The 72089-nt window shown below is 35.4% G+C and overlaps 1 protein-coding gene across 1 annotated transcript; it reads left to right on the top strand.

The window, feature by feature from the left end:
- The first annotated feature begins 18759 nt into the window (after nucleotides 1–18759).
- Nucleotides 18760–19803, top strand: LOC139861178 (mitogen-activated protein kinase kinase kinase 20-like). The gene has a single exon (XM_071849473.1). It carries the CDS (start codon nucleotides 18760–18762, stop codon nucleotides 19801–19803), a length of 1044 nt encoding a protein of 347 aa, XP_071705574.1.
- The last annotated feature ends 52286 nt before the right edge of the window (nucleotides 19804–72089 follow it).

Here is a 72089-nt window from a genome sequence, read left to right on the forward strand (position 1 = left end):
TATGATCTGGAGTTTTTCATGTTTACGTGAATTTTGTACTATGAGGTAATGTGCTAAGTATGCTACGTGTTCATGAACTTTGTGCACAACGATAAACTGAAATTGTGAAAATGATCATTCATGACCTGAAACGTATTATTTGACTTAGGTTTGACATGTTGACCAACATTTGACATGAACCTATTGATGTTGACTTTAGTTGACTACTTTGACCAAGTTTGATTTTCGGTTTGACTTCGGTTGACTTGCATGATATAGTTGACTTTTACTTTGAAACGCGTCGAGTCGAGCACTAAGACAACTTATACTATGAAACCACCCTTATTTGAGATACATATATTGACCAACCTAAATACATATACTTAGGTTGCATTATTCAGCTGTAAACCGTACAAGTTTTTGTCTGTCATCCGAGCTTTATTCAAAGGTGAGTCTACAGTCCCACTCTTTACATGTTTTCAGGGATAAGAATACACGCTGTTATACTTACTTTATCAAATGCTTTTGTATTGACATGAGTACTATATATGCATATTGAGTTTGTTCACAAAACCTCTAGCTTGAATACTTTTAATACCATTGGTGTAAGCACGATTTAGATGGACGGATCCGTTAGGTTGACAACCTCACCCGCAATAATAACTGTGGTGCATTTATTTGGAATATTAGATATGCTCGAACAAGTGTATAACCTTTTAGGAGGTAGAGGCGGGTATAGTAGCTTCTATACTCGGGTCATTGCTAGTATTCAGGTGCTCATATTATGAAAATGTTAAAATCTCGTAGTCAAGGAAACTAAACTATTTTTATGATAATTGTTTTTCTGATACTGCTACAACACTTTAAACCTGAAGATTCACCAACATTATTGTTGACCTGTTTTTGCATGTTTTTTTTATTCTTAGGTCCTTAAGAGGTAGGCTTCCGCTGTGTTTGCTGCATGTCTGGTCGTGGAGTCAGAATTTGATTTAATGAACATTATTTACTTTCGCATTTGAAACTTTTATAACTGTTTAAATACTGTTGGCTTGTGGTTACGATCACAACAGTGTTTCTATTTTGGGATTATTGACTTATGTTTTTGAAAGTCAACTTTTAATAAAATTAAATGCGATTGCTTTAAACGTCTCATATAGAGGGCGTAACTGTTAACTGTGGGACCTGGATTAACACGCCGTCAGATGGAAATTTGGCAGGGTGTTAAAGCTTGGGAGATGGATATGGTGAAGAAGGTATGGAAGTCGGTGGAGATGAAGGTACGTGATTTGATCAGGGGGTGTGAGGTAAAGGGATATGTAGCGGTGTATGGTGGATGATCATATACATAGCATTGTATATGTATATTTGAAGTGTTAAAGGTCGAAAATAGAAGTTACGCGAAGAATGCTTAAAGGATTTGGAAGATCCGCTGAAAGTTAAGTTCGCGGATCAGATTGCGCATTAATAAAGATTGCGGTTTCCTTTCGCTAAGTTAATGCAGATAATAGTTAATCAGCACTGATAATGCTAAAAACGAACATATATTTCATAGCATTATTCCTCAAGAAAGACAAGCTTTTAGTTGCAATTGTTCTATTTACAAGTGATATTTGTTTAAATAAATAAAAGGTGAAGACAAAAGACAGATTCGACGAATTGAAGACGCAAACGACCAAAAAGCTCAAAAGAACAAAAGACAATCAAAAAGGTTCCAATTATTGATAAGAAACGTCTCGAAATTACAGAAGTACAAGATTCAAAACGCAAAGTACAAGATATTAAATTGTACGCGAGGACGTTCGAAAATCCAGAACCGGGACCAGAGTCAACTCTTAACGCTCGACGCAACGGACTAAAAATTACAAGTTAACTATGTATATAAATATAATATAATATATAATTAATTATATTAATTATATATATATTATATATATATATTAAAAACCGTCGGCAGCAAGAAACTCCAAGGGTGTGAGTTGTAAATATATCTCCGCGACTCGCGGAGTTTTAAGGGCATTTTGCCGCGAGTCGCGGAGCCCCAATTTTCAACTCTGGCTATAAAGCCAACCGAATTCTGATCAAATATCAACATATCTTTTTCCTTCCTCTTCATACGTAAATATATTTATATAATTTATATTTTAATTTTAATTTTAATTCTAATAATAAGGGTATGTTAGCGAATGTTGTAAGGGTGTAAGTCGAAATTCTGTCCGTGTAACGCTACGCTATTTTTAATCATTGTAAGTTATGTTCAACCTTTTTACATTAATGTCTCGTAGCTAAGTTATTATTATGCTTATTTAAAACGAAGTAATCATGATGTTGGGCTAATTACTAAAATTGGGTAATTGGGCTTTGTACCATAATTGGGGTTTGGACAAAAGAACGACACTTGTGGAAATTAGACTATGGGCTATTAATGGGCTTTATATTTGTTTAACTAAATGAAAGTTTGTTAATGTTAATATAAAGATTTACAATTGGGCGTCCCTATAAATTACCATATACACTCGATCGGACACGATGGGCGGGGTATTTATATGTACGAATAATCGTTCATTTAACCGGACACGGGAATGGATTAATAGCTACTAGAATAATTAAAACAGGGGTGAAATTACATTCAAGGGTAATTGGTGTAATTGTTAACAAAGTAGTAAAACCTTGGTTTACACGCAGTCGATAACCTGGTGTATTCATTAAACAAAGTATTAAAACCTTGTTACAAATTCGAATCCCCAATTAGTTGGAATATTTAACTTCGGGTATAATAATAATTTGTCAAGGACACTTGCAATTTATATTTATGACTGATGGACTGTTATGGACAAAAACCAGACGGACATATTGAATAATCCAGGACAAAGGACAATTAACCCAAGGGCATAAAACTAAAATCAACACGTTAAACATCATGATTACGGAAGTTTAAATAAGCATAATTCTTTTATTTCATATTTAATTTCCTTTATTTTATATTTAATTGCACTTCTAATTATCGCACTTTTATTTATTTTATTTTATCGCACTTTTAATTATCGTACTTTTTAATTATCGCAAGTTTATTTTATCGCACTTTTATTATTCGCAATTTCATTATCGTTATTTACTTTACGCTTTAATTTAAAGTCTTGTATTTATTTTATATTTTACATTAGGTTTTAACTGCGACTAAAGTTTTAAAATCGACAAGCCGGTCATTAAACGGTAAAAACCCCCCTTTATAATAATAATATCACTTATATATATATTTGTATTTTTATAAAAGTAAACTAATATAGCGTTGAGCTTTGTTTAAAGATTTCCCTGTGGAACGAACCGGACTTACTAAAAACTACACTACTGTACGATTAGGTACACTGCCTATAAGTGTTGTAGCAAGGTTTAAGTATATCCATCCGTAAATTAATAAAACTTGTGTCATATTTTGTAGTATTTTGTATTAAAAATAATACTATTTCGTACCCTCACGCTACAACATCAAGTTTTTGGCGCCGCTGCCGGGGAACTATCTTAAAAGCCGGAAGCGCAACGCTAATATAAAAAAAAAAAAAATTTTTTAGTTACTTTTATTAAAAATTCGCTTTTGTAAAAATACGTTTTAATTATTCAAAAATATAAAAAGAAAAACAAAAATATATGTATTTTTAAGATTTTGTAAATATTTAAGTTTTATAAGTTTCTTTATTTCTATTTTAGTTTATAAAAATATAAGTTTTATTTTAAAATCGTTTATTTAAATTAAAAACAGAAAACATAAAATAAAAAAAAAATAATAATAAAGAAAACGCGTAAAAAGTGAAACCTGTCAACTGAATTCTGGATCCCCGCGACTCGCGGGGATTTCTTCTTTATTTGCCGCAACTCGCGGAGACCTTCTGACACACGGACAAAACCCTAATCAAGCATTGATTACGGGTTATTTTTAATTATTATTATTATTATTATTTTTAAGTTTTAATTTTACTTTTACTTTTTATTTATATATATTTTAGTTAAATTAAGTTTTATTAAAATTGTAAAATTAATAGTTTAATAAAATAAATAATATAAAAATAATATTTTTATAAAAATTGTACTTTTTACAACTTTTTGTATATTTTTATATTTTGTTCCTTTTTAATCGTTGTAGCGTAATATTTGTATTTTTTAGCTCATATTTAATTTTAAACTTAGTTTTTGCTATAGTTATTTTTACTCCTATATTTTTAGGCTTTGCCGTAGAATTCCTTAAGTGCTTTTTCTTTAGACTAAGATTTAGGTGCTTTAGAATTTTGCGACGCCTTTTTAAGTTTTAGTTTCTTTTTAAGTTATTTCCATTTGGGATTTAGTTTTTCCTTGTAAGCTTTAATATTTTTAGACCTTTTACTATGTACCAATTATCATTCCAATTAGTAATATCAATTTGCGATTATAATTTTAAGTTAGTTGTAGTAATAAGGCTAAATTAGTTAAGTATTTTTAAGTTTTTATAAGTTTCTTTTATTTTTCCGTCACCTTTTATTTTTCAACCATTTTTTCTTTTTCGACCTTTTTCGACGAACTCTTTTTCTCTCTTATTTCTCGCAATTCTAGTTTTTAGGACTTAGAATTTTTTTCTACTTCTTATCTAAATTTCTTAAAATTACGAAAATTTATTTTGAGTAGTTAAATTGATAGACATCAAAATTTTCTGGTTCGTAGTAATAGTTGGATTTGTACGTGGACCGGGTTATTGGAGCCAAACAGTCCTCAATTATATTGAGACCAAACGAATCCTGCCCCTCTGCTGCATCTTTTGGCTATTCGAAACGTGGGCAAAATCAGAAAAGTCTATTGATTGGATAACTTATTATAACTTTTCTTTCCTTTTAAAAACTAATAGGATATTCTGTGAATGCACCGAGCAAGACGTTCATCACCTTTTGTACGTTCACCACCTGTAACTCTATCAAGACATCGTTTAACAAATATAACCGCCGTTGATTTTTCTTTAGAATCGTCATCCAGTAGACCAAGTACTTCAGTTCAAATTTCCGATAATCCAGTTTTTGAAACAAACCTCACAATTGAGAATCCAGAAAATATTCAGGAACGGTTCATAGATCCTGAACCATTAAACTTTCCTCTGGAACCACACCTTTTAGACTTGTTTATGGAAAAGCATGTCATCTTCCAGTAGAAATTGAACACAAAGCATTTTGGGCTTTGAAGACATGTAATCTTGATTTACATGAAGCCGGACGTCTACGATTAAGTCAACTAAACGAATTAGAAGAATTAAGACATAAAGCATACGAAAATTCGTTAATCTATAAAGAAAGAACGAAGAAATGGCATGATAAAAGAATCAGAAGTTCAAAAGAATTTAAAGAAGGAGACAGAGTTCTTCTTTTCAATTCACGATTCAAGCTATTTCCTGGAAAATTGAAATCAAGATGGTCTGGACCATTCATAGTCAAAAGAGTTTTCCCATACGGAACGATAGAATTAATAAATTCAAATGGGATTGAATTTAAAGTTAATGGTCACAGAGTTAAACATTACATACATGGTCCGATGGAAGTCGACAACGAAGTTAATCACAATTTCGATACCACAGCTAACTAAGTGTGGGGAGAATCAAGTCTTTAAAAGATAATATGTATTTCTGTTAGAGTTAGATTGTCTGTTTTCGTGTAGTTCTCGAAAATGGAACACGTATGGTCTTTCCCTAGCAGACCCTAAAGAACTAGTCTTCTCCCCCATTCTGAATTTTTATTTTTTTTTAGGTTTTTACGAAATGAAGACTGCCTGTGAACTAAACCATGGTCTAATGCTACACGCTTTGATCACTAAAAGAAATAATGACATACTACCGAGTGAATTAGTATCAGTAATCAGAGAAAGAATGGACGGAGTTAGAAAAGGATCCAGATGCGAAGATAATAAGTTACAATTTGGTAAAGGAAAATCAAAATCCGCAGCGAAAAGAAGAGCACGACACCTAGAACGATGTCACAAATGCGGAAAATGGTCACATGGAGGTAAATGTTCAAATAATCAAACCTATTCAAATACCGAATTTGTTACTTTATGCAGAGACGGACCGTTCATATGTTTAGAAGAAAAGACAATGAATGCTCGAAGTTACGCCTATGCAGCCATGGAAAACCAATTAAACCGACTATCTTATGAATATAATAGATCATATAACTAAGAAATCTATTTCACAGGTATGTCTGTACAGTTTTTATTTTATTTTTATTTTTAACCTTTTGATAATAAACGCTAATTTGTTCGCTAAAAAGTATTAAATTGGTATTAAATAAAATTAGGTTTGGCGACCGAAATTATTGATATCATTCAAAAATTTATTACATCACTGCGAAATTTAACGTTTATTCTTAAGGTATAAATATCTTTAATCAATCAACCCAAAATATTTCAAAAATTCGTCATGAGTTAAATTAGGTCTTGGAACCGAAATTACTTTACCAAAAAGAGGGGCGCATATTTTTGATAATATTTGATTGATTAAAAGTGGGATAAAAAGACAAAAAGATTTTTATTTTTACCATGTTTTTAAAATTAATATTTAAATCTTAAATTAATATTGTAAACTTTGTAAAAACAATATATTTAAAATTGTAAATATTTGAAAAATTAATATAAGTTTGATATGAATTTATAAATTTTTAAATTAAGTTTGGTGTGAATTTTTAAATTTTAAAATATTAATTTTTAATTTTATGCATTTTAAATTTTGAGTTTGGTGTGAATTTTTAATATTAATTTTGAATTTTATATTTATGTTGTGTGAATTTAAAAACAAAAATTTACTTTATCTCATTAAGTTAAGAATATGATTTTTAAAATTCGTCGTAAGTTGAAGACTAGGTCTTTGAACCGAAATTGCTTTACCCGAGGGAGGGACGAGAACTTTTATTATCATTATTTTTAATCTTGTTAATTTAAAGTATGCCAAAAACATTAAAAACCCCAAAAATCTTAGCTTTTAAAACAATCGCTACAAAAAGACAAATTTTAAAATTTTGTCGAGGGACGGACTAGGACATCGATCCGAAACGACCTCGTCCTAAATAACAAGGGAAACAAAATTTTAAAATTAATTTCTTAATTGTTTTATAAGTTAAAGATTATAAAAAAAAAAAAAAAAAAAAAAAGGGTAAACTCCGTGACTCGCGGAGTTTGAAGTACAAAACCTCCGCGACTCGCGGAGGGATCAAAAAAAAAAAAAAAAATAAAAGAGCTGAACGATCAGTTCACTCACCCACACACATAAACACCCAAATACTGCGAAAAAAGACCCCGAAAAACCCGAAAATCACCTCCAAAAATCTCAATTTTTAACCGTTAATCACCAAATTTTTTGCTAAAATCATGTTGAGAAGGATGATATCTAAGAACTACTCAAGAAAAACGGTAAATTTCTACACCTAAACACCATTTAATTCGAATTTTAGTGTTCTTGAGCTATTTTTTTCCCAATTTGATTTTGATGCTTTTTAGTGTAATTAGACTTAAATTGTTTATGTATTATGCTTGTATAACCTAGATTGATGCTGTTTAACATGATTAGAAGCCTTAAACTTCAAATTTTGAATAATCTAGGGTTTGTGTTCTTGAGCAATTTGGGGCTTTTTGATATAAACAGGTTATGGCCGATTTTTGTCATGAATTGTTGCTAAATTGAGTAGTGTAACATGTCTAGGTAGTTAAATGATCCAAACTTTGAGCCTAAACATGATTTTGAGAATTAAAGTGGACTTTTTCAAGTCCAAAATTCATGAACTTGATTTTTGAAAGATAATGCCATTTGAGACTTGTTTATTTGCTAGTAATGATTATTTTGACATGTTATTTGAGTTGAATGCTTATGAACTTGGCGAAAATTTTCGTATATGCTTATTTGAAAAAGTGTAGATTTGATAAAAATGTGAAAATAAGCTTAAGTTTGATATAAATTGATAATGTCATTGTAATTATTTTGATTGATGATTTTGCTGACACTAATGCATATTTGGATGCACAAAATTTGTGTTTGATGTGTTTTGCAGAATGAAAGGGGTGAATCTTCATCCCAAGGCCGCCATGCTCCTGCTGAGAACTTGGAACAACAGGAGGTAGATAACTACTACAAGCAGGATGTACCTCATCCAGTCATGACCTTTTCAGATATGCACTTGGAACAGTTGCACCCGAACCTGAGATTTGACAGACTTTGGATAGATTATCCAAAATATCAACGGGGTTTGCATACTCTTCATTCCAAGGTTGTTGAGGTACCGAGGGTCATAGAATGGGGACCCTTAGAAGCTGTAGAATTGGCCGGGCCAATTAGGGAATTACTGGTACAGAGGTATGGTAATTCTTCTTTTAATGACTGGATATGTTTATTCACCATACGCAGACCTGTATATAAAGTATGGTGTGAAGAGCTGTTATGTAGTATAGAGTTGAATGATCGGGTAGCTAGTTTAACCGATCGTTCTTTTATTAGATTTTTGTTAGGCGGTTCGATGCGCCACATGTCTTTACTAGACATGGCTCAGGCTTTACGTATATATACGCCTGAGGAGTTAGCGTCTGCCGATTGTAGAGGATTGATACTAAACGGTAGAAAGATAGATGAGAATTTTGATACACACGGTGTGTGGAGTCAAATGACAAGCCATCACCGTTTCAAAGGGGGAAACTACTCTTATTTGGATATAGATAGAGCCGAATTAAGAGTAATACATAGGTTTTTAGCTAATTCGATTACACAAAGGGGTAAAAACAAAGAAAAAGTAAATGAACAGGATTTGTTTTACCATATGTGTATTCGAGACCCACACAGCGCTGTAAGTATACCATATTGTGTGGGTTATTATTTATTAGCTATGGTTCGGGGGATGCGTCCACATAGCATAATAGGAGGTGGTATTTTTATTACTTTGATTGGTGAATATCTCGGTGTGGATATAAGTCGGGGGGGATTATTAGTAGAAGAGCCGGAACCCCGCGACACTATAGGTTTAAATGTATACCATGGTGCGAAAGTTTTGAAGCGGCGAAATAACGCCGCAGTACGATACAATGGTAGACATCCACAGGTAGAGAGAAACCAGGAACAAGGTAATGTAGGAGGGGGGAATGAGATGCAAGAAATGCATAGGTTTATAGCTTCTCAGGAATACGAAAATGCTAGACAGAGAGCATTTGAAGATTGGCAAGTTCATCAGAACCAGATCATAGCGCATTGCCAACATATAGGTAGAAACTATATTCCTACACCGAAACCCGTCTTCCCTCCTTGGTCGATAGAGATGCAGCCACCATATCCTACGTATGACCCTGCCGAAGCATTCTATAGCACTTATGGTTATGCGTGGAACCCCTATTGGTACCAATATCATCCTTAGTTTACTTATTATTTTTTTATTATTTTGTAATTTGTAATTATTGATACATTTAATATTTTTGTTAATATTGTAATCATTTTTATAATTATCTAACTTTTATTCTTAGATTTTAATAATTTTTGAATGTGGGGTAATAAACCAAACTTCAAAAATATGTATATATGTTTGCAGTTTATCTTATGTACACAACAGGGTAAAACAACGCATTTTCAAAGACTGGCATTAAGTTCAGCAAAAGCAACTAATTTTGACGACAAGATGCAAAATATATGTGAAATAACAACAAGACGGGATGAACAAATGATGTGCACCATTTATCATTCAGCAAACAAACGCCAATATATTTGGAAACTTTGGTAAAAATTTAATCATTTTCACACAAATCACCCTCAATAATTTAAATTGTTACTGATTTCTTGCAAATGAGGGCATTGCAAGATCTTAAGTGTGGGAAGGGGTTAAATTCTTTCGGATTTTAAAATTTTTTACTTTATACACTTTGTTACCATTAAAAATACTAGTAAAGCAGTAGTTGTATTAGAATCTAGTGCTCTCTGATAAAAAAGAACAGCCCTAGTCTTATATACTGACTACCCAATTCTAGTAAAAATTTTTCAAAATTTTCAATTAAATGAATTAAAATCATGTTTATACATATTTATGAACGATAAAACTAGGTTTTAACACCGAAATTATTGTTACCTCGGAAAGGACATAAATTGAGAAACAAACTAAAATGTTAAAATTCATTTAAAATGGAATAGAGGACGATAAAAAGGAAAATAAAAGCCAAGTGTGGGAAAAATTACCAAGTTATTTTAAACATATGTCACATATATCTGTAACAAATAACTGAAAATACTTTTGCTTTGGACTAAACTAAACTGTTTTACCCGATGAAAGAAAAGAAGAGATGGATCTACACGATGAATCAATTCCATCATTAAAAGGAAGTAAAGTCTTCCGAAAAAGACACGCACTTCTTGATTTAGGTCAAGAAGTTGTCGTCCAGACCAGCTGTAGGTTGACGAAAAATCTAGAAAAGTCATCTCTAAAATCAGCAGGAAATCCGCGGACCTCAGCATTAAACAGGGTCGCCAAGTGGTCAGATTTATCCTAACCATGAGAAGGATTTATCTCGTACAATGGGGAGGCACCGTGCAAATTAGCTGGATAAGACTAATGAATCAGATCCCCAGAAAGGATAATCTCCTTAAAGATTAAAAATCAGCTTTTAAGACTGATATTACTCAATCCTAGAGATTGACCTTAAAGATTGAGAATTACAAACTCATGGAATTCAATGATATCTAAACTCGAGCTTAAACGAGAAAATATTTTGATCAAAATTATAAACCGATTTGTTTTCTGAAAACCCTATTTTCAATGCGTTCATTACCATTGAACGTAAAATCCTAGGAATTCACCTGGAATTCATTAGGTCACCTGAACTAAATCGGGTGTCAACCGTAAGAACGGTGGTTGCATAGCATGGTCAAAGACAGGACCTTGTGCCAGACCGAAAAATTATAAGGGTGAGCTTTACTATTGCTCCTACCAAGGATAGTAATTGCGTCCGACACGTTATAGACCATAATCAAAAGCATGTCACGGGACATTGCCTTAAACAGTTGCTTGTTCAACGCTTTCCTTTACAACCGGACGGTAGTTTGCCGAAAGGTAATATACGGAACAAGTAAACTGGACGTGTTGCTTTCCAAATACAAGGTTAGCAAGTGGGTGACACAAAACCGCAAGTTTTGAGCTAAAATTTTCAAATCTGAAACCCACCAAACCCACAAAAATATTTTGCAAACACCGGTAAAGGGTTATTCCGAAAAACTTATCTAGGGTAAAAACTAGATTTAATTTTCAAAAGATCAAATGTTTTCATAAAGATCCAATTTCCTTAATGGATCTAAATTTTTATAGTCATGTGGGACTGTAAACCATATCGTTACTACCATTGTTTATACCGCCATATAGAAATCACTGATGTACAAAGTGTGAAGAATAAAGAAGTGATTCTAGTATTTCAAGACAATATTGCTTGAGGACAAGCAACGCTCAAGTGTGGGAATATTTGATAATGCTAAAAACGAACATATATTTCATAGCATTATTCCTCAAGAAAGACAAGCTTTTAGTTGCAATTGTTCTATTTACAAGTGATATTTGTTTAAATAAATAAAAGGTGAAGACAAAAGACAGATTCGACGAATTGAAGACGCAAACGACCAAAAAGCTCAAAAGAACAAAAGACAATAAAAAAGGTTCCAATTATTGATAAGAAACGTCTCGAAATTACAGAAGTACAAGATTCAAAACGCAAAGTACAAGATATTAAATTGTACGCGAGGACGTTCGAAAATCCGGAACCGGGACCAGAGTCAACTCTTAACGCTCGACGCAACGGACTAAAAATTACAAGTTAACTATGTATATAAATATAATATAATATATAATTAATTATATTAATTATATATATATTATATATATATATTAAAAACCGTCGGCAGCAAGAAACTCCAAGGGTGTGAGTTGTAAATATATCTCCGCGACTCGCGGAGTTTTAAGGGCATTTTGCCGCGAGTCGCGGAGCCCTAATTTTCAACTCTGGCTATAAAGCCAACCAAATTCTGATCAAATATCAACATATCTTTTTCCTTCCTCTTCATACGTAAATATATTTATATAATTTATATTTTAATTTTAATTTTAATTCTAATAATAAGGGTATGTTAGCGAATGTTGTAAGGGTGTAAGTCGAAATTCTGTCCGTGTAACGCTACGCTATTTTTAATCATTGTAAGTTATGTTCAACCTTTTTACATTAATGTCTCGTAGCTAAGTTATTATTATGCTTATTTAAAACGAAGTAATCATGATGTTGGGCTAATTACTAAAATTGGGTAATTGGGCTTTGTACCATAATTGGGGTTTGGACAAAAGAACGACACTTGTGGAAATTAGACTATGGGCTATTAATGGGCTTTATATTTGTTTAACTAAATGAAAGTTTGTTAATGTTAATATAAAGATTTACAATTGGGCGTCCCTATAAATTACCATATACACTCGATCGGACACGATGGGCGGGGTATTTATATGTACGAATAATCGTTCATTTAACCGGACACGGGAATGGATTAATAGCTACTAGAATAATTAAAACAGGGGTGAAATTACATTCAAGGGTAATTGGTGTAATTGTTAACAAAGTAGTAAAACCTTGGTTTACACGCAGTCGATAACCTGGTGTATTCATTAAACAAAGTATTAAAACCTTGTTACAAATTCGAATCCCCAATTAGTTGGAATATTTAACTTCGGGTATAATAATAATTTGTCAAGGACACTTGCAATTTATATTTATGACTGATGGACTGTTATGGACAAAAACCAGACGGACATATTGAATAATCCAGGACAAAGGACAATTAACCCAAGGGCATAAAACTAAAATCAACACGTTAAACATCATGATTACGGAAGTTTAAATAAGCATAATTCTTTTATTTCATATTTAATTTCCTTTATTTTATATTTAATTGCACTTCTAATTATCGCACTTTTATTTATTTTATTTTATCGCACTTTTAATTATCGTACTTTTTAATTATCGCAAGTTTATTTTATCGCACTTTTATTATTCGCAATTTCATTATCGTTATTTACTTTACGCTTTAATTTAAAGTCTTGTATTTATTTTATATTTTACATTAGGTTTTAACTGCGACTAAAGTTTTAAAATCGACAAGCCGGTCATTAAACGGTAAAAACCCCCCTTTATAATAATAATATCACTTATATATATATTTGTATTTTTATAAAAGTAAACTAATATAGCGTTGAGCTTTGTTTAAAGATTTCCCTGTGGAACGAACCGGACTTACTAAAAACTACACTACTGTACGATTAGGTACACTGCCTATAAGTGTTGTAGCAAGGTTTAAGTATATCCATCCGTAAATTAATAAAACTTGTGTCATATTTTGTAGTATTTTGTATTAAAAATAATACTATTTCGTACCCTCACGCTACAACATCAAGCACACCGCGAATATTCTAAAAACTATAAATAGGGAGCTTGACTTCTCATTTATAGGTTGTTGATTCTCCACCATTTGCTCTAGCCTTTGTAATTTTCACTTGTGACTTTGCCCAATGGATTTTACATTGTGTTAAGGTGAATTATGCTAATCAATAATCAAGACCGGGTAGGAGTGGTTGATCACTTGATTGCTAAAGTGAAAGACGATCATCAAGGCCCAAAACAATCATCAACATCCCATTCCACCTCTTTAATCTTATTGCACTCAATCCTTAATTAGGTAACATTAATATAGGATTGATCAATTGGCGCCATCCGTGGGACACATTCAAAATTAAACTCTAAATGTTTTGTTTTGTGCTATCGAACGATAAAATTGCGTGTTTAATTTTAATCGTGTATTGTTTTGATGATTTACCGGTAAACACGTTTGAAATTTGCGACATTGGGATTATTCGTTAAAATGACGAGCAGTACTGGGAACATTTGTGATACTGTTGTTGTTATGCAAGAAAATCCTCAAAAGAGGGGAAGAAAGCGAAAATCTGCAAAAATGCTTCAGAAATGGCAGTTCATAATTTGAAAAAGATTCTTAAGCGTTGCAAGAGTTGCCCAAGGCATGTGCCGCAGAATAGGATGCCAAGACACGATATGATCCCTGTCAACTCGCCATGGCCATTTCACAAATGGGCTATTGACATTGTGGGACCATTTCCCACAGGTCATGGCAATGTTAAATTTTTAATTGTAGCAGTCGAATATTTTACAAAATGGGTTGAGGCGAAGGCAGTTCGCACTATCATTGGAGTGCAAGTGCGTAATTTTGGTTGGGAATATATCATGTGCAGGTTTGGCATTCCGCGGGAGTTGGTTAGCGATAATGGGGCTCAAATAGCGAAAGACCCGTTCAAAACATGGTGCACTGATTTGAATATAATCCAGAAATTTACGTTGGTTGCGCATCCGCAAGCTAATGGCTTGTGTGAAGTAACTAATCGTGACATTGTATGTGGAATCAAAAAGCGCTTATATGAAAATCGCACTGGTTGGGTAGATGAGTTACCCAACGTTTTATGGGCGCATCGTACTACTTTCAAGAAAAGTACGGGTGAAACACCTTTTAGTTTGGTATATGGCTTTGAGGGAGTAATACCCGCTGAAATTCTTGTGCCAACACATCGAGTTTCTAACTTCGATGAAGAAGCAAATACTGAGGCTTTATGTGAAAACTTGAATTTAACAGAAGAGCGCAGGTTAATGGCTACTATCAGAGAAGCAAATAACAAACAGAAAATCGCTAAGTATTACAACAAAAGAGTGCGCGCATTGTCCTTTGATGTAGGCGAATGGTACTGCGAAATAACGTGAGTCGAGCAGAAAAACTTGGTAAGCTAGGACCTAATTGGGAGGGTCCTTATCAAGTTGTTGCTATTAACGAGGCAGGTTCATACAAACTCGCAGACATTGAAGGGCGAAATCTTCCCAATGCGTGGCATGCTGTTTTGTTGAAATGATATTACGCATAAATTTTTAAGTATAATGTGTTAAACAACGCATATATGTGTTCAAAATGTAATGAAATAAAAGAATGCAGTTGCTATTTTTCTATGTGTTTTTTATTTTCGCAAGTCTTGATCACACATGTAAAAATACAATAAATGAACATGCGAATTGCATAAGTGATAGAAAAGCCCACTTATATTGTTAAACTTAATAAAACTTTGCGGCATATTTACAGTTCATGATTCGCGAAGGCTAAGTCGCGTAGTGATGACATTGCCCGCTCACGTAGAAACTAAAATATTGCGAAAGGATATTAATTTCCTAAGTATTTGATTTTGCCATACTTGGATTCTTCGCAATGCTAATAATTACCTAAGGATCATTTCAGCGGACTTGGAAGATTCATAATGTATAAATATATACAAATGCAGATTGTTTCGCAAAAGTACATACTTATTATGTGCACGATAATAAAAGTTGGAAATTGCAAAGGGCAAGTCTATGTTATGAATATTCATGATAAAGTGCTATATAAATAAAAGTACTTAGAAAAACAATGAAACTTTATTATTAAAACGCAGAGGTAGTTGCGCGCTAATATTACATACATCGAATTACATCCTTATTCTTTTGATAAGTTAAGTTTGATGATGTCATATGCAGTGGCATCATCTTGCTCGCTTATCGCGATAATTTTGGGGATAGGAATTTCGACTATATTTTCTTTGGCAACAACAAACGCTGCTTGAGCGTCTGCCACAGAGCATAAGCGGTCCGTTATATCAGTTGGTAACGGCTCTGGCAGGTGGCAGCTGGTGGCAACCTGATCCATAAACTCCACCCTTTCACACAGCTGCATTGCGGCAGCGTATGTGGAAAATTTTTTGAAAACAGGAAGGGAGTTAAGCACTTTTCTTGACAACTCAGGCAGATGTTTGCGAAGCTTTGTAAATTCTAGCTCTGCGGAGGATTTAGCGGCTAGAGCGTTGTCTCGCTCCGATGTTAGTTTTGCAACATCTTCCGCTAAAGCTTTGTTGGTTGTCTGCAAGTTGTTTTCTTTATCTGCTGCTGCAGAAAGTTGTTGCTTTAAATCTTCAATAGCAGCTTTTGCTGCGGTGACTTCCGCAGTTAGGTCAGAACATCGCTTTTCACTATCCGAGAGTTTGGCCTTTTCAGCATAAAAATTAGCCTTTTCAACTTCAAGAACGTTGAAAAATTGTTCTTGACGGCCCATCATGTCGTAGGCAGAGTTGAATGCCATATAGAATTTCTGCACAAAGCAGTTATGTGCTTCCGCAGCAGGAAGCTTCGCAAACTCATGGCGAAGCTCATCCGGTATCACCAATTTCATTTGCTGGCGTTGGTCTAACGCCACAGAAGAGGAGGTACACGTGTACCCTGACAATCCGTCGACTCTTACCCCATAGGAGTCGGGCGTTGTGCGGAACAGTTCAGTAATCTTCTCCACGGTATTCGAACTCAGAAAGCTGGAGTCACCGATTGTGTCACCTGCAATAAAAACAACTTTGCGAATTAGCGAAGAAAATTGGTACGTGCTAAGGCTATGTTGAGAGGGTAATGTTTTTGACTTACCCATCTGTTGCTCTGGATCATAATTGTATATCACCGGGTTCTCGAAAAAAGTTGTTTCGCGTTGTTTCAACTTCTTGTTTTGAGACGATGGTGGTGTCTCGTATGTTCGTTTGGCGGAATCTATTTTGGTGAGTGGGGATTTTGCTGTTAAATCAACAACTGGTATCGGATGCTTTTCCTTTTCAGAGGTTGTTGTTGATTTTGATTCTGGCTCGTTAATAAATTGGTAATCAGAGTTTTTGGGTTTATCTTGCTATCGACTTCCTCGATTCTCATTTTGAAGTTAAAGGAGTTGTGTGTGAATCTAAACGACTGGAAGATTGGTTGAGAAATTGATTAATAAGGAGTATTTTGATTTAAGGGTGAGGATTTTATGATTCCTAATGTCGATATATATATAGGGAGGTTCAGAATGTTAATCGATATGCTTAAGCCCCAATCATGTTGATTTAACGGTAATATTTTTCGCAAACGGTTGGAAACGGTAACTTTGTTTGATCTAACGGTAACAAAGGCATAGCGAAATAATTCAATGCGGGTTGCAGTAATAAGTAACTGCGAATTTTATTATCTAGAGTTTATCATGCTGCATTTTTTATACAAAATGTACCATAATAAACTGGGGGGACTTGATCATATACATAGCATTTTATATGTATATTTTAAGTGCTAAAGGTCGAAAACAGAAGTTACGCGAATAATGCTTAAAGGATTTGGAAGATCCGCTGAAAGTTAAGTTCGCGGATCAGATTGCGCATTAATAAAGATTGCGGTTTCCTTCCACTAAGTTAATGCGGATAATAGTTAATCCGCACATCGCGAATATTCTAAAAACTATAAATAGGGAGCTTGGCCTCTCATTTATAGGTTGTTGATTCTCCACCATTTGCTCTAGCCTTTGTAATTTTCACTTGTGACTTTGCCCAAGGGATTTTACATTGTGTTAAGGTGAATTATGCTAATCAATAATCAAGACCGGGTCCACTTGATTGTTAAAGTGAAAGACGATCATCAGGGCCCAAAACAATCATCAACATCCCATTCCACCTCTTTAATCTTATTGCACTCAATCCTTAATTAAGTAACATTAATATAGGATTGATCAGTGGAGGCGATAGAAATTGGGAGAAAAAGGTGGGTGGAGCAAGATCAATAGCGGAAGGATTTGGGAGAAAAAAAAAAGATAGGATGAGTGAACATTGTTGGAGCCAATAAGGGAGCTCCATCGGGTCTTGGTAATAGCTTTTTATATAATAACAGTAATATTTATAATTATAATAATAATATTAATTAATAAACAGTAATATAATAATACTCCGTAATAAAACACTCAAATTTGACTAAGTTATGTTCATGTCTGTTTTTATATAGTTTTCAGTAAAATCTTTTTTTTGGGGTAAGCGATCCCTCCTATGAACGAGCACATTGGCTTCCCCATCAAAGATAAAACCTCAGGTAATCAAGCCCCCCGAACGCGAGACCTGGTACAGGGTGAATTGCGTATTATGTGCACCCTCTAGTCATACTCTCTTTTTGAACAATTTGGCATAGCCAGGATTTGAACTCGGGTAGTGTGCTTCATTGGGCAACTCGTTGAGGTGTGTTTTAGTGTATAAGATAAACTCTAAACGAACATTTGAGGTTGGTGTACTCTGTGTAAGATAAATAATAATAATAATAATAATAATAATAATCTAAATCCTTTAATAATAATAATAATAATAATAATAATAATAATAATTATTATTATTATTACAGGGTTGTACAGTACAACACTGTAAAATATGTTTGGTGGTGTATGGCTAAAAATAGGTGGTGTACGAATCATCACCCTATATTTAAAGTCGACATTTATTGCCAATTATTAAAATTATCAAGAAAAATCGGCACACAACACCCGGCGGAATCGCGTAATATTAACTTCACTTTCATATCTTATGCCCCAAAAATATGCTTGGAAAAAAGAATATTTATTGCAAAGCGCAGAAAAATCATATCAACCACGTTTCCAAATAAATATAATATCCTCATATGTCACGCGCTCTTTCTGTTTCCATATTTAATATTAAATTCTCCTTATTTTGTTTAACTTTTACATTTGTCAAATAATCTCCATTTCCAATTTCCAATCCTATATATACATACCACTCTTATCTCAAATATTACTTCACCCCCAATTCACTTTAAAAAAAAAAAAAAAACAAAAAGTTCACACAAAAATTACGAAAACAAAAAAAACCCATGGAGTGGGTCAGAGGTGAAACAATCGGCCATGGAACCTTTGCAGAAGTTAGTTTAGCAAAACCCATTAATCAGATCAATTCATGTTTTCCAGAATTAGTAGCGGTTAAATCGTGTGACGTGGCTCAATCTGATTCGTTGGTTAAGGAATGTAAAATATTGAAAGAATTAAAAGATTGCCCAGAGATTATTAATTGTTACGGTGACAGTATCACCGTAGAAAACGGTGAGAAATTGTATAATGTTGTGTTGGAGTATGCTTCCGGCGGATGTTTATCGGACAAAGTTAAGAGTTCGGAGAATTTAAAGTTGTCGGAGCATGACGTCAGACGCTATTCTTGTTCGATTTTAAAAGCGATTAAGTTTATTCATCAGAAAGGGTTTGTGCATTGTGATATTAAGTTGGATAATATATTGGTATTTAATAATGATGATGTAAAGATTGCCGATTTTGGGTTAGCGAGAAAGACGGCGGAGGATTCGAAGTTGAGATACGACATACGAGGTACGCCGTTTTATATGGCGCCGGAGACGGTCAACGGCGGTCAGCAAAAACCGGCGTCAGATGTTTGGGCGTTTGGGTGTTTGGTTTTGGAGATGCTGACGGGGCAGCCCGTGTGGGGATGTATTGATGACGTTTGCGTGCTTTTTATGAAAATTGGAGTTGGCGCGGAAATTCCGGAAATACCCCGGGAAATATCGGAGGCGGGAAAAGATTTTCTGGGAAAATGTTTTGTGAAAGATTCGAGTAAAAGATGGACGGCTGAGATGCTTTTGGAACATCCTTTTATTATCAACGGTATAGATCAAACTACCTGTTCTTCAGATTGTTCTCCAAGAAATCCATTTGATTTTCATGAATGGGAATTGGATGAACCGGTGAGCCCGGTTTGGCCGGTGGAATCGGAATCGGAATCGGAATCGGAATTTGAAGGATGGAATGGTGATGAGATATGTGTGTTGTCGAGGAGTCGGTTAAGAGAGTTGGCGAATAATGTGAGGCTCGATTGGTCTGATCGAAGTAGTTGGATCAATGTTAGATGAATCTACTAAATTTTCAGCGGATTATGAAATTTTGGATCAAGATGTAAATACAACATAGAGATTGTGTAAATATATTTGATTTTTGCAGTGTTATGAAGTATGAACTATGATGCTATATTTTTCCCTTTGATTAATTGGAAATACTTTATGCTTTAAACATATAGTTTTTTCAATTTTGTTTATAATCTACGGGGTCCAGTTTTACTAATCTAAATAGAAATTTAATTTTGTCAAAAATAACAAGGTGTCAAAAAGAACAAGGAATTAAACCAGCCAAATTTTGCTGCAACTATTATGATTACATGATTATTGTTAATAATTGATTATGGATGAATATGAACTACTAATTCATTTGAAAATTACTATGTTTGAAAAAGTGTGTTTTTTTTAAAAAAGCCGAACTAATTTAATTTCAAGTATTGTCTGAAAAGCAAGCGATGTAACTTGGGTTTGAAGCAAAGATAAGATATTCCATTAGTGGTCGGTATTAAGTTACTATATTTTCGTAGTATTAGTTATTAGTTTTACTTATAAACTTTCAAATTGTATTTTTTATTCTACAATCCTTCAAAATAATACTGAGTAATTAATTTAGTAGGATGATAATAGATATGATACAACAACAACAACAATATCCAATCTCGCATATGCGAAGTATAGGGGCGAAAGTGTGTGGGGGCAGGGGGCGGCCGCCCCCAGTGAATTTTTTTTCAGTGTAAAAATTTTGGGTTTTTCGACTTTGCCCCCGGTGAATTTTTTTTTTTGCCCCAAACCTACATATTTTGCCCCAAAACCTTCAAATTTTGTCCCAAAATCTTCAAATTTTGCCCCAAAATATTCAAATTTTGTTCAAAAAAATTGCTATGGTTAAATTTTTTTTTTTTGCCCCCGGTAAAAAAAATTCTAGTTTCGCCTCTGGCAAGGTATGGGGGAGGTGAGATGTAGACAATCCTTCCTCTATCCTAGAATAGAAAAGAAGTCGTTTCTCTATCCACGAGTCGGGAAAAAATCTCTACCCACATGAAGAGAAAGTCATCCCTCTCCCTACCTCGGAGTAGAGAGATTGCTTCCGTGAGGACCTCCAGCTAGGGATGACAATGGATACCCGATCCAGTGGATATCCATCCGATCCACCCGATTATTCGTGGATATGGACGATCTAAATGGATATGGATATGGATGTGGATGAAAAAAATTCATCCATGGATGAACCCGTTTTCACCCGAAATAACTGAATATATAAATTTATCACTCAAATTAGTATCACTTATGTAGTGATATTTCATTAATTATATTCATATTCATCTTTCTTTATATTTTCTCTAAAAATATAACTTTCTTCTTATATTTTGTTTTGTTTAAATAATCAAATGTATTTATCGTACTTTGGTGGTTCAAATGTGATTCCATGTAACTAAAAGTAAGCAACTTACATGTCGATATCTTTACACGTTTAATAGGTTATCTTTTGAATATTTGTTATATAGATTAGTAAAATGTGACTTTCGGTCGCATAAACTATTAAAAATATTACTTTTGATCGTATATAGTGAACCACCGCTTATAATTGTTAAAAATAAAATAAATTTAAACGGATATGGATAATTATCCATTAACCCGCTTCACCCGACGGATATGGATATAGATGGATGAAAAGTAAAAAAAATAAATGGATGTGGATATGGATACGGCCTCACCCGATCCATATTCGATCCATTGCCATCCCTACCTCCAGCCTTAAAAAATAAAAATAAAATAAAAAAAAATAAAAAAAAATAAAAATGATACGCCATGGGAATGGTAGAAATCAAATTTCCATGGGTATTTAAACCTGCCTGAAAATTAATTTAGGCTCTAAGCGACAGTCAAGACGCCACAAAATCGACGCTTGTTGTTGCCTCGAATAATATAGCCAAAAGACCTTGTAAACATAACTCGAGCGGCATGCCAGGTGGAAGTTGTTGCGCAAGCAAAGAGCCAACCACCCTTAACAAACCAAACACCACTCATGCACCTTTACGGTAGACATCCCCGAAGCCACACAACTAAAAGAAAACCAACTAAGCTCAAAAGCAAAGAAGGTCGTCCTCCGTCATAATGGCCCCAAGATGCACCGAACGATGCAAGGCGCACTCACACACACACCCCACCCCTCACACCCACACTTACCAACCCACATACCCCCCCCAACACACACACACACACACACACACACACACACAAACACAAACACACCTGAAACACACATCACACAACATTCCCAAAACACCCACACACACATAAATACATACACCTATATACATACCTATATACATCTGTACATAAGCATATCTACATACATACATACATACATACATACATACATACATACATACATACATACTTACATACATACATACATACATACATACATACGAAACTTACCTGCGTACATACATACATATATCCATACATACATGCAACCATACATACATACCTACATAAGCATACAAACCTACCTACGTACATATTACATATATACTTAGATTCATACATCCATACCTACATACAAACGTACCTACATAAGCATACAAACATGCAAAAGCATACCTCCATAACATACATCCATAAACATACGTTCATACATATATACAAACGAACAAACATGCATGCATACCTACACAAACATATAAAAAATAAATAAAAAACTTACTCGTCTACTAGTAATACTAATAGTACATAAAACGGATAGTAAAGATAAGAGTAATAATACTAATAATAGTAGTTATTAAAAGTTACTAGAAGAAGTAATAGTATTAATATTAATAAAACTAATAATAACAATATTACTCCGTAATAATTAATATTAATAATAATATTAATATAATAATAATAGTAAATAATAGTGGTAATAGTAAGACGTAATAATAAAAATAATAGTAATAGTAATAATAATATAAAAAATAATAATAGTACTAGTAATAATCAATAATAATACTGGCAACGAACTAGTAATAATAATACAATTACAAATTACTGAAAATAGTAATAATAGTAATAATACAAATAATACAAATAATAATCATAATAATAATAATAATAATAATAATAATAATAATAATAATAATAATAATCGTGATAATAATAATAATAATAATAATAATAATAATAATAATAATAATAATAATAATAATAATAATAATAATAATAGAAAGCAACCCTACTCGACAATTCTTATTCTAGTCCTCCACGCATTCCTATTTGAAGTCATGTCCTCGGTCAACAAAAGCTCCCTCATGTCGAGCTTTAGTCTATCCATCCACCCACGAGTAGGTCTACCCCTTCTCCTTACGCCGTCAACCGTGAGTGCCTCGACTCTCCTAACCGGGGTACTATGTGGTCGCCTCATCACGTGCCCATACCATCGAAACCGTTCTTCTCTTAGCTTGTAGATGATGCTTCTGACTCCAAGGTTTTCCCTAAACACACCATTTGGAATCATATCTAATATGGTTTTACCACACGTCCACCTAAGCATTCTCATTTCTGCCACCTCCATCCTTCTCTCATGGGCCTTCGTCATTGGCCAACATTCTGATCCGTACAACATGACAGGTCTAATTGTCACCTTGAAAAATTTCCCTTTCAATTTGAGCGGTATCTTCTTATCGTACAAGACCCCTTTTGCTGCTCTCCACTTCAACCAACCTACCTTAATACGATGAGTCACGTCCTCGTCTATCCCCGATGTGTGAAGAACCGAGCCTAGATATCTGAACGACTCTCTAAATATTTACATTCATATTTACATTACCTCTACGCACAAATTATATAATTTTTTTTTATTTTGCAAAAAACTAGAAAATATAATTAAAAACAATTTTCACGCAAATGTGAAAATTGTAAGTTACAAGAAGTTGAAATGCATACTGGGCTTACATTAATACTTGCCCAAATGCTACTTGAAAAACTATAACAATTACATAAACAATACAAAACATCTTTTATACAAATGTTGCAGAACCAAATATACTTCTTTTGTTATCACAGTAGTAGTGAAGCATTGAACTGCGCACATAAAATTGATGAGAATCACACATCTTTGCATTAACCAACCATTAAAACACTTTAACTTTAATCCTTTCCAGGGTAACCGCCCAACATACATATACTCCATTGAAAACCAACTCGTTTCTAGCAATCCAAATCGTCCAAATAGTAGCCGGGCCTATTAATCTTCAAAGCTTTCCGGCATTCCCACCCCGTTGTACCAATCGATAAAAAAAATTCAATAATAGAAGATGGTATAATCCAAGACACAATCCAAGACACATTCCACCATTTAAATAAAGTCATTCAAATATTATGAGTCCATGAACAATGAAGAAGAAGGTGATCTATCGACTCTACATATTCTACACACCATTCATATTTGTCATTCGTCGCATCTCTTAGACAATGCCTAAAACCTATAAGTTCTTTAACTGGCACTCCTCCTTGAATAGCTAATCCATGAAAATGGCTATTTTTTAGGGAATGTGTTTGATCCTCACCGCATTTTACCAATCAAACTCTAATACTAAATTAGACGAGATCATTACACGAACATCCTCTACCACCAAATGTACCATTGAATCTCGTCCTCTTTGGACGGGTCAAGAACTATATTACTAAGAAAGGACTTAAAAAAATAGAGTTAGTTGTTTTCATAACAATCAAGATTAACAGAAAAGCCAATCAAATACAAAGCCCATGTTTGCAATCCACTTATTTCGTTTAGATGTTAGTCGATAAAGAGCCGAAAAATTGATCCTTTAATTTTGAAACACCCAGCCTTAGTGTTCCATGTGGTGATATTCATGGCTTTGCTTTGTTTGGGCGTTAGTTGCTATCAAACATACCTTCAAGAAACCCTTCAAATTCTTCCTTATTCTTATTTTTAGTATTTATCTTAGGATTTAAAACTTTACCAATTACTTTGATTGGTTTACTTGCAAATTGTATCGATTCCTGACTTACTCGTGGAAACCTTCCAGCCACCTAACGACCTATAACGCTAGTTACTACTCACTCACCTTCATCCGAAAAAGAAAGAGAACGCACGCAAGCAGTTTTTCCTAAGCGGTGATACCGCCAGGTTTGAAACTTCAATCTTTTAGCAGCTTGTCAAGAAAAGGACTTCCTTACTTTTAGTCTTAATTACTAATAGTTAGAAGAGAAACCATTTTTTTGGCACTTGGTTCCTTCGTCTTAAGTAAAGTTCAGTTGAGTTTTTTGATTCGGAACTTTTAGTCGAGCTGATGGCGAGATCTTTTTTTTGTTCGAGGTTCAAGAGGAAGAAGAGAAGAGGAACCACCGCCCAATGGTGCTTTTACGAAAGTACGGTCACCGGTGGCTAATACCTTCTCGACACTATCGAACTTGAAATCCACTCCCAATCGCTTTTTTAGTTGGCGGGCAAGGTTTCCTACCCACTGGCTACTGGCTACCGGCTACCGCCTAAGGAGGTACAGTGTAGCTACTTCGAGAACATCTGTGCGGGGATATCTAAACTATTGAATTCACCTCAGAGAAAGCACTTTACTGGGGTTATGGGTCATGAAAGAGGTTGGCCCCCATCCTCCTTAACTATGTATGGCCAATGATGTAAAGACCCGTCCTAATCCATAAGAACGAATACAATAACATATGATTACATTGCGAGGTACTTGACCTCTATATGATACATTTTACAAACATTGCATTTGTTTTTTTTAAAAGACAAACTTTCATTACATCGAAAGTTGACGGCATGCATACCACTTCATCCCATATCCAACTATAAATGACTTAATAATAATCTTGTTGAATTCAACGACTTGAATGCAACATCTTTTGAAATATGCCATGAATGACTTCAAATAATATCTCTAAAATGAGAAAATGCACAGCGGAAGATTTCTTTCATACCTGAGAATAAACATGCTTTAAAGTATCAACCAAAAGGTTGGTGAGTTCATTAGTTATCATAATCAATCATTTCCATAATTTTAATAGACCACAAGATTTTCATATTCATTTCTCATAAATATACGTCCCATACATAGAGACAAAAATCATTCATATGGATTGAACACCTGGTAATCGACCTTAACAAGATGCATATAGAATATTCCCATCATTCCGGGACAACTTCGGACATGATAAATTCGCCATCATTCCGGGAAAACTTCGTACATTATAAATTCGCCATCATTCCGGGAAAACTTCGGACATGATAAATTCGCCATCATTCCGGGACAACTTCGGACATGATAAAAGGGCATATTCAATTTCGATAATTCAACCATAGAATGTAGTTTCAATTACTTGTGTCTATTTCGTAAAACAGTTATAAAAGTAGCGCATGTATTCTCAGTCCCAAAAATATATATTGCAAAAGCATTTAAAAAGGGAGCAAATGAAACTCACGATACGATATTTTGTAGTAAAAATATGCATACGACTGAACTGAACAATGCAGGGTTGGCCTCAGATTCACGAACCTACATCAAGTATATATATTAACACATTGTAATATTAATCAACTAAGTTTATATATATTTTATAATATATATAGATTAATATCCTTATATATAATTATATTAATTCCTATAATTTGTTATGATACTTATATGATATATATACTTTAATAAATATTATATTAATATAAATAATGTTATATTAGTTAATATATTAAAAATCTAATATTAGTATACTTATGATATAAATATATATTTTTATATAAATATCTTTTGTTTGTAGAAATAATAATTGTAATAATAAAATAATGATAATAATAATAATAATAATTAGATTTGAAAATAATAATAATAATAATAATAATAATAATAATAATAATAATAATAATTATTATAATGCTAATAATAATAATAATAATACATAATAATAATTCCTTAAATCATGACTTTTATTATAATTATATTCATAACCAAATCTTTATATTTTCTTAATCATAATCATCTCATAATCATATTAAATAAATGAATCATAGTCTTCATAACATTATAATTATAATTATATCCAACATTATATCCATCGAGTTTTTAATTAGTAGTAGTAGTAATAATAATAATAATACTTGTATTACTAGTAATAATAGTGATAATATAAATAAGTGATAAGATTTATACCATCCGAAATCATCATCATCTATGGATCATCTTCAACATCATTATGCCATTATCTCGTCATCATTAGTATAATCAAACCTCGTCATCTAATCATTCCGATCATCTTAACCATTTTTATTATTATTGTTATTTCATATATCATTAACGGATCATAATCATCATCATGCTACATCGTTTTATTATTTTATGTATCATTATATTTAATTCGTTATTCGTTATCCACGTCTTCATCGTGCATTACTTTCATCATCGTTTTATCATCTTCTTAACAACATCATCATTATTCACCTCGATTGATATCATCTATTTTAACATCAAGTGCGTGTGTGTGTGTGTTGTCATCGGGCATGAATCATAACACAGAAATGATGGCTTGCAATCCGTGGCCCAAGTAATAAAATGACCAAGCCCAAAAAAAATAATCAACGACCGGTACTATTTCTGATGGGCCACTGCAGCCCCACAACTATGGTAAGCCCTTTTAACAATTAAAAGGCCCATGAGATATTGGGTTTTAAATCCCTGTTTGTGTTCAATTGGGGAAAGGAAACAGAATAGATCGAGCAGGAGCAAGATGGTGTTGGTTTTGTTCGGCCGAAAATAGAAACAGAACATAGTATTCAGTCCGATGTATTCTTGAGTGGGTTTGGCTTGCTTACGTACAGAAAACAGAAAAGGGTTAGAGGTTAAGGTGATAGTAGGCTGTGAAGGTGGGGTTCGGTTTTTGGAGCTGCACACGTACAAAAACAGCGACATATGGTGGCAACAAGTTGCAGTTTCCGATAAACAACATTTATTAAGAATCAGGTTTCTAAAACATCATCATATTATCAAAAACTATGATGAGAAACCTGCAATTTCATTATTTATGAACTTGAAAAATTGAGAATTCAATTTAGATGTTTTCAGATAGTGATCTCTACACGAAACATTCATATAATACCTCCATAAACACTCGACAAGAATCCTTTAATCCTGAAATAAACTGAATCATTCGAATTAAAACCTTGACCGAATTGCTTCAAGCGTTGACTCCAAGATTATGAGGTCGGTGTGATTCCTTGCTTTGAATTAATGAGTTACGAAGCACTGGTGATCAATAAGAATTTCGAAACTGTCCTCAGATCGACCTGAGGTGTTGTGATTCACTCAAAAATGTTCGATTTCACCCTTCCGGTTAAAGGTGAAGAAAATAAGATTAAAATCAAAGATTCTGTTGATGAGTGAAGTTTAAGATTTGTGTAAGGATCGAAAATCTATGTTCAATTTTTATAGGAATCATCCTTGGAAGATTTTGATACATTGAGGTTATGATGAACACACACAAACACGAGTACCAGTTAAATGTTATTTTTCATTCACTTATTTGATCAGTTAAGTATATATATATTATATATATAATTTAGTGATAATAATTATTTTAATAGATAATAATAATTATAATAATAATAATATTAATACATCAAGTTGGAAAGAATCGTTCATCAATAGTACACAAATAGTAAATCTCAAATTAAATATCATAAACAGTTTAGCAGCCGTGTATTATTAGGTTAATATTTCTTTCACGGACTGGGTTTCGTACTCCGTTGATAACTCAGTGGCAGATAAAAGTCTTCAGAAAAATCCTAAATTTTTACAGTAATTATATTTATTTATTTTGGTCATTATGGTATAAAATTTTATTATTATCTACCAAATAAAAATTACATCACTGTCCGCGCTCGATTCTAGGTAAAATATGAAAAGTGTTCTAATTTAACAATTGGCTAATAAATACATTTTTAATAAGCCTATATATCTCATTTTTGGATTACTGTTTATTTTAACATCACATAAGTTCATATTAAACTTTTCTAAACAATAATCGTAACGTCCAACGAATATTACAATCATTTAATATATATATTTTTTAATATACTTTATTTATATATAGTTATGTTTTAAAAAATAATTATTATAATATCATACATATATATATATATATATATATATATATATATATATATATGTATATATATATATGTATATATATATATGTATATATATATATATATATATATGTATATATATATATATATATATATATATATATATATATATATATGTATATATATATATATATATATATATATATATATATATTTTACATAATTAATTTTAATAACAACAACATATAATACTTCAAATTATATTTCGAAATATATATATATATATATATATTTATAGATATATATATCTATTTACAAATAGTTGTTCGTGAATCATTAGAAATAGTCAAAGGGTAATTGCATATATGAAATCAGTTCAAAATTTTTGAGACTCAACATTACAGACTTTGCTTATCGTGTCGAAACCATATAAAGATTAAGTTTAAATTTGATCGGAAATTTCCGGGTCGTCATAGTACCTGTTAGTCCTAAATGAAGCTGGGATCTACGGTTTTGATGGATGTTTAGTGGGTTGGAAGTATTAGTTATCAAGAATACTAGAGAGTAAAGATAAGATGTATAATATTCAAAATGGATAACTAGTTCATTAACAAGTGAGGAGGTTGTTTATATATGACAACCTCCTAAGTTACAAGAGTTACAAGTTACCATGGTAAACACAGTAAATACATTACAAAATAATAATAAAACCGTGCGCCACATATCTATTACATAAACATATGTCAACAATCTCCCCCTTGGCGTGCGGTTTTCAAAAAATATCATCACCGAATCATCAGCTTTGACTGGCACCTTCTGAGGCCTTTTTCTTTGCTTCTTCCTCAGCTTTCATCGCCTTGATCACGTCACTTCCCGGTGTGTAATTCCTTTCATAGTGTTTGGGAATGATGAACTCTTTGAGGCTGGTGATTTTGTATTCGAACCTTGGAACATATTGTGAGCCAGTGAAGTAGTTTTTCTTTCTGTTAATTCCCAGCGAAGTGTCAAACTGCCTCATGTATTGCATGAATTCAAGAAGTTCATTGATGTGATTTGCCATCTCGTTTGTCATCAGCTTTTGATAGTTCCCAATGTTTTCTGTTCGCTTGCATATGTCGAAATACTTTAGTGCACGCTTGAGAGTCCTGTCAGAGTATTTTGGCAGCTCTGATTTGCGAATGAAAATTGGCTTTTTGATTTTGTTGCGAAATATGAAACCTTCTTCAGGGGCGTCTAAGCAATAGCAAATCCTAAAAGAAGACAAATCCAGATCGCCAATGGTTTGATTTGGTGCGGAGAGCATAATCTTCTTTCGAATAGATTAGACACCTAACTGCAGATCATATTGAGAAGCCAGTTTGATTCTATCTTTCATGAACCTTCTCACCCTTTCGATTGCCGTTTCGATAACCCAAGTATTTCTTATTTTGTTTCTCAAACAATTGTACAGAAACAATACATCAACCGGATTGAGTTCAATCAGATCATACTCCGAGAACGTGTATTCATGGTTGTTTGAACGAATTACTCTGAAAAATGGAGTATACACTCTATTGGATAATGATCTGCAGAGCACACTGTTTATGATGATGATCGGATTTTCTTTCTGGTCTTCTATATCAAACTCATCCCAGTTCTTATAAACCCGCCTTTGGTAACGATACATTATCAACTTTTCCTTGTCATTGAGAAAATCATAGCACCCGATTGGTTTGAACCTTTCAGCTACTGGCACGTTTTTGAGTTTATCTTCACTTACGAAGATCCTATAAGCTTGTTCCTCCAGCCAGCATCCCTATAATACCTCTTCAGATTGAGGTTCACCAAGTTTGATCGGAAGTGATCTGTGTTTGTTGAATTCTCCATGTTGAGGATCAGATAATGTGGACTGATCAGGAGTTGGTTGAGCGGTTGGTTTGGGAAACCTTGTTGCAGGTTCACCGGTGTATTCCTGAGTAACAAACCGATCAAATTCATTTAGCTCATCCTCATTCGGAGCTTCTAAGTTTACGTAATTTTCTTTGGTGAATGCTCCTTCAATGACCGTGGTAGGCTGGGGTTTCAAGTTTCTGAAGAACTCTTCCTCTTCTTCTTCGGATTTTGGTATGATAAGCTGTGGAGTGGATGTGATGATAGTTTCAGACTGGGAGGTGATAGGTTTGATGTCTGAACTTGTGTACACCACCATGGCAAGAGAAGTTTCGGCAAAGGTAACCACTTCTTCAGGTATATCGATGTCGGTTTCTACTTCCTCTTTGACATCAACAAACATAACTTCATCGAAATCATCTTCATCGTCAGAGTTGATTGTGATCAAATCATGTCCGTCTGGGGCAGTATCATCTTCTTCTACTGTGTATTTGATCCCTTCGACCATTCCTTCAGGTATATCAGAGTCATCAACAATTTCTTTCCCTTTCCTGGAAGAGCTAGGTGCAGATTGTGTTTGACTGATAGTTTGGGTGATGTGCACAATGGATCTTCCTCCAATATTCTCCCCCTCATGTTGGCCGCCGGAATCGGTGTCATCATGTCACCGGGAGGAAGATGGTTGATCAACACGACACGGGATCGGTACAAGAACTGGTGGATAATTCGGGATGAGTTGAAGTGAGTTGAGAAGACCGAGAATAGCTTTTCTGATGTAATCACCCTCAGAAAGGTTAACTGAGAGAAGGTGAGCATGAAATTCATTTTCCCGTTGAATATACGTGAGATTTGGTTGATGAGTGACGGTCGGGGAGATGGGTGATGAAATCATGGTGGGAGGTGATAATGGTGGTGGTGAAGCATTGAGATCAGGTGGTGCTGATGTAAATCGTGGTGGTGGAAGAGCCATTAAGATAATAGGTAAGGATGTGATAGAGCCCTGCAAGGAAGTGTTAGTAAAAATAGCCTGAGATTCTTGATGAAACTCAGTTGTCACCACTGTTGAGCTAGAAAGCTGAGCAGTGAGGCCTGTTGAGACAGGACTTCCAAGCGATCTTAGAGAAGCAATTTCTGGGGATTTACTAACCTCTACGCTTGTTGTTGCAGTTTGAGCTATAGACACTGATTGTTCGGTATAGGACTGCACCAAATCCCTACGGGCACTAGACAGATTATCAAATTATTTTTGGCGAATCTCATCTAGAGATGCCGATTCTAACTCATATGAAACAGATGTTTGAGCATCTGAGTGGCATCCTAATGTTTGGGGGGGGGGGGGGGGGCTAACGTTTTCTTTTTGCCCCATCTCACACCCGGTCCGCACATCCTCTCTTGATTTTTCAACCACGCCCTCATTTCCATCCTTATCACTCCAAACAATATCATGAAGAACCTTCTGAAGTTGTTCATAGGTTACCTGCTTTGATTCTGCTTTTCTTTTAGACCTAATTTCACCCTCATTTCTTTTCCCCTCAAATTTTCTTTTCTGTGACCCTCGCTTACTAGACCCCTCACCAGGTGTCCTATCAGTTCCTGGGGCAGGATCCCCGGGTTGTAGAGGATCTATAGGAGCTCCTATATGTCTCATATAAGCAGTGATTCTTGGATCATCACGAGGTCCAAGATTTAGTAAATGCACAGGAATAGGTTGAGCTGGCACATTCTGTGATCCTATTCTCTTTTGAATGAACTCTATGAACGGATGCTCTACAAGTGGTTCAACACGATCTCTAGGTATGGGATCTGGAGTCTGGTTGCTGACATCAATTACTGCTCCAAGAATTAAGGAATAGAATCTTGGGAATTGAATGTATGATAGGAGAGGTGCTGAGTGGATTTCTATCATGGGTTCCCAGATGACACGACCAAAGTCAGCAGATGGCAGAAACACAATGCCATAGAAGATTTTTAACAAGAATACTGTGATGTGATCGGATCCAGTTTGCATTGGATTGAAGCAACAATTGATGAGAGTATATAGGACAGCCCATCGTTGTGCCATTCATTTCTTTTTGAACTCCCTTATCTTTGTCAACTCTCCTTCGTATCCAAGTTGATGTATGTCAGTAAGCATTGCATTTTCTGAAAGGAAAATATCGTATTGAGCACGGGCGGGAATTCCCAAGAATCGTCTCATGTCAGCTAGTGTGAAGGTGGCTCTCCGATCAGGGTTCTGAGAGGTTAGAAAAGAAAAATAGTCGGGTGCATCGTTAACTGGAGGGTGGTAGGTCATGGTCCCCCGCATTAGACGAAGTTGTCGTATTGAGACATGGTCGAATTCAGTGAAAAGGTTATGCATTGGGTGATTTAGAAGTATGGGGATCCAGTAGGAGCAAGGGGTGGGAACATCCTCGTTGAAAAAGACATTGTTTGACATTGCTGTGAAATCATGAGCAAGGTTAGAGAAAAACACAGTTCATTTGGTGTTTTGTGAAAAATTGTGACAAGACATTAGTTGTTTCAGTTTTAAGATTTGTCAAAGTTCATTTGAAACAGTACTAACACTTAACAGTTTTGAACAGAATTGGTTTTCGAGCATTTATCAATTTTGAGCAAGAAAGGTTTTAGAGCATGAAGGTTTTCGTGCAAACATATTGAGCATTTTATGCAGCGAAGAATTTCAATCACAAGGATTTCAGACAATCCTTTTTCGAGCAGTTAAGGGTTTTTCAGTCAAACAACATTTTCGAGCAGAAAAGTTTTTCAGACACATTTTTCGAGCAGGTAAAGTTTTTCGGTCTCATTGTTCGAGCACACAAGTTTTTCAGTCAGGTTCATTTTTCAGGCACATGAGGGTATTTCACACAACAATTTTCGAGCATGTAAGTTTTCAGTCAAAATTTTGAGCAACTTTTTCGAGCGCTCGAAAATCATGAGATTTTCGAGCACTCTGTCTGTTTGAATACGAGTTTATCACTTTACCAAAAATATCAACCAATTAGCCCAAATATGGTTTAACTAGTAAAATCTATGTCAATCCTAACTTAGTTAACAGCATAATATAAGGCAAGATATCATAAATTCTCAGATGTAATTAAGAACCCTAAAATTGACCCCTATTCGAACTTTGAGAATACACAAGTATCTTAGCAATGAATTAGAGAAGGAAATCTATTAATTTACAGTTAAGAACCCTAAATCAATTTCTTATAACAGAATTGCTTTGTGGATGCAATTAATCAGTTTAAGAGCTTAGGGTTCGACACTCCTGTTCACACACAGCAGATATTCAATAAATAAGCATGCAAATCGTGGCAATTTCAAGAGTTTAAGTGATTATAGAGACTGAAAATCATCTACAAAACAACAATTTTAACCATAAACACATGGATTTAAAATGAAAATACTGATTAGGTTAAGTGTGAAGATGATGAACAGTGATGATGCACAGGATGTTCCAGAGAGCACGTGGGCCTGACTGAATTTGTTTTTCTAAAGTGATATTTGAAAATGATGGTTTGAAAAGTGAACTTTCAACTTTAAAAAAGACACAAGAAGACTGAAAGACTGATTTTTCAGTCGGTTTCTGCTCGAGAATCCTTATGTTAATATGCATTGTATGAGAATTTACACTTTATGCACATTTGCTCGAAAACCTTCAGTTTCAGAATTTTGCTCGAAATAAATTTGGATTTTAAGGAATTTTGGTACACCATGATAACCTTTAAGAATTTTAATAAATTCTATGAAATAATCAAGTTATTGTTTAAAGTATAATTATTTTTCAAAATTTAATTTTCTCAGGTTTTAACAATTATTGAGACCAGGAACCATGAGGCAGTCATATAGATACATCCTCTTAAGGCAGTCACAAGGACACATCCTTCATCATTTGTTGACTATGAGTTTGAGGAGTCATTTAGACACATCCTCTTGAGGCAGTCACAGAGACTCATCCTCCGTCATTTGTTGACTGAGTTTTTAAGGCAGTCATTTAGACACATCCTCTTGAGGTGTAATGACCCGGAATTTTCCGACCAAATTATACTTATGAGATTAATATTTACATAAATTAAACCATACCAACATGATAAGCAATCCAAATTGTTGAGACTTGTGTTTTTGAAAAGAGTTTTACACAACGTTTGACCGTCCAATATAACCGATGATATCACGAACTATATAACATACGATAATTATATGTTTTTGTATATATATGTATTTATATATATTTAACATGATCTAAGGATGGTTTAACATCTCATTGTGTACTAATGACAATGAGTTATAAGTATATTTTGAAACTACTAACTTAAGTTTTTAAAACGATAACTATACGTAACATTCTTTGATATATATACTTATAATCTATAATGCTTATACATGTATCGTATATATAATGTATTTAATCTCTTTTTAAGGATTTAAATACATAAAACAATATAAGTATATTCACAAAAGATAGCTATATTTGAATTCTCGTTCCGTTTCCTCAAGATTTCTATATGTATATCTAGGGTATATGTACCCGTATCATACCCAGCTTCTATACGTATTTACTATTGGTATATACACATCAAAATCAACATCCTAATCAACATTATTACTGCCCTAGATATGAGGTAACTAGAATTTGTCAAGTAGTATGAATTATTAGTAAGAAAACAAAATTAGGAATCCTTTTCTTTCTTTATAAACTAAAAACGTTTTTATAAATGAACACCATTTATTCACTCCATTTTCTCATACCTATACCTTCATTTCTCTCTCAAAATACTCCTAACTTCATACTTGATCATCTCCAAACATTTTCCCCATCATTTAGCATCAATTACAAGCCTTAAACACCATAAGAAAACTCTTTCAAGAACATATCAAAATAACCACCCATTTGAAGAAGTTTACTTCCAACCTTTTGATCTAAATCCACCACTCTTTGATTCCAAGATTATTTTTTATCTTTTGAAGTAACTTTGTCCAAGTAACTTGAGGTAGTAACCTTTTTCATAATCTTATTCAATTCATATTCATCTAGCTATCTTATTTTGTGGTATAAAATTTTAACAACAAGAACATAGTTTGAATGATTTCAAACTTGTTCGCAAACTAAATAGATCCTTCTAACTTGAATTTTAAAACACTTCAAGACCTGTAATATATCATAAGGATATGCTAACTTAACAAGATATAACTTGGTTTTACAAAGAACATCTTAAAAACTGAATCTACGTCGTCGGAGTGCAACCGGGAGCTGTTTTGGGTTGGATAATTAGAAACCATCTTGAACTTTGAATTGGAAGTTCATGTTCTGGAAAAATGATACTTCTTATGAATATGTTAACACATAAAAATTTCATGGTTTAACTCAAAGTGTAAGTATTTTAGAAAAATGATCATTAAATGTTGTTTTTATGATGGAAAATGATCACTTTCATAAGTTTCACCAAAGTTTGACCTATAACCTATGATTTTGAATATAAACTAAGGTATTTTCAGTTCATATTCTTAAAATTTGACTCGATCCAAGGAAGTGGCAAGTTGAACCAACAAAAACGGAGTTTTAATGAAGAAACTACGACTAAAACAAGATTGGGTATCCGAAACTAGTTTAGCTACGAAAATATTTGGAGAAAAAGTAAATTAATCATATCTTTTCTAATTAATATGATATTTTATATATAATTACTTATGATTTGATTTTATATATTTCAGGACCACCCGTAAACAACACGAGAAGATTAATCATAAGACCTCATGATTGTACGCAACACGTCATTTGACAACACGGTACTTTATGTACGCAACACGTCATTTGACAATATGGTACCATGGGTCGAGATTAATTCTGATCAATACGAATACGATGGGGTCTTTATTTATTTTATTTAAGCAACTAATTGTGGACCACTAATATCGGACTGCTAACTACGGACTAAGAAAATATTAAAAGTATTAAAAGTATATATATATGTAACGATTACTTAAAAAGAAAATATGTTGATATATTATATATATGGTTAGGTTCGTGATATCTATCGGAGACCAAGTCGAATTAAATACCTTCAAGGCAAAAGTGAGTTTCATTTGCTCCCTTTTTAATTGCTTTTGCAATATATATTTTTGGGCTGAGAATACATGCGCTGCTTTTATAAATGTTTACAAAATAGACACAAGTACTTAAAAATATATTCTACGTTGAGTTGTACCACTGGCATATTTTCCTGTAGCTTGGTAACTACTATTTACATGAGTATTGTAAACGCGAATCATGTTGATAGATCTATCGAGCCTGACAACCCCAACCGGACTGGATGACCAGTATTCAACGGTTGCACAGTACTTCGTTTTGGTGACTACACTTGGTACGGTGTAGTGAGATTTCATAATAAAGGGAATATGCGACGTTGATTAAATGTTAAGTATGGTTACCAAGTGCTCAACCACTTAGAATGCTTTACATACACTTGCGAGTGTATTATGTTTTTGATTATGAAATCTTGTGGTCTATTAACATATTGAAATGATTGTTATGATAAACCTATGAACTCACCAACCTTTTGGTTGACACTTTAAAGCATGTTTATTCTCAGGTACGAATTAAGTCTTTCGCTGTGCATTTGCTCAATATAAGGACATTACTTGGAGCCGATCATCGCAATGGGACCAAATGTTGATGACTTCGTCCAAGTGGATTCGGACGGGTTATCACAGTTGGTATCAGAGCGGTGGTCGTAGCGAACCAGGTTTTGCATTAGTGTATCTAACTAGTAGTTGTTAGGATGCATTAATGAGTCTGGACTTCGACCGTGTATACATGTCAAAAGTTTTGCTTATCATTTCTAGTCAGAAATCATCTGCTTATCATCCTTAGGAAATTACCTGCTTATCATTCATAAGTCTAGACACGTTTTACTACATTTACTGCATTGATAGTGTATAGACGAATTCTTATCTTAGCATATCTGTTATTGCGAACTTTGACTGATATCTTTTCAAAGATTCTCCGTAATTTACGGGATTTTGGTATTATATATACATATGTAAATTAAGTATTGAAGAGTACCAAATCTAACTCCTATAATCTATTCCATACCAAAAATTCATTTTCCCCATTATACAAGATGGATTCCGCATCTAGTTCGAATTCTTCAGATTCCGACAGTTATGCCGATATGGATTTCCATTCGGGCTCCGAAAGCAGCGTCACCGGAATGGATCAACCAATTTCCCATCATCTATTCTGGATGAATTGGGGGTGGGTTCGTAATACACTAAATCACTGGAGACAAGAAGAAGGTGATCCATTCCATCCACCAAATTTCCCTCTTGGCGATGAACCTGAAGCACTTACAGGCGAACCTATTCGAAACACCATTTTCTCTCTCATTTCTAGAGTATCTCGTCACGATTATATACTATCCCATATTACAAATCTTGTTCATTCGCTTTCTCCAACCGCCAATCATCCCGGTGTACTAGCAGAAGTTAACGAACTTCGCGCCCGCGTGACGGCTTTGGAGAACATGGTGCGAAGGATGCAAACACCAGCAGCAGCACCAGCAGCATAATCAGCACCACCATCAATAACATCAAAAATACCATCATCACCACTAACAAACAACATCCGCATCACACGTCTCGACATCATAATCTGTCCCACAAACATCAACATCATACGCACCATAGATACCAAGGAGTACCAACAATAATGAACGATGAAGTATTGATCCATAACTTCATTGATATTCTGCGAAGAATATGTGGTTTCAAAAAGTTTTAGAGATTTCTTATTCTAGCTCAAACCGAAAAGCAAATGAGATTAATATCATATTAACTCATAAAATTCTTGATTTCATATGAAGAAAATATATATGTATATATGTTTTCATAAAGATTGTAATTAAAAGTTCTTTTGTACAAAATATTAATGGTGAAATTTTTTTTTTAACGGGTAGGTAATACGATAGGAATAATTAGATTTCATCTTAATAAGTTACATTGTACATTCGTCGAAGCTGATTCAACAGTCATTTACTATCCTACTTACAACCACCGATATACGTATCCGTTCATCACAGAATAACAATTTTCATTCAATTTCATATTTGGATTTTGACTTCCCAGAATCCAACAAGTGGCATATGAAGAAAACATATGACAAAATAAAATCTGTTAGAAACAAACAAATTAACTATGGAAAATTTTGTTAAGAATCCACGCTAACTGTTCCAGCTAACTGTTCCTAGCTAACTGATTACATTTTATTTATCACAGTTTATTTATCGCAATTTAATTATCGCACTTTTATTTATCGTCATTTAATTTCTGTAATTATTTTACGCACTTTAAATATCGGGACACGTATACAATGTTTTGACATATTATATTGGCGCATCTATATATATTATTTGGAATCACCATAGACACTCTATATGCAGTAATGATCAAGTTCTCTATACAGGGTTGAGGTTGATTCTACAATAATATATATAGTTTGAGTTGTGATCGAGTCTGAGACGTATACGGGTCACGATACGTATTAATTAATTCGAATATTATATATTTAATTTATATATGAAATTATTGGACCATTGGACAATCGGACTATTGGACTGCTAACTTTAGACAATTAAAATAAATTAAAATATTAATTATAACATATGAAACTAAACATTTCTTCAAGATTGCCACTTGATTTCATCTTAAACCTCATTGTATCTCAACGATTACAATCAGCGTTCAAATCTATCATGATTCTTAAAAACACCTCAATCGAGAGGATAAACCAACCGCACTTCATCTACGGAAGAAAAGATTGATGCATATAGTTATGCACCTGAAAAACCCTCGGAAACTGAGTAAATGTTTGACACGTATCTGTTCTAGTTCCTTTGACATTGTTATTACCGAAGATCATTTTGCAATCCCTTTCCAAAGTAGCTAATTTTGTCATAGTTCCAGCAAGTCAACTCCGACTTTTCATCCGAAACAACTTTATTATAACCGCGATATATATGCGTACTCTTTATTGTTACTGGGGAACCTTTTATATTCCACAATATTACCATCAGCGATTAATCATTCTAAAAACACAATTCTCCTGAAACTACCTCGGTTTGATAACCGATGACCCAGATCAGTTAACTTTGAAAATGCTGACGAAGCAGCATGTTGTAGATGATCTTAATGGCCAAAAGGTTGATGATAAAGAAAGGAGTGTTAGGAACGCTCGATAGAAAATTTAGTACCAAAAAGCGGATTATGTGAAACTATGAAGAAAGCCGTGGATAAATCACAAAGAATAAGTTTTCCTTCAAAGAATCCAAATGATTCTGTGCCAGCTGAAATCGTTAGCAAACATCTTATTTCTCATTCTAAACCTTCACAGACAAATCTTCTTCATCATCCATTGATATTAGAAATTCTAAGATATTCTCGTATGTTCTATTATAAATATCCTCCATATTTCTGGCGATATTTTCACAACTATTCTTATCTGAGATCATTTATCTCTCCGTAATATCTGCAACATAAAAGAAACTGTGTTAGTTTCTAAATTCTGAAACCTTCGAGTTTAAAATATGAATGTTTTGAAGTAGTGTTGGGAACTGAAGCATGGATTAGTATAATATAATGACACTTAATCAACGTCATTATATTACAGTAAGTCATGCTGAGTTTCTAATGAAGCATGATGATTCACAGTACAGTCATCATGTGCCATTTACACGACTCTTACATTCTATCTAATCTCTAAACATATCAAGAGAATATTTTTCTGGATGACTCGGTCTTCTCCAGGGTATTCTGGTAATTTAACAAATCAAAATCATTCTATTACCATTTTCTTCTTAGAGCATTAGCTATGTTCATTCTGAATTTCATATCTACGAATTCCGGACCATTACTCGCTTGACTCGAAGTCGGGAAGAGAAAACGAAAGCATGAAGCTCCAAAAAATAATGAAGAATATAAACTTCGATAATAACCCCGAAATTACAAACCGTGTATATCGATGCAGATAGCAATATAGAGACACAGGAGAATTAGAAACACTATAAACACAAGAGTATAGTAGAAGTAAATAGATTCTTCTGGTGGTAGATGAAAAAGAAGAATGACAGATATAAAAGTTAGGAGTATATCAAGAATCAGGACTGGATGGAGCATATTGATGAATGCTTTAAAGTAAGAATCAAGGGAGAAAGAATAGAAGGTGTGAGTCGTGGAAAATAAGGAAACGAAGGGGTGAATTTATAGTGAAATATCCGACAGAGCAATCGAAACAGATTATTGCATATAATCAAAGAAGATCCTGATTTCCTTAATCACCAAAGAACCAAATCTTATTACGTAAGATTCTCTTTAAATCCCTTAAATCCCGGAAATCAATCATAAATACGTCATCGGTTAAGACGAATATATTTTACTCATCTCACTCTTTTACGATAGTCTCATTTATATTCTTCGTATAATCGAATCATTTTATCTACATTACTCAATGATGATAAAACTCCATTATCACCTTATATTTGTCATGAAAACCTTCTTATTGTTATCCATAACAACCTCTATCAAATTTCGGGGACGAAATTTCTTTAACGGGTAGGTACTGTAATGACCCGGAATTTTCCGACCAAATTATACTTATGAGATTAATATTTACATAAATTAAACCATACCAACATGATAAGCAATCCAAATTGTTGAGACTTGTGTTTTTGAAAAGAGTTTTACACAACGTTTGACCGTCCAATATGACCGATGATATCACGAACTATATAACATACGATAATTATATGTTTGTGTATATATATGTATTTATATATATTTAACATGATCTAAGGATGGTTTAACATCTCATTGTGTACTAATGACAATAAGTTATAAGTATGTTTTGAAACTACTAACTCAAGTTTTTAAAACGATAACTATACGTAACATTCTTTGATATATATACTTATAATCTATAATGCTTATACATGTATCGTATATATAATGTATTTAATCACTTTTTAAGGACTTAAATACATTAAACAATATAAGTATATTCACAAAAATAGCTATATTTGAATTCTCGTTCCGTTTCCTCAAGATTTCTATATGTATATCTAGGGTATATGTACCCGTATCATACCCAGCTTCTATACGTATTTACTATTGGTATATACACATCAAATCAACATCCTAATCAACATTATTACTGCCCTAGATATGAGGTAACTAGAATTTGTCAAGTAGTATGAATTATTAGTAAGAAAACAAAATTAGGAATCCTTTTCTTTCTTTATAAACTAAAAACGTTTTTATAAATGAACACCATTTATTCACTCCATTTCCTCATACCTACACCCTCATTTCTCTCTCAAAATACTCCTAACTTCATACTTGATCATCTCCATGCATTTTTCCCATCATTTAGCTTCAATTACAAGCCTTAAATACCATAAGAAAACTCTTTCAAGAACATATCAAAATAACCACCCATTTGAAGAAGTTTACTTCCAACCTTTTGATCTAACTCCACCACTCTTTGATTCCAAGATTATTTCTTATCTTTTGCAGTAACTTTGTCCAAGTAACTTGAGGTAGTAACCTTGTTCATAATCTTATTCAATTCATATTCATATAGCTATCTTATTTTGTGGTATAAAATTTTAACAACAAGAACATAGTTTGAATGATTTCAAACTTGTTCGCAAACTAAATAGATCCTTCTAACTTGACTTTTAAAATACTTCAATACCTGTAATATATCATAATAATATGTTAACCTAACAAGATATAACTTGGTTTTACAAAGAACATCTTAAAAACTGAATCTACGTCGTCGGAGTGCAACCGGGAGCTGTTTTGGGTTGGATAATTAGCAACCATCTTGAACTTTGAATTGGAAGTTCATGTTCTGGAAAAATGATATTTCTTATGAATATGTTAACACATAAAAATTTCATGGTTTAACTCAAAGTGTAAGTATTTTTAGAAAAATGATCATTAAATATTGTTTTTATGATGGAAAATGATCACTTTCATAAGTTTCACCAAAGTTTGACCTATAACCTATGATTTTGAATACAAACTAAGGTATTTTCAGTTCATATTCTTAAAATTTGACTCGATCCAAGGAAGTGGCAAGTTGAACCAACAAAAACGGAGTTTTAATGAAGAAACTACGACTAAAACAAGATTGGGTATCCGAAACTAGTTTAGCTACGAAAATATTTGGAGAAAAAGTAAATTAATAATATCTTTTCTAATTAATATGATATTTTATATATAATTAATTATGATTTGCTTTTATATATTTCAGGACCACCCGTAAACAACACGAGAAGATTAATCATAAGACCTCATGATTGTACGCAACACGTCATTTGACAACACGGTACTTTATGTACGCAACACGTCATTTGACAACATGGTACCATGGGTCGAGATTAATTCTGATCAATACGAATACGATGGGGTCTTTATTTATTTTATTTAAGCAACTAATTGTGGACCACTAACATCGGACTGCTAACTACGAACTAAGAAAATATTAAAAGTATTAAAAGTATATATATATGTAACAATTACTTAAAAAAAATATGTTGATATATTATATATATGGTTAGGTTCGTGATATCTATCGGAGACTAAGTTGAATTAAATACCTTCAAGGCAAAAGTGAGTTTCATTTGCTCCCTTTTTAATTGCTTTTGCAATATATATTTTTGGGCTGAGAATACATGCGCTGCTTTTATAAATGTTTACAAAATAGACACAAGTACTTAAAAATATATTCTACGTTGAGTTGTACGACTGGCATATTTTCCTGTAGCTTGGTAACTACTATTTACATGAGTATTGTAAACGCGAATCCTGTTGATAGATCTATCGGGCCTGACAACCCCAACCGGACTGAACGACCAGTATTCATCGGTTGCACTGTACTTCGTTTTGGTGACTACACTTGGTACAGTGTAGTGAGATTTCATAATAAAGGGAATATGCGACGTTGATTAAATGTTAAGTATGGTTACCAAGTGCTCAACCACTTAGAATGCTTTACATACACTTGCGAGTGTATTATGTTTATGATTATGAAATCTTGTGGTCTATTAACATATTGAAATGATTGTTATGATAAACCTATGAACTCACCAACCTTTTGGTTGACACTTTAAAGCATGTTTATTCTCAGGTACGAATTAAGTCTTCCGCTGTGAATTTTCTCAATATAAGGACATTACTTGGAGCCGATCATCGCAATGGGACCAAATGTTGATAACTTCGTCCAGGTGGATTAGGACGGGTTATCACATGAGGTAGTCACAGAGACTCATCCTCCGTCATTTGGTGATTGAGATTTTGAGGCAGTCATTTAGACACATCCTCTTGAGGCAGTCACAGAGACTCATCCTCCATCATTTGTTGACATTTTGATGTTAACTCCCCCTAGACAGTTGTCGGTTTCAGGAGAGTTAGTTTTGAAAGAGCGAGTTTTACATTGTTATTTGTGTAAAAGTCATTTTAGGTTTTGAAAATCAACTTATGAAACCGGGTCTCACACTGTAATTTATGTGAGAGCCATTGTTCTTATCTCCCAGTCAAAATATGAAGTATCAGATTTTGAAAAACACAACGCTCCCCCTAGGCAAGTGCATCACTCCCCCTAGACACTTGCAGGGGCCCTAAATAGAGTTGAAATCAATCATGCCAATTTTGTCAACTAGATATTTAAATGTGGGTTCATCTAAGGCCTTGGTTAATAGGTCAGCAAGTTGACTTTTGGTGGGTACAAAGTACAATTCGACATTGCATTTTTCAACATGATCCTTGATAAAGTGGTAACGAATGTCAATTTGTTTGGTTCGAGAGTGGTGCACCGGGTTGCTGGTGATAGCAATGGCACTCTGAGAGTCGCAATAGATAGGGATTTTGTGGAATCTGAATCCATAGTCAAGTAGTTGGGACTGCATCCACAGTACTTGGGAGCAACAGCTTGCAGCTGCAATATACTCAGATTCAGAAGTGGAAAGAGAGATACAATTTTGCTTGTGAGAGGACCAGCTGACTAACTTGTGACCTAGGAATTGGAGACCACCAGAGGTGCTTTTCCGGTTTACTTGGTCACCAGCATGATCAGCATCCGTGAATGCTGTAAGGTTAAAGCCAGTCTCGAAGGGATACCAGAGTTCGAGATTGGGTGTGCCTTTGAGATAGCTAAAGATTCTCATTACAGCCTTGTAGTGATAATATCTAGGGTTGGCCTGAAAACGAGCACACAGACATACATCAAACATGTTGTCGGGTCTACTAGCAGTGAGATAAATCAATGAGCCAATGAGGCTCCTATAGAGTGTTTGATCGAAAGATTGACCATCCAGATCAGCATGTAATGAAATGTTGATTGACATTGGAGTGGGGCTGGTTTTCATCTCAGGAAAGTTAAACTTTTTGAACATGTCAGAAATGTATTTTGATTGACCGATGAAAATCCTCGTTGGAAGTTGTTTAACTTCTTATCCTAGAAAGAAGTGGAGTTCTTCGAGCATGCTCATTTTAAACTTGTTCTTCATGAGTTCAGAAAACTCATAGCAGAGAGCGGGGGAAGTGGAACCGAAAATGATGTCATCAACATAGACTTGAATTAACAAGATGTGTTCTTTCTGTTTTCTGATGTATAGAGTCATGTCAATGGTTCCACGTGAGAAGCCGTTCTTGAGAAGAAAAGCGGTTAGGGTTTCATACCACGCCCTGGGTGCCTGTTTTAGACCATAAAGAGCCTTGGAAAGGAGATACACGTGATTGGGGCATTTGGAGTCTATGAAACCTTCAGGTTGACTGACATAGACCTCTTCTTGAAGAATCCCGTTCAGAAAGGCAGTTTTTACGTCCATTTGATAAACTGTGAATTGCTTGTGGGCAGCATATGAAAGGAATAGACGGATGGCTTCTAATCGAGCGACAGGAGCAAATGTTTTGTCATAGTCAATTCCTTCTTGTTGTCTGTATCCTTTTGCTACAAGACATGCTTTGTTACGAATGACGATGCCGTGAGGATCCTTCTTATTTTTGAAGATCTACTTGGTGTCAATGATGGTTTTTCTAGATGGACGAGGGACAAGTTCCCAAACTTCAAGCCGATCAAATTGATGATTTTCTTCTTGTATGGTAATAGACCAGTCGGGATCTTGAAGGGCCTCAAAGGCGTTTTTAGGTTCGATCATGCTCAGAAAGGCAGCGAAGAGACATTCATTGTTGGATGCCCTGCGAGTCCGGACAGGAGCTTCTGGATCACCAATGATTTGATGAAGTGGATGATCCGCAGTCCATTTTGTTGAATGTGGAAGGGGTGAAGTGGATCCATCATTAAGAGAGGTGTCGATATGCGAAGAGGATGAGGATCCAGAAAGTTCAGTGTTGACAGTAGGGTAGGTGGCATTTTCTTCCCACAGAGGAACAAGGATATCTGCATTTTATTCGGTGGCAAGTATGGGAGGAGTTGTTGCGTCTAGGGACCTAGTGTCTGTTTCATTTAAAGTGGAATCTTCACTAGATTCGAGAGGAGACGATTCAACAGTTGGAGGATGAGAGTTGGAAATGGGAGCATTGTTTGAAGAAGATACTCCAGTGTCAAGATCATCCAGAAGGAGAAATTCGGATGAATTACTTTCGTCAGACGGTGATTCTTCCATGACCGCTGGAGTAGAGGAATCGATTGTGAATGATTCGGGGGGGGGGGGCAGGTTTAGAGGGTGCCGTGGGGTTTGACGTCAATGGAGGAATGATGGGTTCAAACAACACATCCAGATCATCAGAGGTAGCCAGTAGAACATGTTGAAAGTGAGGATCAGAATCGAGCCCAAGGCGAGATCCGTTATGACCAAGCACCATTCCAGACATCTCGTCAAACTTGACATTGGTGCTTTCTTTAATGATTCGAGTTCGACGATTATAAACACAATATGCCACACGATCTTGAGAGTAGCCAATAAATATTGCTTCATCGCCACGAACATCAAACTTTCCAAGATTGTCCTCGTCGTTTAGAACATAGCACACACATCCAAATATGCGAAAGCACTTCACATTGGGTCGACGACTGAAAAGAAGTTCAGAAGGAGTTTTGTCAAACCGACAGTTAATGATGAACCGATTTTGGGTGAACCATGCGGTGTTAACAGCTTCAGCCCAGAGGGACGAAGGTAATTTGGAATAAACAAGCATTGTTCTTGCGGCTTCAACAAGAGTACAATTTCGTCTTTCACCAACACCATTTTGTTGTGGAGTGCGAGCGGCTGAGGATTGATGGGTGATACTGGCTTGGTCAAGATAAGAATTAAGAATCGAGTTTTGGAATTCCGTGCCGTTATCAGTTCTGAGGATTCGAACCAGTTTATTGATGGCGAGTTGAGTTCTTTTTAGGAATTCAATGATTATTTTGGGGGTTTCAGACTTGCTTTTCAGGAATCTGACCCAGGTGTAACGAGAGTAGTCATCAACTATCACCAGAATGTATTTTCGACTGCCTAGACTGGAAACACGCATTGGTCCACAAAGATCCATATGAAGCATGTGAAGTGGACTGGTGGTGTTGAATTCGGTTTTTGATTTATGCGAGGATTTATGAATCTTTCCCATGGCACATAAAGGGCAAACATGTGAAGTATCGAATGAGATGAGTGTAACACCTTCAACAAGGTTGTTGGAGACAAGTTTGTTGAGGTTCTGAGAGTGTAGATGTGATATCCGGTGATGCCACAACCATGAGGTTTCAGAGGAAGCTTTGGAAACCAGGCAGAGTGGTTGTAAGTTTAGAGACATGTTTTTCATGGCAAGAGAGTAAAGAGTGGATTCACGTTTTCCTTCAAGTAGGTTGTCACCCTTCATGGTTTGAACACAGCACATAGATCTTTCAAAGATTACGCGAAGATCACTGTCACAGAATTGGCTGACACTGAAGAGACAACACCCAAGACCACGAACATAGGACACACGTTTGATGGTCACACCATTAAACACATAATCTCTATACCCCTCGATTGTTGCAATTTCGTCATTTCCAAAGCGAACAATACCTAGAAACTTGTTGACATAGTTTGTCAACATTGATTTATCACCAGTCATGTGTCTGGAACAACCAGAATCCAGATACCAAAAACATGCTGGGATAACCTGCAAAATAGAGTTAAGTACAAGTTTTAGGGACCCCAGTTATCTCGGGTTCCTTGTAAGCAGATATACTCAGAGAATTTAGATCATTAGGATCATTAGATGAAACATTCAACAAGGTCTGAACATTCATTACAACACACGAATCATGGTTTTGATGACCAAAATACAGACGTCTTTTACATCTATTACACATTAATGACCCGGACTGAGAAGCAAGACTTGAGGATGCTTGGACTGTTTCAGTCTTGGGTTTCCATGCTTTCAAAATGCTTTGTTTTGGTTTAGGTCTTGTGAAATTTAAAACACCAAATTTAGACCTAGTTTGAAAATGATTCATGTCTTTAAGTAATGACTGTCTAGCCCTTTGTGCTCTTTTGCGACGGTTTCGCTTTTGAGTCTTGGTTAATCCATCAGATATCTGCTTTGCAGCCTGGTTGAGATTTGGTAGTTGTGGATGTTTGATGGATTCGGGGTTGTGTTTCAATGATCTACCACTGTTGCTCTGGAAGGAGTTAGAGTGGTTGATATTTTGGTGAACGTGATGGCTGCTTGAACCACCCCTCTTGTCTAGAATAGATGGTGCAGGGTGGTTGTGTGCTTTTCTTGTTGAGTGGTCATACACACCATGTTCTTGGATAATTCTTTGAACAGGGTTGTTTTGCCTTCCTATCAAGGTTGCGGAATGTGGTGGTTTGGGATTAGCACCCCTTTTAGTGACAATCATCTCCAAACGAGAGCCACGAATAGGGTTTTTTAGGATGGTGACAGCTGGAATGAAAGGTTTCCTTGAATTCACTACCGTAGTGTAAGGAAAGCCTTGGTGATGTGGGGAGAGAACTCGTTGAGAATAGGTGGGTACCCATGGTACAAATTTCTCTTTCGTTGAATTTGATTCCTTTTGTTGAGAATAGTTTTGTGACAATGTTGGACCAAAATTCTTTTCGGCCTTTTCAAAATCACGATTCATTAAAACTTTTACTTGCAAATCGATGTTGTCCTTTTCAATAAGAGCAACATGTTTCTTATATCCTTTTAGTTCAAGTTTTAAGTCAATGATTTCTTTCCCGAGAGAGTCAACAAGAACATTTGAGGGTTCGATGGGGTGGTAGGGCGACGGTTCCTGAGGGGCTTTGGATTTTGAAATCATTTCACAGAAAGTGGTCGCTTGACTAGCAATCTGTTTTTGAAGTTCATGCACATCATGAGCAAGTTGATCATTTGTTGTTACATGGAGTGAGATTTGGTGTTGCATGGCTTTTATGATCATCAAAAATTTTCGTTCATTGTCAAAAGAATTCATTTTATTTTCGAAAAGTTCCTTTTCCAAACTGATGATGTATTTTTCTAATACCAGAGTTGGTAAATAGACAATACGTTTTTGACCTTCTGAATTCTCACTTTCATTAAACAAATCAGGTAAGCTTTCATATGAAAATGAGTTTTTCTTTTTCAAATAAAGAGCATTGATTTTATCATAGATTAGAGCAATTTCTCGTTTCATTTTAGTTGATCTTTTAGCCAATGCTTCCTCAACCTCACTATTGGATGCAAATGTGAGTCGTGCAGGTAGACCAATCATCAAGTATTTACTATCATACAGACAGGGCTCTGCTTTGGCCATTTTGGACAAGGTGAGAGGATTTTCAAAACCTAGGCCTTTGTTCTCACGGAAGGAGTCCTTTGGTTGATTCATGAAAAGGGTTTGATTCTAGATGTGTCCTGCTAAGACAACCTTAGACTGTTCGGTTCTGTAGATTTTTTCTTCAAATTTTCCTAGACGAGTTTGAAGCTCTAGATTATGTGCAGTAAGTTTAGAACATTCAGAGGTTTTCTTAGCAAGATCGAAGAGAGGTTCTCTTATCTTTTCTTCTAAAGTATCTAGGAGAGTTTTCTTAGAAGCAGTGAGTTTCTTAATTTCTTTCTCAGCATTCTCAATTTTCTCACTAAGCACCTCATTTCTTAACTTAAAGTCCGTTCTCTCTATGCGCAAAGGTCTCACACTAGATTCTAGCTCCTTAAGTTGTGCTACTTTTTCACCTAGATCTTTCTGAAGGGTTAAGTATGCATTGTTAGACACCTTGATTTTCAATTCTGCTTTTAACCTATGGTTCTCATTTTGTAGACCACTAACTTGGCTAGTAAGAGATCTAAGGTCCTTCGTCATTTTAGCAAAGTTGTCAATATACATATCAGGCAACTCAGGGAGCATTCTATCATGATTAACCGTGGTAAGGACATCACTAGTGGACACATCAATTTGGACAGGCGGATCATAACAATTTTCAGGGGGTGCATGCAGTACATCAGAGATACATTCAGAGTTGTTATTCACAGTGTCATAATATTCATGAATTATGTCGGTGTGAAGTTGGACCTCTTCCTCATTATCGGAAGAAACATTATCAGGAGCATGATTCATGTTGGTGAGTTTTACCACATTAGCACGTTCAGGCTCCTGTTCACTGTCTGACCAGTTTAGCCAGACATCATCTGAGGCTTTGAGGACCTTCCCTTTTTCAGCATCTTGGGCGAGTAACATCTTTTTCTTGTAGTACTCGGCATCCTTTCGTTTGGGTAGTCTGCATTCACGTGCGAAGTGACCTGTTTTACCACAGTTGAAACAAACATTATGTGAGGTTTCAGGTTTTTTGTAGTATGAGGAGCTGGACGAGGTTCGAATCTTGTTGTTTCTGTTAAAACCTCCAGTCGATCTCCTGAGGTTCAGTTGCTTGCTGAACATTGCGGCAGCCTTGACGAGGTCTCGATGTTCTTCATCAACATCTGAATAGGTGTCCTCATCAGAGGAGATGGTTTGTTTTGCTTTGAGTGAATTGGAGCGGTTTGAGGGAGTTTCGGTGGAGTTTTTGTTAACAAACAGAGCCAGAGGATCACTGGTTTCAGTAAGATTGGATTTAGGAGTTTGGGCGGCTAGAACATCAGGTTGATGGTTCATGAGTTTCCCTACAACTTCATGGATGTTGTACTTCTTGGTGTTTTTGGAGGCACGAAAGTTGTTCCCGTAGGGTGTCCTGGTGGCATTGAGTTTCTTCAGGAATTTCATGTTCAGTTCTTGATTTTCCTTTTTCACTCCCACCTTTTTTAGTTCATTAATGACTTCACAGAAATGCCTGTAGCAGTCCTTCAGAGGTTCATCAGGTTTTTGGAAGTAGTCCTCATACATTGCAAGAGCAATGTCAAGTTTGGTTTGTTCGGATTGGCTATATCCTTCTTGTTGACGAGTGATTTCATCAAGGAGTTCTTTTCCAGATTTTAGAGAGCTGACAGATTTGTGCATGTCATGGGAAAGGGCTTGCATGATGATGGATCTGGAGTCAACATCGGCTTGAGCTCTCTTGGCATCTTCACCCTGTAGTTCATAGGGTTTTAGAGCCATGCCGGTGTCAGGATGAAGAAAGACCTTAGGTCCATTGAGAAATGAGTCCCAGAGGTTTTTGGTTTGCTCTCCTTTTCCATCTATGAAGTTGTCGAACCTTCCTTTCCGTTTGTCGAACAGTCCCTCGAATAGCATGGGAGGACGGGTGTCCGAGCCCACGACCAAAGCATCACGATTTGCAGTAGCCATCTTAACTTGGTGGTGTGAACTGGGTGGTGCATAAGAGTAGAATTTGAGTGTGGAAGAAAACTTATGTAAACAAAGTGAAATTAGGGTTTTGGTGTAAAACCACTTGTATGAACTGAATGGTTTTTGAGCAAAGCCAAATTTCAACTTAGACTATGTTTTCGAGCACCACTAAGGAAGTTGAGAAGGGAGTTTCTCGGGCAGGGCAATACAGTGATCAAAATCCTAAGTTTTCGAGCAGGCAAGATAATAGATCACTAGTACGGATTTTCGATCATGCACTATATTCGAGCAGCTAAGATATTCGAGCAGATAACTAGAGTTTTAGGCAAAACCAAGCCCTCAAAACAGGGTGGTTTTCGAGCAAAACCAGGTTATCAGGTCACTAGGTTTTTCGAGCACAAAAGGGACAAAATAAAAGGTTTTCGAGCAACATGAGTTTTTCGAGCAAATACTCAAATTACTTACTGTTTAAGTTTTGAAAAAAAATTTCCGAGCAAATACTCAAATTACTTACTGTTCTAGAGCAAGGAACACCCTTTTTCACAATATTTTTTTCGAGCAGTTTTGACTGAAAAACAATTAGTTTAGTTTGTTTTAAATTCAAATTGTTTGACTTTTAAGAAAGAGAAGACTATGCACGTGAACACTTACACACAAGTACAAGCTGATGCACACAAGGACAAATCCTTTGTCCTTTATGACATAAATCAAGGTAACATGTCAAGGACAAGTCTTTTTCATACCAAAAACTATTGGGTAAAGCAGATTTCAGTGGGTATTAACCGTAAGTCTAAAGTTTGGAGCCAAAAACAACTAAACACGTGTGAAACTAAGTAGGTTTTTCGAGCAGAAACCTTAGGGTTTTACTGTAGTGAAACAACCCTGAGGAGTTTTTCGAGCAAACTCAAACCCAAAAGGGGTTTTCGAGCACATTATCTGGGGAAAACTTAAGCAGAATTCATGTATTTTAAAGCAGATTTAGCAAAGTATAAGGACAAATCAGCAATAAATCATGTAATTTTAGGGCCTTTAATTAATCTTAACACGAATGGCGTGAAAGATTTCAAGTGCTTTTCGAAAGATTTCAAGTGCTTTTCGATTAAACCATGAAATAAAGTGATAAAGTCATTGATTTCAAAGCATGGCAGCAGAAACAAGAACACGAGCATGAACAATGAATAAGGTACATGAGCTAACCACTAATCTACCAGACAAATGCACAGAATTCATACCATTTCAACCTACACGTCATTTTCAAAAGACAGAAGCATGTAAAACATATTTTATCACACTAAAACATGGTATAGAATAGGTTCTGTATAACTTTTTCGAGCATAAATATTTTAAGTTTGAGATAGAACAAACAAAACTTAGAGCATGGTAAAGTATATAAACAGATTTCCAGAAAGCAGATGGATATACTTAGCATACAACAATCAAATTCGTGACCAAAAGGATTTTAATCGTGATAATTCAACCGAATAGCACCAAACACTCCAAAACATGACTCAAGAAGCTTCAATTCTTGGATCTACAAGCAAGATAGCAAGTCCCGCTCTGATACCAATTGTTAGTCCCAAATGAAGCTTGGATCTACGGTTTTGATAGATGTTTAGTGGGTTGGAAGTATTAGTTATCAAGAATACTAGAGAGTAAAGATAAGATGTATAATATTCAAAATGGATAACTAGTTCATTAACAAGTGAGGAGGTTGTTTATATATGACAACCTCCTAAGTTACAAGAGTTACAAGTTACCATGGTAAACACAGTAAATGCATTATAAAATAATAATAAAACCGTGCGCCACAAATCTATTACATAAACATATGTCAACAGTACCTACCCATTAAAGAAATTTCGTCCCAAAATTTGATTGGGATCGTCATGGCTGACAATAAGTATGTTTTCATGACGCATACGAGCTAGAATTTAGAATTTTTATCATCAGTGAGTAATATAGATAAACAATTCGTTTATGGGAAAAGTACGAGTGAAGCTATCACAAAAGAGTGAAATGAGTAAACGAAGGTTCGTCTTAACCGGTGACGTAGTCACGCTTGATTTCCTGAATTCAAGGGATTTAGGGGAAATCTTCGTAATAAGATTTGGTTCTTCGGTAATTAAGGAGATTAGGATCCTCTTTAACTAGATGCGGTCATCTGCCTCGATTGTTCTGTCAGATAGATCCATTTTAAATTTACCTCTACCGTTCCATTATCTTCATCACTTCTATATTTTTCTTTCCTTGATTTTAAGTACAGCAAGTAATGGTCCAGAATTCGTAGGTATGAAATTTCGCATGAACATGACTAATGTTCCAAGGAAAAAACGGTAATAGCACAATCTGACTTGTCAAATTACCATAATTCAAGAGAAAAGATAAGACTATCAAGAAAATATGTTCTTGATGTGTTTATAGATTAGATAGAATGTAAGAGTCGTGTAACATGGCACATGATGACGTTATGGTCTGTGAATCATCACGTTTCATTAGAAACTCAGCATGACTTATTGTAATATAATCACGTTGATCAAGTGTCATTATATTATACTAACTCATGCTTCAGTTCCTAACACTACTCTAATATCATTCCTATTTTAAGTTCGAATTTCTCAGAATTTAGAAGCTAAAACAGTTTCCTTCCTGATGTAACACTGATATCGCGAAAAGATAAATGATTTCAGATAAGAATAGTTATGAAAATATCTTCAGAAATATCGAGGATATTTATAATGAAAGATTCGATGATATCTTAGAATTTCTAATATCAAAGGATGATGATGAAGATTGTCCGTAAAAGTGTAGAGTCAGGAGCAAGGTATTCGCTAAAGACTTCAGCAGACACTGAATCATTTGGATTCTTCAAAGGCTGGTTTAGTCCTTGTGATTTGTCCACAGCCTCCTTCATGGTTTGCTCAATTTGTTTTTCAGTATCAACTTTTTTGAGCTTTGCTAACATACTATTCTTTATCCTCAAACTTCCAATGGTTAAGTTCGTTTACAGTTTTTGTTGCTTCCTCAGCATTCTCAACATTCAGTGTATTAATTCGTACACTGGGTGCTTATCAGAATTTCAGAAAGGAAGATCATAATTCTTAAGAGATAAATGTTATATGTATACATATAACTGTTGATGTAGACATGCTGCGAGATTTCAAAATACTGATTGCTAGTTCTCGGTAGGTGATATGGCAATTCTCGTTATAGATGCGGATGAGTAGATGATAGGGTTTCAATGAATATAATGATTTTTCAGAAATTCAAAAATTAATGGAGTTGTTGATAAGTTTACTGCTAATGTGATGGAATATAAACGGTTCTCCGGTAACAACAATGAAAATCAAACTTATAACAAAGTTATAATAAGGTTAATCCAAATGAAAGTTAAAGTTAATTTGCTGGAGCTGTGACAAAATTGACTAATTTGGAAAGGGCTTGTACGGCTATTTTCGATAATAACAACGCCAAAGGAGCTAGCACAGATACGTGTTAAACGTTTACTCAGGTTCCGAGTGTTTTCAGGTGCATAACTATATACATCAATCTTTTCTTCCGTAGATGAAGCATGGTTGGTTCATCCTCTCGATTGAGGTGTTTTCAAGAATCATGAAAGGTTTGAACACAGGTTGTAATCGTCAAGATACAAATGAGGTTTAAGATGAAATCAAGTGGCAAACTTGAAGAATTGTTTAGTTTCATATGTTATAATCAATATTTTAATTCGTTTTTAATTTTCCAATGTTGGTAGTCCACAGTTAGTAATTCAATAATTCATATATAATATTCGAATTAATTAATACGTATCGTGACCCATTGTATACATGTCTCAAACTCGATCACAACTCAAATTATATATATTATTTGAGAATCAACCTCAACCTTGTATATCTAACTCGATCATTACCGCATATAGAGTGTCTATGGTTATTCTAAATAATATATATAGATGCGTCATTATGATATGTCAAAACATTGTATACGTGTCCCGATATTTAAATGCGTAAATAACAGTATTTAAATGACGATAAATAAAGTGCGTAAAATAAATAACAGAAATTAAATGACGATAAATAAAATTGCGAGGATTAAAATTGCGATAAATAAATGTAATAAGGAATTAACAGTTAGCTAGGAACAGTTAGCGTGGATTCTTATCAAAATTTCTCATATTTAATTTGTTTGTTTCTAACAAATTTTATTTTGTCCAATGTTTTCTTCATTATGCCACTTGTTCGATTCTGATAGGTGAAAATTCAAATATGAAATTGAATGAAAATAGTTATTCTACGGTGAACGAATACGTATATCTGTGGATGTAAGTAGGATAGTAAATGACTGTTGAATCACATTCGAAGAATGTACCGTGTAAATATGAAATCTAAATATTCCTCGGGTATTACCTACCCGTTAAAATATTTTCACCATTACAGTTTGTGCAAAAGAATTTTTAATTACAATCTTTATGGAAACATATATACATATATATTTTCATCAGATGTAATCATGGATTTAATGATTCAATATGATATTAAACTCATTTGATTTACCGTTAGAACAAAAATATATAATCTCTAAAACATTAGAGATTACATAATTGCCATGTCGAACGAAGATAAATGATGTAGAACGTCATGTATAACGATGATTATGCTTGAGGTATAGATTGTGATGTTGAGGCGTGTGATGTTGAAACTTAGGTTGTTGGTGATATTGGTACTATTGGTGCCGGTGATGTTGCTGAAGCTGGTAAATTTTGCACCATATTCTCCAAGGCTACAACTCGGGCGCGAAGCTCGTTGACTTCTTTTATTATTCCAGGATGATTATCGGTCGGAACAAGTGAATGAATAAGGTTCAGAATTTTGGATATCATATAATCATTGAGAGATATCCTGAAAATGAGGGTGAATATGGTGTTTCAGACAAGTTCGCGTAAGTGCTTCAGGATCTTCACCAAGAGGTGAATTCGATTGGTGGAAAGGATTGCCTTCTTCTCGTCTCCATTGATTAAGTCGACTACGAGCCCATCCCCAATTCATCCAGAATAGATGATGGTTGACTAGTTGATTCATTCCGGTGACGCTGCTTTCGGAGCTCGAGTGAAACTCCATATCGGAATCCGAGAGACTTGAACTAGTAGTGAGTTCCATTTCGTACGATTGAATAAAGAATTTTTCGACATGAAATCATTTTTGGATATCGGATGGTTTTTTTAATTATATAGAATATCTATATATATAGAGCAAAAGATTTCGTGGCTTGCGGAGAAATTTACGGAATATAACAGGCAAAGTTTTCAGTAACAGATACGCTAAGATATGAATTAGCAGATACGATAAGATATGAATTTCGTCTATACACTATTCATGCAATCTATGCAGTAAGATATGTCTAGACTAAGAATGATAAGCAGGTAATTTTCGACATGAAATAATAAGCTAAACTTTTGACATGCAGAGACGGTCGAAGTCCAGACTCACTAATGCATCTAAACAACTGTCAGTTAGACACACTAATGCAAGACCTGGTTCGCTAAGACCACCTCTCTGATACCACATGTAAAGACCCGTCCTAATCCATAAGAACGAATACAATAACATATGATTACATTGCGAGGTACTTGACCTCTATATGATATATTTTACAAACATTGCATTCGTTTTTTTAAAAAGACAAACTTTCATTACATCGAAAGTTGACGGCATGCATACCACTTCATCCCATATCCAACTATAAATGACTTAATAATAATCTTGTTGAATTCAACGACTTGAATGTAACGTCTTTTGAAATATGCCATGAATGACTTCAAATAATATCTCTAAAATGAGCAAATGCACAGCGGAAGATTTCTTTCATACCTGAGAATAAACATGCTTTAAAGTGTCAACCAAAAGGTTGGTGAGTTCATTAATTTATCATAATCAATCATTTCCATAATTTTAATAGACCACAAGATTTTCATTTCCATTTCTCATAAATACACGTCCCATACATAGAGACAAAAATCATTCATATGGATTGAACACTTGGTAATCGACCTTAACAAGATGCATATAGCATATTCCCATCATTCCGGGACAACTTCGGACATGATAAATTCGACATCATTCCGAGACAACTTCAGACATGATAAATTCGCCATCATTCCGGGAAAACTTCGGACATGATAAATTCGCCATCATTCCGGGACAACTTCGGACATGATAAAATCGCCATCATTCTGGGACAACTTCGGATATGATAAAAAGGGCATATTCAATTTCTATAATTCAACCATAGAATGTAGTTTTGATTACTTGTGTCTATTTCGTAAAACAGTTATAAACGTAGCGCATGTATTCTCAGTCCCAAAAATATATATTGCAAAAGCATTTAAAAAGGGAGCAAATGAAACACACGATACGATATTTTGTAGTAAAAATATGCATACGACTTAACTGAACAATGCAGGGTTTGTGATGCCCCGTACAAAACCATCGTGTACGATAACAGGATCTTTACACGGTCGAATACTACATGCTGTTTGAAAACCAGTTTTGCATTCATAAAAAGATAGTGTTTACAAAAGATAACGTGACACAAAGGTCGTTACAAAGTCATTATTTAAAAATAACATAAACTACGAATGCAAACGAAAAGTTCCATGATTGAGACATCTCTAAGTTATGCAGCGGAATTCTAGCACAGCAGGTCCTTAACAGCAAGTTTAAACACCAAGACAGCAAGTCTAAATAGCGGAAGCAACAAACCTATAAGCACCTGAGAAAACATGCTTAAAAACGTCAACAATAATGTTGGTGAGCTATAGTTTAAGTTGTAACAGTAATGTAAGGTAGGCCACGAGATTTCAGTGTTCCAAAACAGTATGAAAAGTATATGTTTAACCGTGGGCACTTGGTAACTAACTTAACGTTTATAACCCCCTAAAAGTACACTTGGCGAGTGTGTATGTTTACGAAGTATTAAACACCCGTTAAATGCTAGCGTGACTAGCCCGAGTGGGGATGTCAAACCCTATGGATCCATATCTAAGATTTGCGTTCAAAAACCAATGACTAAACGTTACCGAGCTAAGGGGAAAGTTTATGCCATTGTATAACCCACACATATATAAAGTTTAAGTACTCATGTATTCTCAGTCCTGTTGGGATTTAACAAGTTCATAATATACTTAAACCATTTTAAGAATTAAGAAAGCGGAAGCATGTTAATTACCAATTTTAGACTTGTTAAACTTTAACCAATTAAAGTTAAATCCCAATTAGGATCAAGTTGTGAAACATACTTACAAACTACAAGATAGATAAGATATTATACCTTCTCCAAGCTATGTAGTTGATGATGAAGATGATGATGAAGAATAGAGCTTCAAATGGATGAAACCTCAAGTAGTTATACCCCAAACTTATAACCAACACCCTTAGTTTTGGTTAGGATTTGTTTAACACTTGTATAGAGCTTTTAATCACTCAAGAACACCCTCTTTCTTCTTGTAAAGTTTCGGCCAGCAACCAAAAAATAATAGAAGCAAGAAGTGTTTTGGTTATTGTGGATCTTTTATGCATGTAGTAGTGTGAGAACTTGGTTCAAGATTCTAGCATGCCCTTTGTTACTTGTGCATTCTTAAACTTAACAAAAAAATAGCATGGGAGTGGTGCCTTGGGCACATAAAACCGTCCACCCCATGGGGTGGTCTTCTAGACCTTAATTTTTTTTATAAAACATCCCATTTATATGTAATAAACCATGCTTTTATTTGTTAAGTACTTTTCATTTTATAAACCATTTTATAAAACTATAACACAACATAATTATTTAAACCTATAAATAATCAAATCCATATCATTTATAAATTATCCAAATAATTTATCTCAAGTGATTATAATTTAGAAAACCGATTTTCTAAAGTACAAGTGTCGCGTATTTATTTAACAATCCAACTGTCTAAATAAATACATATAAGGTGTTGGTAAGCATGTTGTTGGGTATGACCCGACTTGGATCATAACACAGTGGCCACATTAATTTAACATGTCTCTCGGGCATACGAAATACCTTCAAGTCCCAAAATAGTTAAGGTAAAAAGGGATGCTATAACTCACAGTGATAAGAGCGGTAAAGTCGATAATGAAAGTATGCAAGTAGTAAGTCGGTCCGAAAGGTAGTCAACCTAAGTTAAAGGTTACTAGGTCAGTATGTTATCCTCATAAGTTCTAATAGTGCATAAAATAAGTTTAAGTGTCATCATCATCATCATTCATCATCATAAAAGCTAAGTAAGTTTGACAAGAATAGAGATCGAAACAATAGGCTGACTTCGGTCAGCTGCTACGACCTCTACGTAAATTGAAAAGATGGGTAATTAGTGGCTATGGCTCTGTATATGAGTCCCCTAGTTGCTGACCAATTTCCAGAACCAAACACGTCTTCGTTTGACTGTGGTTACGGTTTAAGTGCGAGTAGGTCAGAAATTTCAGCACAACGGTAATACGGTGTAGTGACTTTCGGAAGGCCATAAATCCTAAACCGTAACTCGGATTAAGACGAGGTCTAAATGGAAAATCATCTACTCGAACCGAACTAACTGAAAATTAACTTTCCAGTAGCCTAGGTGGTTTTATCAGATCCTAAAAACAGTAAGCAAGGTGCCCCGGTGGGGTTCTTAGTGCTCGATGCTCATCACGGTTCTCATCCTTGATGCTTGTAGCTTCAAGTGTACAACTCGTTGATGGGTTAGCATCACCTTGACCAAGATTCTACTATCAACACACAATATGTTAAGATCAAGTAAGAACACAACTCATTTAAGAGTCTTAGATGGATGATGAACCAAGGTTACATCATATCCTTAGTCTTAACACAATTACAAGTTACATTTATAACTAAAGCTACAAACTTTACTTCAATCAAGCAAGTATGAACATAATCTAAGTCAAATAAAGTGATGGAACCCTAAGCTAGAGAGCTTGGATCCCTTTCACACAAGTTATAAGGTCACAAAGCTAGAAAGCTTGAACCTTTAGTGTTCTTGAAGAACTTGAAGCATAAAGCTTAGATCTTTAAGTTACATGAAGACCATAAACACAAGTTTTGATCTTTATAACAAAGTAATGTGATCATAAGTCAGAAAACTTAGATTCATTAAAAGATATGAAGATTCAAGCTAGAAAGCTTGCATCTTGGTTGTTCTTGAAGATCTTGAAGCATAAAGCTTGGATCTTTAAGCATAAAGCTTGGATCTTTATAACAAAATAACAAGTTTAAAGTTAAAAAAAAATATAGATCTACAAAGTAGGTGAAGATTCAAAGCTAGAAAGCTTGAATCTCCCATGTTCTTGAAGGATTCAAATCTATGTTTGAATCTACAAGATGTAATCAAGATCAAAAGCTAAAAAGCTAGACCCATGATGATGATGATGATGATGATGAATTCGCGAGAGAGAGAGAGAGAGAGGAAGAAGAAGAATAAAAATCAATACTTACACTTTTTAGAGAGAGAAAGAACTAGAGAAAGAATTAGAGAGTGAGTGTGTGTGAATTACAAATGAAAGCAAGTGTAAAATGGATGGAATAAGGCTTGTATTTATAGGTGGATGAGGTGAGGGGAGGGGGTGGTGGTTGTGATTTTGGAGGGGGGACAAGGGAGACCAACTTTTGCTTTTTGGTTAATGGTTCTCTAAAGTTGGTGCTTATGTTAGGATCCCATGCAACATTAAGGATAATACTTGATATAAATGCTAGCATGTTCCCTCTAATAAATGGGCATTTGTCTTACATATTAATGGGTCACTAGCTATTAATAATTGGGCTAATTAAATAGTCCACTAACTAGTGTAGGGTGGGCTAAGGCCCAATAAGGTAGAAAGTCCAACAAGACTAACTAGTAAGCATAAGTAAATTACTACGCGTAATTAAGCATCCAAAAACCCAAGTAATTATTATTATGAAATAATAATTAAGATTTCGTAGTCATAATATTCCGATTACGACAAAAGTTAAACGTGTACGCAGTTTGTTCGTAACGTCAAGTGACACTAACGGTCATAAAGGCTTCCGGTGATCAAGTTAAGCATCCTACATACTTAAAGGCACGTTTTAACACATAAATGAAAGTAAGTCATGTGTATAAAGATTCCAGAGTATAAAGTAGCACAGTACACACAAATACGCAGTTTCGCAAAAACACAAGGCACAAAAGCAAGTCAAAAAAGTCGGGTCGTTACATTACCCACCTGTTAAAGGAAATTTCGTCCCGAAATTTAAGCTGAGGCAGGTGTTGGATTCGGGAAAAGGTGAGGATACTTCTGCATCATTTGATCCTCTCATTCCCAGGTAAACTCGGGTCCACGTTTGGCATTCCATTGGACTCAAACAATTGGAATCTTATTGTGCTTCAAAGTCTTAACCTCACGGTCCATGATTTCAACAGGTTCTTCCACAAAGTAGAGTTTGTCATCAATCGTAAGTTCATCGAGTGAGATGACAAGTTCTGGTTCAGCAAGACATTTCTCCAGATTCGATACGTGGAAAGTAGGATGAACTGCACTCAACTGGGTCGAAAGATCCAAACGGTAAGCAACGGGTCCAACACGCTCCAAGATTTCAAAAGGACCAATATATCACGGGTTTAACTTTTCGCGCTTTCCAAAATGGATCACACCTTTCCAAGGTGCGACCTTCAACATTACATGGTCACCCACGTTGAATTCGAAGTCTTTACGTTTAAGGTCGGCATAACTCTTTTGGCGATCACGGGCCGCCTTAAGTCTTGCTTGAATTTGGACAATCTTCTCAGTTGTTTCATGGACTACCTCGGGTCCAGTGATTTGCTTTTCGCCTACTTCGGCCCAACAAATAGGAGAACGGCATTTGCGGCCATACAATGCTTCAAAATGTGCGGCATTAATACTCGAATGATAACTGTTGTTGTAAGAGAATTCAGCTAGCAGCAAATGTCCCTCCCAAGCCTTTCCGAAGTCAATAACACAGGCACGCAACATGTCCTCCAAAGTCTGAATCGTTCGTTCGCTCTGACCGTCGGTCTGCGGGTGATATGCGGTACTCATGTCGAGACGTGTTCCCAAGGCTTCTTGTAAAGAATGCCAAAATCTAGAAGCAAAATGAGTATCGCGATCTGAGATAATCGATAAGGGTACACCATGACGAGATACAACCTCTTTGATGTATAGTTGAGCGAGTCTCTCCATCGTATCCGTTTCCTTCATGGCTAAGAAGTGTGCAGATTTAGTAAGTTGGTCAACGATAACCCAGATGGTATCATAACCGCCTACCGTCTTCGGTAGCTTTGTAATGAAGTCTATTGTTATCCTTTCCCACTTCCATTGCAGGATTTTCGGTTGTTGAAGTAATTCAGATGGCCTTTGATGTTCGGCCTTAACTTTCGAGCAAGTCAAACACTTACCAACGTAAGTTGCAACATCCTTCTTAAGATTAGGCCACCAATACTGTTCCTTGAGATCGTGGTACATTTTACCAGCTCCTGGATGAATCGAATATCTCGACTTGTGGGCTTCATCTAGTATAAGGCTCCGTAGATCTCCATAATTAGGTACCCAAATCCTTCCGGCAAAGCATCGGAGACCAGTCTCCTTAACCGCGAATCGTGAAACGAGAATGTTCAAGTGTTCTTGAGAAATATTCTCCTCTTTGAGAGCCTCATCTTGGGCTACTCGGATCTGCCTATTGAGATTTGAATGAATGGTGATGTTCAAGGCGCGGACACGAAGAGGTACCATCCTCTCCTTCCGGCTCAGGGCATCGGCTACAACATTTTCCTTTCCAGGATGGTAACGAAGTTCACAATCATAGTCGTTCAGCGTCTCGATCCATCGTCGCTGCCTCATGTTTAGTTGTTTCTGATCGAATATGTGCTGAAGGCTTTTGTGGTCAGTGAAGACGGTACTTTTAGTTCCATAAAGATAGTGTCTCCATAATTTGAGTGCAAAGACAACGGCTCCAAGCTCGAGGTCGTGAGTAGTTTAGTTTCGTTCGTGAATCTTTAGTTGACGAGAAGCATAGGCAAAACCTTTGATCTTTGCATCAATACGCAACCAAAACCATTTTTCGAGGCATCACAATATACGACGAAATCATCACTGCCTTCAGGAAGAGATAAGATAGGTGCAGTGGTCAATTTATGCTTCAAGTTTTGAAATGCTGATTCGTGTTCTTTTTCCCAAAGGAACTTCTTCCCTTTTTGAGTCAGCGCGGTCAAAGGACGCGCAATCAGAGAGAAACCTTCAATAAATCTTCGGTAGTAACTGGCGAGACCTAGAAATTGGCGGATGTGAGTCGGAGTAGTGGGGTTTTCCCACCTGCTGATAGCTTCGATCTTTGCAGGATCAACTTTGATACCTTAATCACTCACAATATGACCCAAAAATTGGACTTCCTTCAACCAAAATTCACACTTGGAGAATTTGGCATAAAGTTGTTCTTGTCTCAAGAGTTCCAACACTAGTCGAAGATGTTGTTCATGTTATTCTGCACTTCGGGAATAGATGAGGATATCATCTATAAAAACGATAACGAACTTGTCCAGATATGGCTTGCATACTCAATTCATGAGATCCATAAACACGGCAGGTGCGTTGGTTAAATCGAATGGCATCACTAGAAACTCATAGTGACCATAACGGGTTCTAAACACAGTTTTCATCACATCACTCTCCTTCACCCTCAATTGGTGATAACCAGATCGCAAATCGATCTTGGAGTAAACGTTGGATCCTTGCAGCTGATTGAAAAGATCGTCAATTCTGGGAAGGGGATACCGATTCTTAATCGTCAACTTGTTCAGCTCACGATAATCGATACACATGCGGAAAGATTCATCCTTCTTCTTCACGAATAAAACAGGTGCGCCCCAAGGCGATGAACTCGGTTGGATAAATCCACGTTCTAGCAATTACTGCAGTTGACTCTGCAACTCTTGCAGTTCGGAAGGTGCTAGTCGATAAGGTGCGCGAGCTACGGGTGCAGCTTCCGGCACTAGATCGATCCGGAACTCCACTGCTCTAGGTGGCGGTGATCCAGGCAATTCTTCCAGAAAGACATCGGGAAATTCGTTCACAATTCGTACATCATTCACACTCTTCACCTCGGCTTCTAACGTTTTCACATGTGCTAAAATAGCAAGACGTCCTTTCTTCATGATCTTTTGTGCTTTCATGCAACTAATGAGGTTCAGCTTCGAACTACATCTCTCTCCGTAAATAATCAGTAGCTCACCATCTCTGTGGGGTATACGAAGAGCTTTATCTCCACATATAATGTCGGCCCTTACTTTGGTCAACCAGTCCATACCGTCAATCACATCAAAACTTCCCAATTTGATGGGTATCAAGTCAATCTCGAAATCCGCGCCAGCTATGTTGATAATAGCTCCTCGGCCAATTTGGTCAACTTTCTCAAGTTTTCCATTGGCTACCTTCACAAGCATACTCTCCTTTAAAGGAACTAACGACCAATCTATCTTAGAGCAAAAGTGTCTACAAACATAGCTCCTATCGGCACCAGTATCAAATAGGACAGAAGCTAATAGATTGTTGCTAGTGAAGATACCTGTAACTAAGTCTGGGTTCTCACGGGCATCCCTTGCATTTACATTGAAAGCTCTTCCACGTGCTGGCCCACCTTCATTTCTCTTGTTGGGACATTCATTCCTGAAGTGGCCCTGTTGTCCACACTCATAGCACTGCCTTGGTCCAGTAGGGTTTATCTTCACCGTTGGGGTGGGAATCTTACAGTCCTTACCAATATGCCCAGTCCTTTTGCACTTTTCACAGACCACATTACAGTACCCAGTATGGTGCTTGTAGCACCTCTTGCACTACGGTAGAGTACCCTTGTAGTTGGAGTTCGAGCTAGGGGTCGGGTTGGGGTTCCTCCAGTCGTTGTTTCCCTTGAAACCCTCATGCCTCTTAGCTGGGTTTTGATCAAAGACCTTTCCCTTGTTTCCATCCCACTTACGCTTCTCATGACTAGTCCCCGATTCTGATTTCGCTTTCTCAGGTTCCTTACAGGTGATCTGGTTCATCAGGGTGTGTGCTATGCGCATAGCTTTCGGGATGTTGGGTGGCTTAGAAGAGGTGACATTTCCCTGAATGGACTTGGGAAGTCCCCACAAGTATCGTTCCATTCTCTTAAACTCCGGGGTAACCATCGTGGGACACATTAGCGCTAATTCCAGATACCTACGGTTGTAACCATCAAGATCGTTTCCCACAACCATCAACTCCCAGAACTCAGCCTCCATTTTATTTATCTCTGTTCTGGGGTAGTACTCTTCGATCATGGCTCCCTTAAATTCTTCCCAAGGAGTAGCATAAGCCTCGTCAATAACTTTGGCCTGAGCAAGTGTGTTCCACCAGGTTAGGGCACCGTCCGACAGCGTACAGGAGGCATACTTGGTTTTGTTTGTGTCTGAGCAGTTGCTTACACGGAACACAGCTTCTAGTTTCTCAAATCACCTAGTCAATCCAACTGGCCCCTCAGTACCACTAAAGTTGTGGGGCTTGCAGCTTTGAAACCCCTTATATGTACACTCGTTACGAATGGGCTGGTTAACTGGTGGAGCTTGTGGGTTGATTTCCGCAATAGCTGCAGCTACTCTTTCAGCAATCATTTCCTCAATTTGTGCTGCTGTGGGCGCTGCTCTTCCGTTTTCCATTGCTCTTCTAAACAAAAATTTTGACTTAAGTCAAAATCCAGCATTTAATAAATAATAATATAGTATATGGCAACCAACATAGAATCAATGCAACACATGTTAACTAAGTAATGCAACTAGGTACAGATACCACAGAAACATCATACAGTAGCGTAATTAGAACACCGTACAAAAAGTAAACAACACTAAGTTCCATTCATTAATAATAAGTTGCATACATCCGCACAGGTTCGCACAATACATGAGTAAAACATGAAACTACAAACGAGATTACATAATTAAATCTACTACAATGCCCTATGGTGACAGTGGGTAAAGGATGTCCATTACGTGGGACATCTGGTCCTCGAGCTCAGTCACCCGAGCACGGAGGATCTCCACTTCCCTCATCAGTTCCTCGATGGAGGGAGATACTGGTAGGGCAGGCGGTGCAGATGGTACAGGTGGTGCAGACGGTCCAGTGCCAGAAGTAGATGGTGCGTAACGGTAAGCCTTACGCACGAATGGATCGGCAGGATACGGCACAACCCACTTGCGGGCGGTGACCCTAGTCCTCAGTCCATGTGCTTTAACGAACGACCTACCTCCGTTAACCCCTGGAATAACGGTACAATCAAAACGATACCACTTCTTCGGCGGGGTAGAGGGTGGCTGCACGGGCGCCTCCTCAGGGTCTTCGTCAGAATCCTCGTCACTGGAGTCATCAGAGGATGAGTCGTCGGATGATGAGTCGTCGAAAATAGCTGGAGGTGGTTCGGCTCAGCTGGTAGTCATAATCCGATATCTGAAAGGTGGGATCGGTACAACACGTCCATCAGGAAGGCGTCTAGCCCAATGGTTATGCTCATTACGGAACGGAACGTCCCCGTATTCCCCGGGAATTACAACACCACTAGAATGGTGCTGTGGCTCCGAGGGTCCTGGGATGAGTGGAGTTGGAATCTCCGGTGGATCCTCGTGTCCGTCTGAGGTGATCACTGGGTCGGGTGCATGGCCACTGGCTCCAGAGGACGAAGCGCCAGAGTCACTGGAATGTGTCGACGACGGGATCTGTAAATCGGTAATAATGGCAGGCGAGGTGGAGGGTGAATCTGAGTCGCTCTCCAAAATGATAACGGGCGGGACATCTGATATCTGAACAGGGAAAAATAACTTTTTCCATGTCAGTAAGTCATAAGGCAAGCACGTATTAGGCAAAATAACTACGACAGTCTAGTTCATCTATAATAGTAAATAGCATGGCAATAATAGCAAATCGTACAGAAGTATCATGCAATCGAAAGCAGATGATGTCATGCAGTAATGAAAACATGTAGCGGTATACGTCATATAGCAGTAAAAGTAAGCAGCAACATGCAGTAAGTTTCGCAGAAACAAGTAAACTAGCAAGTTGTAGATTAGTCCTATTAGTGAATCCTACTCAGTCCGGTCTAGACTCACTTATGCAACCTAATTCTCTATAACCAATGCTCTGATACCAAATGTGACGCCCCGTACAAAACCATCGTGTACGATTCGTCAACAACAGGATCTTTACACGGTCGAATACTACATGCTGTTTGAAAACTAGTTTTGCATTCATAAAAAGATAGTGTTTACAAAAGATAACGTGACACAAAGGTCGTAACAAAGTCATTATTTGAAAATAACATAAACTACGAATGCAAACGAAAAGTTCCATGATTGAGACATCTCTAAGTTATGCAGCAGAATTCTAGTACAGCAGGCCCTTAACAGCAAGTTCAAATACTAAGACAGCAAGTCTAAACAGCGGAAGCAACAAACCTCTAAGCATATGAGAAAACATGCTTAAAAACGTCAACAATAATGTTGGTGAGCTATAGTTTAAGCTGTAACAGTAATGTAAGGTAGGCCACGTGATTTCAGTGTTCCAAAACAGTATGAAAAGTATATGTTTAACCGTGGGTACTTGGTAACTAACTTAACGTTTATAACCCCCTAAAAGTACACTTGGCGAGTGCGTATGTTTACGAAGTATTAAACACCCGTTAAATGCTAGCGCGACTAGCCCGAGTGGGGATGTCAAACCCTATGGATCCATATCTAAGATTCGCGTTCACCGGTTCAAAAACCAATGACTAAACGTTACCGAGCTAAGGGGAAAGTTTATGCCGTTGTATAACCCACACATATATAAAGTTTAAGTACTCGTGCCTAGTATGTAAAACGTAAAAAGCGCATGTATTCTCAGTCCCAAAATAGTTAAGGTAAAAAAGGATGCTATAACTCACAGTGATAAGAGTGGTAAAGTCGATAATGAAAGTATGCAAGTAGTAAGTCGGTCCGAAAGGTCGTCAACCTAAGTCAAAGGTTACTAGGTCAGTATGTTATCCTCATAAGTTCTAATAGTGCATAAAATAAGTTTAAGTGTCATCATCATCATCATTCATCATCATAAAAGCTAAGTAAGTTTGACAAGAATAGAGATCGAAATAATAGGCTGACTTCGGTCAGATGCTATGACCTCTACGTAAATTGAAAAGACGTATAATCAGTGGATATAGCTCCGTATATGAGTACCCTAGTTGCTGACCATTTTCCAGAACCATACTCCTCTTTGTTTGACCGTGGCGATGGTTTAAGTGCGAGTAGGTCAAAAATTTCATCACAACGGTAATAGGGTGTAGTGACTTTCGGAAGGACATAAATCCTAAACCGTAACTCGGATTAAGACGAGGTCTAAATGGAAAATCATCTACTCAAACCGAAATAACTGAAAATTAACTTTCTAGTAGCCCAGGTGGTGTGATCATATCCCGAAAAAAGTAATCAAGGTGCTCCGGTAGGGTTCTTAGTGCTTGATGCTCATCACGGTTCTCATCCTTGATGCTTGTAGCTTCAAGTGTACAACTCGTTGATGGGTTAGCATCACCTTGACCAAGATTCTATCATCAACACACAATATGTTAAGACCAAGTAAGAACACAACTCATTTAAGAGTCTTAGATGGATGATGAACCAAGGTTACATCATATCCTTAGTCTTAACACAATTACAAGTTACATTTATAACTAAAGCTACAAACTTTACTTCAATCAAGCAAGTATGAACATAATCTAAGTTAAATGAAGTGATGGAACCCTAAGCTAGAGAGCTTGGATCCCTTTCACATAAGTTATAAGGTCACAAAGCTAGAAAGCTTGAACCTTTAGTGTTCTTGAAGAACTTGAAGCATAAAGCTTAGATCTTTAAGTTACATGAAGACCATAAACACAAGTTTTGATCTTTATAACAAAGTAATGTGATCATAAGTTAGAAAACTTAGATCCATTAAAAGATATGAAGATTCAAGCTAGAAAGCTTGCATCTTGGTTGTTCTTGAAGATCTTGAAGCATAAAGCTTGGATCTTTAAGTTACATGAAGATTACAAACACAAGATTAAAGTTAAAAAAAAAAATATAGATCTACAAAGTAGGTGAAGATTCAAAGCTAGAAAGCTTGAATCTTCCATGTTCTTAAAGGATTCAAATCCATGTTTGAATCTACAAGATGTAATCAAGATCAAAAGCTAAAAAGCTAGACCCATGATGATGATGATGATGATGAATTCGTGAGAGAGAGAGGAAGAAGAAGAAGAAAAATCAATACTTACACTTTTTAGAGAGAGAAAGAACTAGAGAAAGAATTAGAGAGTGAGTGTGTGTGAATTACAAATGAAAGCAAGTGTAAAATGGATGGAATAAGGCTTGTATTTATAAGTGGATGAGGTGAGGGGAGGGGGGGGGTGGTGGCCGTGATTTTGGAGGGGGGACAAGGGAGACCAAATTTTGGTTTTTGGTTAATGGTTGTCTAAAGTTGGTGCTTATATTAGGATCCCATCCAACATTAAGGATAATACTTGACATAAATGCTAGCATGTTCCCTCTAATAAATGGGCATTTGTCTTACATATTAATGGGTCACTAGCTATTAATAATTGGGCTAATTAAATAGTCCACTAACTAGTGTAGGGTGGGCTAAGGCCCAACAAGGTAGAAAGTCCAACAAGACTAACTAGTAAGCATAAGTAAATTACTACGCGTAATTAAGCATCTAAAAACCCAAGTAATTATTATTATGAAATAATAATTAAGATTTCATAGTCATAATATTCCGATTACGACAAAAGTTAAACGTGTACGCAGTACTCAGTTTGTTCGTAACGTCAAGTGACACTAACGGTCATAAAGGCTTCCGGTGATCAAGTTAAGCATCCTACGTACTTAAAGGCACGTTTTAACACATAAATGAAAGTAAGCCATGTGTATAAAGATTCCATAGTATAAAGTAGCACAGTACGCACAAATACGCAGTTTCGCAAAAACACAAGGCACAAAAGCAAGTCGAAAAAGTCGGGTCGTTACAGGGTTGGCCTCGGATTCACGAACCTATATCAAGTATATATATTAACACATTGTAATATTAATCAACTAAGTTTATATATATTTTATAATATATATAGATTAATATCCTTATATATAATTATATTAATTCCTATAATTTGTTATGATACTTATAGGATATATATACTTTAATTAATGTTATATTAATATAAATAATGTTATATTAGTTAATATATTAAAAATCTAATATTAGTATACTTATGATATAAATATATATTTTTATATAAATATCTTTTGTTTATAGAAATAATAATTGTAATAATAAAATAATGATAATAATAATAATAATAATTAGATTTGAAAATAATAATAATAATAATAATAATAATAATAATAATAATAATAATAATAATTATAATAATTATAATAATTATAATGCTAATAATTATAATGCTAATAATAATAATAATACATAATAATAATTCCTTAAATCATGACTTTTATTATAATTATATTCATAACCAAATCTTTATATCTTCTTAATCATAATCATCTCATAATCATATTAAATAAATGAATCATAATCTTCATGACATTATAATTATAATTATATCTAACATTATATCCATCGAGTTTTTAATTAGAAGTAGTAATAATAATAATAATAATAATAATAATACTTGTATTACTTGTAATAATAGTGATAATATAAATAAGTGATAAGATTTATACCATCCAAAATCATCATCATCTATGGATCATCTTCAACATCATTATGCCATCATCTCGTCATCATTAGTATAATCAAACCTCATCATCTAATCATTCCGATCATCTTAACCATTTTTATTATTATTGTTATTTCATATATCATTAACGGATCATAATCATCATCATGCTACATCGTTTTATTATTTTATGTATCATTATATTTAATTCGTTATTCGTTATCCACGTCTTCATCGTGCATTACTTTCATCATCGTTTTATCATCTTCTTAACAACATCATCATTATTCACCTTGATTGATATCATCTATTTTAACATCAAGTGCGTGTGTGTGTTGTCATCGGGCATGAATCATAACACAGAAATGATGGCTTGCAATTCGTGGCCCAAGTAATAAAATGACCAAGCCCAAAAAAAAAAATCAACGACCGGTACTATTTCTGATGGGCCACCGCAGCCCAACAACTTTGGTAAGCCCTTTTAACAATTAAAAGGCTCATGAGATATTGGGTTTTAAATCCCTGTTTGTGTTCGATCGGGGAAACGAAACAGAATAGATCGAGCAGGAGCAAGATGGTGTTGGTTTTGTTCGGCCGAAAATAGAAACCGAATATAGTATTCAGTTCGATGTATTCTTGAGTGGGTTTGGCTTGTTTACGTACAGAAAACAGAAAAGGGTTAGAGGTTAAGGTGATAGTAGGCTGTGAAGGTGGGGTTCAGTATTTGGAGCTGCACACGTACAAAAACAGCGGCATATAGTGGCCACAAGTTGCAGTTTCCGATAAACAACATTTATTAAGAATCAGGTTTCCAAAACA

The sequence above is a fragment of the Rutidosis leptorrhynchoides genome, chromosome 8, assembly GCF_046630445.1.
Source record: "Rutidosis leptorrhynchoides isolate AG116_Rl617_1_P2 chromosome 8, CSIRO_AGI_Rlap_v1, whole genome shotgun sequence".
Taxonomy (NCBI): domain Eukaryota; kingdom Viridiplantae; phylum Streptophyta; class Magnoliopsida; order Asterales; family Asteraceae; genus Rutidosis; species Rutidosis leptorrhynchoides.

Coding starts and splice junctions, on each gene's coding strand:
- LOC139861178 (XM_071849473.1), top strand. CDS start 18,760: ATGGAGTGGGTCAGAGGTGAAACAATCGGCCATGGAACCTTTGCAGAA.